Source organism: Gossypium arboreum, chromosome 2 (assembly GCF_025698485.1).
Source record: "Gossypium arboreum isolate Shixiya-1 chromosome 2, ASM2569848v2, whole genome shotgun sequence".
Classification (NCBI taxonomy): domain Eukaryota; kingdom Viridiplantae; phylum Streptophyta; class Magnoliopsida; order Malvales; family Malvaceae; genus Gossypium; species Gossypium arboreum.
The window spans coordinates 29,729,733-29,801,821 of NC_069071.1; the positions used below are offsets into that span (position 1 = coordinate 29,729,733).

At 34.7% G+C, this 72,089-nt stretch overlaps 1 protein-coding gene across 1 annotated transcript; it reads right to left on the bottom strand.

The window, feature by feature from the left end:
• Positions 1–36,123: 36,123 nt before the first annotated feature.
• LOC108474674 (beta-fructofuranosidase, insoluble isoenzyme CWINV1-like) lies at positions 36,124–38,800 on the bottom strand. Its single transcript, XM_017776667.2, has 7 exons — positions 38,575–38,800; positions 38,436–38,444; positions 37,485–38,347; positions 37,250–37,408; positions 36,924–37,162; positions 36,739–36,829; positions 36,124–36,442 (listed from the first exon to the last, which is right to left on the bottom strand). Exons 1-7 carry the CDS (start codon positions 38,753–38,755, stop codon positions 36,263–36,265), a joined length of 1,722 nt encoding a protein of 573 aa, XP_017632156.1. The 5' UTR covers positions 38,756–38,800; the 3' UTR covers positions 36,124–36,262.
• Positions 38,801–72,089: the final 33,289 nt, after the last annotated feature.

Consider the following 72,089-nt stretch of genomic DNA (forward strand, 5'->3'; position numbering starts at 1 on the left):
ATCCGCCAAGGGTCTCTACCCGGGTTCCATTGCTAATCAAAACAAAAATTCCAACCGTCAAGTCATCACATTATTAAGCGCTAACAATTTGGCATGTATAGCTAGATCACACACGCTATGGTAGTCCTAGAACCGACTAAACCATAGCTCTGATACCAATAAAATTGTAACACCCTAACTCGTGACCGACGCCGTGTCGGACACGAGGGTTAACGCCAAACCTCTCAAGATACCAACCAATTTGACATTACCAGTCAGGCTGGAAAACTGCGTCACCGTCGCCTTAAAATCATATCTCGAGTTTCAAAACTCGGAAACTGGTTTCGTAAATTTTCCTGAATTTAGACTCATATACCCATCCATGGATTTATTTTTAGAATTTTTTGTTGGGTCAATTGGTACAGTTTATTAGTTAAAGTCACCCATGTTACAGGGACCGACTGCTCTGACCTTCACGCGTTACAACTTGAATATCTCCCTGTACAGGGCTTTAATACTGGTGCCGTTTGTTTCTAATGAAACTAGACTCAAAATGGAATCTTTACATATAAGGTATGACTCCTAATTCTTTCTGGATAATTTATGGTAAATTTTCAAAGTCGCGACAGGGGACCCAGAAACCGTTCTGGCCCTGTCTCACGAGAACCTTAATATTTCTCAGTATACCGCTCATATGGTCGTTTCGTTTCATCCATATAAAAATAGATTCATCAAGGTTCAGTTCCATATTTACTCACTATTTAATTCTACTTATACTATTTTTAGTGATTTTTCAATCTCATCTCACTGCTGCTGTCCGCAACAGTTACTGCAGTAGACTATGCCAATTTCATGAATTTTTCCTTGGCCTTAATCATCCATCATACATGACACAAATTATGGCCACCTTATCAAGATTTGAGTTTCTAAGACTCGTGGCTATAGGTTCTAGCATCCCACTCGACGACCACATAGGCCATTTTCACATGGCTTAAAGTTTACAACCCACAATTCGACAAAATATAATAGCCTATACATGCCAAATGTTCTTCAACAACAAAAACAATACCACAAGATTTCAGCCAGTGTGATGACTTCAACGACGGCCCCGATCACGCCGAACAATACGAGTCCGAGAGACCTAAAATGGGTGACAAGAAAACACCGAGTGAGTTTACAACTCAGAAGTCATAAGCATTCATCAATCCACCGATAAAGTTACTACAACATGAAACAATAAACGAGGCTAGGTACTCATCCATATCGAATCTATACCATAATTCCTCGGACCTTTCGGTCCAATCTCATACCAAGTCATACATCCACATTTCATATTCTACACAACAAGATATTTGAGGCATTTTCACACACTAACTCATTTCCACCACAATCATACAATTTCAATCATCACATAGATTTAAGGCTTACCAAATTCAACCCCGAGCATGAACATATTTTCTATTCGTCAAGAGCTCGAGGTACTTACCCGATCCGCTGTCCGGGATTAGCTCGATAAGGTCGCACACTCAGTGCCAATTGTAATGCAAGAACATATAGTGAATCCGCACACTTAGTGCTATATGTATTCAACTCGCACACTTAGTGCTATATAATCAAACTCGCACACTTAGTGCTGTACAATTTTAACCCGCACACTTAGTGCCAATCTTGTCACCGTGTCCATTTATACCCGCACACTTAGTGCCGAGACCAATACCTTATGTATTTTGCTGCCTTTATACATTCAACAATGGCATCATTCCATACACATACATTTCCATTTACACACCAACTCATTTAAACACATTTGCATATATATATTGATCATTTAAATCAACACCAAATATACGCTTAATGACTTACCTTGTGTTGGGTAAAACAGTCCAAGTCGGCTACTCGATGACCTTCGCTTTCCCTTGCTTGATTCTCCTTCTTTAACTCCTTGAGCTTAATCAATAAATCAACTAGTTTAACCCTCCTGCTAAACATTCATAATTCAATTACACATGCATATGTATGTTTGTATATTCGCAACCATCCTCACTTATTACCCATTTGGTCAACAATCTAAGCCAAGATAAGGCTTCAATATGGTTGCCTCTAACCAATACATGCACACCAATCTACTTCCTTTGGCCGAATATGCATGTCTATGTGGAGGCTAATTTTACACTTAATACTACACAAAAAAACAGCATATATTTTCCTAATTAACGATTACATATTGTAGTTCTATACACATCTCTCATTTATTTCATAACCAAACAACATCACAAGCAAATAGACACCTTAAAATAGTATACATGTCATACCAATTCATCATGTGCAAACATATATTCATGTAGGTGCAATGGCCGAATTCTCAAGTGGCTTATATCCAAATATACACACATATCCAAAGCTTAAATCTTACTTACCATGCAACATGCATGAATCATACTTATGGATACAACATGGCCGAATACCACAACACCATACCGTTTCAATTTGGTCATGGTTAAACAAAGAACTTAGTATCTCATTCAAAAATGCTAAAAGAAAATCTAAGAATCCTCAATCCACCATCACATGAATCATTATCAAGCTTGATATTTAGAATGCAATGGCATTAACACCATATTCACTTTGGCCGAATTTCATTCCCATAACATAACAAAGATTTGAACCATGGGCTAACAAGAACATCAAGCTAGCAACTAAAATATACATGAATCTCATGGCAAAACATCAAACTTACCTTAATCTAGGTACAAGTATGGCCAAACCTCCTCCTAAACCTCTTCCAAACCAACATGAAACAAGAATTCCTTCCTTCTTCCTTAGAATTTTCAGCCCAAAGGAAATGAAAAATGATGAACAAAAATTCTTCTTTCTTTCTCCACACTCACGGCAATGGGCATGCATGAGACCATTTTTTTCTCTTTTTTTTTTTTGTTCCCTTTCATTATTAAATTCCCATCTCACTATTTTATTTTTTTCTTACATACACCATTGTCCCAACATGTTTTATGACATGTTTTTACCCATAATCTCTTGTCATGGCCGGCCACTAACTATTAGGGGGGGAATTTGACATGCAAGTCCTCCCCTTTGACTGCATGCACTATTAGGTCCTTATAGATTAGCCTATCACTTTTCAAAAGTGTCACACAAGTCCTACTAACTGAATTCACATGCTATCGGCTAAATCGAAGCTTGAAATTTTCACACATTCATAATTACATATTCTAGACAATAAATATTACGTTCAAACATTTCGGTGACTCGGTTTAGCGGTCCCGAAACCACTTCCCGACTAGGGTCAATTTTGGGCTGTCACATTTTCCCTGAAAATAGACTCATATATCTTTTATCCATAAAATTTTCAGAATTTTTGGAATGGCCAATCAATACCAGATTTTTCTTAAAGTTTCCCATGTTTCACTGTTTGACTAATCTGACCACTCTTCATTATGAATAAAATTTCTCATTGTACAGAATTCAAAATATGTTCTTGTTTATTTCATTAGAAACTAGACTCAATAATCTTTAATTACATAATTTATTCAGCTTCTAATTCATCTCCCACAATTTATGGTGATTTTCCAAAGTCACGTTACTGCTGCTGTCCCAAGCAGATTTATTACCAAATCACTCTTTCACACATACCTTGCATGCTTGTTATTTAAACATGTATATCACCAATCAATCATCACATATCTATGATTTTACTTAAGTATAATCTCCATTTCATCATTTTAAAGCACAACATGTTAGCTGATTTTTCCCTTTAACATCTAAGGCACATGCATGCTCATTTGTTTGGCTCAACTTCACCTATCTTCCATTTTTCATCAAAAGAACATGAAACAACAACCATTTCCTTCATTTTAATTCATGACTAAATGCTTACAACACAACTAAAAATCAAAATATACTTCAAGAGTTAAGGTAGAATCAAGAAGAACTCATGAACCTCAAAATAGAAGCAAGGTACCAAGAACTTACCTTCAATTTTCCTCCTCCTAATGACCAAATACTCAAGAGCTTTCTCCTCTCCTTTCTCTTCTCTAACTTTCAGCTATGATGAACAAAGATGGACAAAACTTTGTTCTTTTCACCCATTTTTCTTTTAATAAAACTTCATATTTCATCCATTTAATTATTTAATACAAAAGACATGAAATTCTTATCATGAAACATTTACCTAACCCATTATCATGGAACATTTACCTAACCCATTATCATGGAACATTTACCTAACCTATTATCATTGAACATTTACCTAACCTATTATCAATTTGTATCAATTTGTACCATAAATTATGGATATCAAGTGTACATTTTGTCTACAACAACATGATGGCTGGCCACTTCATGTAAAATGGGAGGTTTGTCATGCAAATCCTCCTATTTTGCACTCCTATTTATTTGGCCACTTCAATTTAGCCTATAGCATTTTCAAACATTTTCACATAGGTCCTATTTCATAATTTCACCCCCTTTTTCTTATGGAACAAAAATTAACTAAAATTATCGGGTTCTATCTTAAGTTTGGGCTTTCTAGAGGCCCACTAACATAATTAAACCTATGCCAACATTCACAAAATTCCCGAAAATTGAGGCGTTACAAAACTCGTCAAGCTAGATCGCCTCGAAGCTCACACAATCACTGAATCGGTAGTTATGTGATCATTTTGAGTCTAAGGTTGTGGCATGTATATAAGAGACCTGGTGTGTAACCTAGTATGTGAATGTGTTTAATACTTGGTAAATTTGACTTAGCCATTACATATGATATGTTGTTTTGGTGTTTTGATTTACATATGGTGTTGGAAATATATGTATTTTTAAGCTAAATGGTGTGATGATCTATAACTATATGTATGGTATGTGGAATGTCATAGATTAAGGTAAAAATGACAACTCGAGTAGTAGGTGAATGAGATGAATGTGTGTTTGAAACTTGGTACCTTGAAGTATGCTTGGGTAATGTAGCTTATTCTTGATTTTTGAAGTTCATATTTAAGACCTATAAGCTATAGATGTGTATATGTACATAAGTATATGTAATTTAAGTGAAATGACATGTTTCAATGTGGTATGACATAGGTAAAGATTGATATTCGGATGGTTTGGATGTTAAGTCCTAATGACATTAAATTGTTTAGGTCTGATTCATGAATAAGTATTGATTGCTTGTTAAAAAGTTGAAATTGAATGTTTGAACTTGTTTGACATGTTTTGGTATGTTTTGAACCAAGTGAAAGTGGTATTTAGTGAACATATTGAAAGAGTTGGTTGGAAACTTTGGTTTTAAGTACCAAATTGTGCATTTTTGCCAAAAATAGGGGCCACATCTCGACGACCAACCTTCCTCGTTGCAACATTGATCGACAGTAAGTGGTGTTGTGACGTCAAATGGTATGAAGTCACGATTGTTTTGGTGATGTCACGATGTGGAAGTGATAAAGTCGCAACGTCGGTCTTGAATTTTCAAAACTTTGTAATTTGGTCCTATTTCATGCTTGGGTTAACAAAAGAGCTTTCGTAAACTCATTTAAGATGTGAAAATGATTGTTTAACATAAATTGAATGTGATTGAGACTTAATTGTACATGTTGAATGATTAAATGCTACATAATTGTCTATTTTTGTTCTGATAATGAATGTAGCATTCCATAGCTCGGATCGAGCGAGAGGTGTTACAAAATTACTAGTAACTACTAAAATATATGAATCTCACTAATAACAATAAATTGACCTTTTCTCACTCAAGAAGAAGCTTAAAGAAATATAAAAAGGAATTATTTGTATATATGAAATTGTGGCACATTAGTAGACAATACCAATGGCATTGCATGAGTCACTCACTGCTCACCAAATTTCCTCAACAGTCACCTCTTTCAAGTTTAAACTAGGCTTTCATATTTAGAGGACGAATCCACTTTCGCAAAGTAATTTAGCTCCCTAAAGTAAGCTTTAATCTACCTAAATCTCATCAAATCAAATACCCCTAATATAAGGATATAAAGAATTGAGATAAATCTTTATAAAGTCAACTCATATTTTCTTGAATTGCATATCTCATTATATAAAGTAAGTAGATTACATTATAATCCTTGAAAAATAACCTTGCTTACTCCAATCATAATCTCGAGATTATTTAAAAAAAAAAATCCTAAAAAAGATGCAAGCAAATAATTAAAATATTTTAGTCAAACATACTAACAAATAAAGTAAGTTATAATACCAAGTGCAATGATCACTGCTCTCAAACGTGCCTCAACATATTCAAATGAACTTGAAGAGTTATTTTTGAAAACATACGTTTTAATGAAGTTTTGTTTTTGTTAAGACCCTTCGGTATGCAGTAAATGCATTAGCTCTAGATTATTTCATAATCGATCCCTAATTAGAAACGAGCTTTAACATTGACTATTTTTTCATATAAATATTATTATGTGTATTGCTAGTGGAGTTAATTGAATGATATGTCTATTTTGATTTATTTATAATTTTTAATATTATCTAAGAATATGATAGTGTTTTACTCCTGCTTATCAACTTCTTTTAATTTTATTAACAATGTATTAAATAATTTTTCATTTATATATATTAATTTTAATTTTAATATTATGTAATATTATAAAATTATGATAATTTTATAAAAAATTAAAATAATAGTCAATTTTAATTTTCTATCAGAATTTACAGGTGAATTACTTAAATATGAATATGATAATATTTTATAATAAAATATTATTTATTAATTTGATGTATTTAAAAATGTATTAATTTATAATTAGTTTTGGATATAAATATATATTTTCAGTTAGGTATTGTATCCTTGATTTATCAAATATATTAAAATTTGTTATTACCTTTGTATTAACAATTTATTCATAGATATAATAGAATAATAGGGAAAGGAAAAGCAAACAAAGACAACAGAACAAAACTAGCAGGAGAAATTCAACCAATCAACTTATTAAAGTCTTCCAAAACTTGCAATGTTGTACGGTTGTACTCATAAATTTCTGAGATGAAAATTCCAACTCAAATTTATTGACAATTTTGAAAACAGATTTCGACCTCTTTTCTTTTAACTGATTTGGATCAAAAGGTGACTTATTGAAAACAGATTCTATATAGGTACCGACCATGTGACACAAATAGAATCTATATAGAACTATACTTAGTTTATTTGACATTGATTAGAATAATATTTTTCAACTTTTAAATAGATGTAGTTGCAATTTCTCCTGTATCATTTGATTTTCAACCTTAGTAAATTTTTTTCTCATTTGCTCGTAGTTTTTTCCCGAAAGGGTTTTCACGTAAAATCTGTGTGTTTTATTTTTCTTTCTTATTGCTTTACGATTGTTATATATTGACATAATCGACGATAGTTTTAACAAAAACGACGTTTGAAATCTTTTTTACAATTGACTAGATTGAAAGACGACTTCTCTTCTAATCTGATGTGACGTTTGTCAAAAGTTTTTCAAGTTATTCGACTTTTTTTGAGATTTTTACCGAAATCTTCTAGACTTATTGAGCTTGTGTCCCCAGGTGTCAAAATTTAAACTCTTCTATTTATCATTTCTCTATTTAACTTTATCACTTAATTATTAATTTATTTTTAATTAGTGATAATATACAATTTTAATATGTATATCTTAATTAATTTAAATTAATCAGAGAAAAAATTTAATATAGATATGATCATGTCATTATTTTTATTCCTAGTAACTTTAACTTTAACCCACTGTAATTTCAACTTGACACGTGTGATATACTCTAATTAGTTCGCAAAATTGTTTAGGGTTTTATTCTGGCACCAATCCAATGCCACAATTCAATCTGACTCTATTTGCATACATAGTTTGACGACTTTAATAACCCAAAGGTCAGAGATATTTGGGTCACAAGCATCATAGAGACATTCCTTATCATTGTCATCACGCATCACCCTCCATGCCCCTAACTGGAGGAATTCCTTAATTAAAGTCATGTAGGATTTAACATAACCATCACCTGAGTGTTGAGCCACTTAAATAGCCCTTATGTTAACAACAAACACTAACCGGCTGTACCATGCACCAAGCTAATAGCTGCATGATCCAAATAAATTAATGAAAATAAAGAATGTGGATACGAAATGACTCAAACACCATGACTAGCATCCTTGGGGTACTGAGATACACTGCAACTGAAAGGGAAGACCCAATATTTATACAATCAATAAAAGATAATATTTTTCGCCTATAATATTGAAATCAAATCCGAAGATATATCCTTAATCCAACAAATGTCATTTCATGCTACTTAAAATATGAAATGCGAACCATAATTATCCTATAAGGTAACACTAAAATTTACATGTAGAATTAAAAAGAAACTATTTGTTGGACAACACGTTAGTAAATAAAATATTTAAATATAAATAAACATATATTTATACATGAAATAAAATATAAATAGAATAATTTATATTTAAATTGTCAAATATGTAAACTAATAAAAACCGTAACAATAAGTTGAAATCGAAAGCAAGAATAGATATTTACTAAACATTGAGGCTTGTTTAACTCAGTTTCCTTAAGACAGATTCGGCCGCTTCTATGGTACTTGGATATAACAACATAATGATCAAAGCAGCAGCACCTCTACAGTGATCAACGAATAAATTATGTTTGCCCATTTTGAGCCAAATCGGTTCGGACATTTTACTTCACCTACGTCGTGCAGGTGCGCCTCAACCCCATCGGGTTTGGACCTGCACCCCTTGCACACAAGGCAAGGTTCCAAGCTTAGTCATTCAATTACCCTTGAAGACGGTACCCATATATATACACATTTCACACTTGGTATTTAACCAATGTAAGATCTAAGCTTTTACTTTCCTCAACAAATATTTTCAAGTAGCTTACTTTGAGCATAAATTTCTCATTCATCACTCAACTATTTTCAGCATATCATATGCCGTTGTAAAGGCCTAATGGAGTAGAATATGAAACCATAATTTTATGATTCAACTCTTCACCTTTACTTATTGAGAATATGCCTCAAAGTTCCCATAAAATATGATTTTTCTTTTATTAGAGATGCCAAGCAGGTTTGAAACTCAAATTTATGTCCACCTTATTTTCAAGCTACCATCTTTTTTGTAATATAATGACATCTTTTTAATTGCAATAATAATCCCATAAAATCTCATTATTTATTAATATGTTATATGAAAATACTTAAGTCAACGGTCAATATAAAGTTAAGCCAACTTGGTACAATGTTAGATCACTTTACGGACTAAAAATAAATGATAGTGACTTTTAGATCAAAAGAATTCACGGGTAATTTCCATAAAAAAGGATTTTTCTTTCTTTCATCTTCATCTTCTTTATGATATTCATGGTTTACTAACTTAAATATTGGAGAGATTGTCGAATCTAAACTCACATTCATCTTTCAAAAATAGGTTAAGGCTTCTTCATGCTCCACAGATTCAACTTTGCAATCTTTACGGCTTCGATTCCGTCGTTGAAAACGTACAAGTGAGTAGCATGTTGATTGCTTAGATGAAAGGTTTACCATTCTCCACTATGGAATAATCAATTTGTAGAAGAAAAAAAAAAGTAAAATTTCAAAGCATTCAAAATGATGAATAAATGATCTCATTTCCTAAATCTTGAAAGTTTGGGATCCACAAAAGCAATCCCATTTTTCAACAATGCTGTCTAGATTCTCCACTTAGTGCCAAATATGTCAAATAGAAAGCAATCTTTTTTAATGATGAAAAAAGTTACTGTTAGGGTGAAGTCAAGATGTTTTATTAGGTCATGGAGATAATTAAAGAGTAGGAATAAATTGAGATACTATGCTCGTCACTTTACACAGACCATCGTTAACCATGCTCCTCATCATTAATAGTTGTAACATTCCACTTTTTTGCAGCACACAAAATTTTCTCTTCACCTAATCACTCAATGTTTTTAATTTAGTCACCAAAATTCTTTTCTTTTTATTTTAGTCACACCATTATTAAAACATATTTGGTGTTGACGTAACACATAGAATAATAAATTTAGCACTTAATATTTACTTATTTCATTAGTTTACTCTTGATTTTCAAAAATTTTAAAAATTTAAACCTCGATATTTATATATTTTATTAATTCGATCCTGATTTCAAATATTCAAAAAATATTTAAATAAAAAATATAATTTTTTGGGAAAACCCAATATCAATATGAAAAGTTCCAATTCTAGATAAATTACTAGTATCGATATTATAATAGTCTGGTTTTAGCTAAATCAGAACAGTGGTTTCGGAACCACAAATCCGATGTTGGAAAAATATTTTAATATTATTTTTGGTGTTTACAGCATGATAACATGTATGTGTGAAAATTTTGTGAGCTAATTTTATCGTGTAATTGCTCAATTTGAGAAAAAAAGACTAAATCACGTAAAATGCAAGAGTTACATTCTACTTGTTAAAGGTGTCTAACAGCCATGGTTTGTTAAATTCAAAGTCCTTATGATGATATTAGACCTTTTAATGAATGTTTTAAATGGATTTTCATTAAGGTTATAATGGTAATTAGTATAATTATTGTAGCAGGCCAAATTTGCCCGGCCCGTTGCAAACACAAAACAAAACAAAATAAACCAAAAATAAGTATAAAACCCAAATAAAAATTAAATGTCCCTTTACAGTCCATTTACAGTGCACAACCCTAATCAAAATCTAGCCCAAACACAAGACAAAAATTTAAATCACCCAAAACCCAATTTTAAATCCAAATTTACAATACCTAAACCCAATAACTAATGCTCCACAATCAATACCCAATCCTCAAATTAACCCGAGACCCAAAATCACATTGGCCCAAATGGCCCAGAAATTTTAGAACCCTAGGGTTCTTTCCCATGCGCCGCAACCAGCCAAGCCTCAGCGCCTCCGTACGCTCCAGTCTCCAGCAACCATGCCTACACAGCCTCGTACGCCTCACGCCAAGGGCCAGCGCACACCCGTACTCTACCTGCAAGAAGGACAATCCACACAGCAGCAAACACGAACAAAATAGCAGAACAACAAATGAAAATGGGATTTTTAATTTATTTTCCACTTTTCTTTTTTCCTTCGGCTATAAAGCCATAGTTCTTAGTCTATGTAAAGGTTATGAACACATATTCAGACATCGAGAGAAAATACAAAGAATCAAGGTGTTTCCTTATGTTTGCTTCTTTCATTTCCTTTGCAAGTCTGGCCTTGAGTATAATACACACACACTTATATATATATATATATAAATTCAAAAAACAGAAGGGGAGGGGAGAGGATTTTCTTACGGATTCGGTGTCGATTTATTCCACCGTTGCCTCTCCGGTCAAAGGCTCATCAGATCCTTGGGGATCTGATTATAATCGCGTCGGTGGTGGAGGCGTTTTAATCGCCGGTGAAACCCAAGAGTCGGCCAAAGGGAAGAGGTTAAGGTCGGCCATAGTGATGGGGTTAAAAAGGGATTAGGGTTTTGAAAATCACAGAATAGGTGCATGTTGATTTCGGCTGATTTTAGCTATTTAAGCGGATGAGGAACGGCGCCATTTTGACCAAATTTGATGGTTCAAAAACGACGCCGTGTGATAGCGGAAACCCGATGACCCGACCCATGTACGATCAGACCCGCGCATTTTGGTTATTAAGGGTTATTTCGCAAATGGTCCTTCCCCTTTTGCGCTAACATTTGATTAAGTCCTATTCACATTTCTATGTTCTTAGATTTGCCCATGTAATTTGCATTTTGTTTCAACTAAATCCGCGTTTAAATACTGAGCTCTAGGATTTGGGACATTTTCGTTTTGAATCCTCGTTTGTTTGAGCGCGTTTTATTATAGTCCTAAATTCTATTTTAATAATCCAATTTATTTATAATTTACCCCTCTGATATTGTTTTTATTCCAATTAAGTTTCTTAGCTTATGTTTTTTGTATTTTTATGAATTATTCTTCATTCATTCTTGACATATTATCTTAGTATTGTCTTGAATTATTTTATTGATTTCATTGTTAATCTCATTGTTTATATATTATTTTTCGTTTTGTTTTATTATACAACCAACCTATTTTTGAAATTCTTTTTATGAATATTCTTTGCTTCAAATATTATATTATTATTACATGCATTATTTATATTAAGCTATTTGTATCTTATGAGTTTTGTTCATTCGTGTATATACATACATACATATATAATTATTTTGTATATCATTTATACCATTTTATATACATATACGTATAGATATATTTTAAACCTATTTGTATATAATTTATTGTTTTCAAAATTTTATTTTACTATATATATACATATCTATATTTTTTACACTTTCATCTATTGTTATTTTATTTAGTTTTCATCTATATATTTCAATAAACATTTTTCCTTATGTGTATTTCTATGGTATTTTTACTAATAACCCTTTCAAAGTTTATTTATATACATATATATATATATATATATATATACATGACTTATAAATCTATTATGTTTTAAAAATTATATTTTTTATACATATTATAATATTTTCTATCTCATACATAATCTAAAATTTTCTATTACGTGTAAATTGTCAATGTAAAACCAATATTCTTTAATGTTCGGTATATTGCTCGATCAAAATATTCATCTCACTTCATATATTTTAACAAACAAGTATATATCTTTAATTTTCTTATTTTATCCATTCATGTATTATACATTGCGTGTGTATTATTACTTCAAACTAGTTGTGTACCACATTTTCTTTAATATTATCTTATTTCGTATACCTTGTATTGAGCATATCATTTTTTTTTTACATTATTATGCCACACTTTCGTGTATTGTTTTTCTTTGTTTCGTGCGATGCATTGTCATTATAATTGTTGTTTTGATATTGTTATGTCAATTAGTATCCCATACATGCGTGTCATCGGATTATATGTTTTAGGTTAGATATACTTAAATTTTAGTTCGTTAATTGATTGTATCTCGCATGTACATATTACCCCATTCATTGTTTTCCTTTCGATTTTTGAAATGTGGTGCTAAAACCCAAGTTTTATGATTAACTTCGTCTTAGTTCAAATCGAATTAATACGTTTTAAACTAGCTTTATAATCATTCATTCAAAAATTCTTCAAATCGAAAACAGGATTCGATGTTTGGCAATTCGAGGAATCGTGCCCTAACATGTTGGGTTGCAATTCCGCGTTTGCTCGAAATAATCGAATATCACTTCAAAATTTCACTCATGTCTCTCAAAATTCTTCAAAACTAGGACGAGATCCGATATTTAGCAATTCGCGGAATCGTGCCCTAACGTGTTGGGTTGCAATTTCGCATTTGCTCAAAATAATCGAGTATCCCTTCAAAATTTCATTCATATCTTCTAAAAATTATTTGGCGTTTGACACTTCGAGAATCATGCCCTATCGTGCTGGGTTGTGATTCCTCGTTTGCTCAAAATGATCGAACATTCCTTTATATTTTCACTCATGTTTATAAGAATTTTTCTTAAAAACGAAGACGATGTTCAATGTTTGGCGATTTGAGAATCGTGCCCTATCGTGCTGGGTTGCGCTTTTTCATTGGTTCGAAACAACTGAACATCCCTTCGAAATTTCACTCACATTTTCTAAAATCTTTCAAAATGAAGACGATGTTCAATGTTTGGCGATTTGAGAATCGAGCCCTATCGTGTTGAGTTGCGCTTTTTCATTTCTCCAAAATAATCGAACATCTCTTCGGAATTTCATTCATATTTGCTAAGGTGAGGCAATGTTATGTTCGAAAATTCGAGGAATCGTGCCCTATCGTGCTGGGCTTCAGTTTTCGTTGGACCAAATAGTTGGGCATCCTTTTGTAAATTTCGAATTACAGACGTCAAAAAGATTTTGGTAATCAACTCAAGTTATCCAAATGTTATTAACAAGAACCACATTTCAAAAACATTTTTTAATTTTAGACATGGGGACCGTATTTAATCGATTTGGTACCAATTTTGGGAATAATGAGGGTGCTAATCCTTCCTCATATGTAACCGACTCCCGAACCCGTTTTCTCATATTTTCGTAGACCAGAATCGTTGTTTTAGTAAACCAAAATAGTTTTATTAAAATAATCAAATTCTTAGGTGATCCGATCACACCAAAACAAAAGGATCGGTGGCGACTCCATATTTCTACTTCCCAAATAGTCAATTCCCCCGTTTTTTTTATTAAAACAAAAATTTCAAAATTCAAAATTTTTAATTCGAGGGATGGTTTCGACAATTATTATGTATTAAATAAAACAAAACCAAATTTAAGCTTAAAATCATTATCTTCAATTGAATTTAAGAGGAAAAAAAAGCTTATGAAGGCTTGCTAGGGTTCGGATAGCATATTCCTTGATTAAGATCAAGAAAGAAAGAATTCGGATTTAGATCGGGGGAAAAGCAAGGTTATCGAGTAGTTGACCCGATACGATAATTTCGAATACGAGGTAAGTTCGTATAATTGAACTTAAATGTGTACCTATCTATTTGATGGATGAAATTGAGATAGTAATTATTCTATTGGATAAATGTTGAGATATTAAATGAAATGTATGAATTTAGTAAGACAAGTTGCCGAATAAGACCATAGCCGGGCTATGGCAATCGAATAATAAGACCATAGTCGGGTTATAGCATGTGAATGAAAGACCATGGTAGGGCCTTGGCAATGTATGTGTAAGACCATAGTTAGACTATGGCATCGAAAAATTGATGAATTTATATCGTAAGCATTGGTAAACAGGAGTGGTTTGATAAAAATATTGATGAGAAATAGAAATGTATCGGTACAGGTATGAACAAAAAACTATTCGAGTATTGAACTAATGGAAGTTGAGAATTTCATACTTATTTAGTGATTGAGACTTTAATGTAATTTACGTCATTTATTTGGAATTGCTAATGAATGATGAGAATTATTTTATGTTCACATACGAACTTACTAAGCTCATAGCTTACTTTGTTTATTTGTTCTAATGTTTTATAGTTTTACGGAGGTAGCTCGGATCTGAGAATCAGAGACTTCATCGCACTATCGATCATCTATTTTGGTACTTTTGAAGTTAAGTATATTTGGTATATGGCATGTATAGGCTTGTGTCAATTTGGTTTTTTTGATGGATGTGTATTTTGGCCATGGGTGTTGGTATAAGATGATAAATTTGGTGATGTTTTATGAATGTGCAATGGTTTTATTTTAATGTTTGGTAATAGACCTATATTGAATGAATGTGGTTAATTAAAGTGATTATGTATATTTGAATTGGTTTAGTTAGATAAATAATATATGTGAATTAGGCTTACTAAAGCAAGATAAACTGATTGGTGTTTGAATAGATAAATGGTATGGATTTGAGTATTGAATTTAGTTGAAATGGATATGGTATGATTACGGATAGGTTGATGAAATTTGGCTGCATATTTGTGACTTAAAATGGTACCAATTGAGTTTACTTAGGTATGTGCAAAAAGGGTGGCAAATTAGCTTTGCAAATGACCTATTTTTGTCTACACAGGCAGAGACACGGGCGTGTGTCTCAGCCGTGTGCGACACACGGTTACGATACATGGCCGTGTGTCCCCTGGAGTTGAAATTGAATTGAAGTCAGTATGCTCCACACTGTCTCACACACGGGCGTGTGACTAGCCGTGTGGTATAAGTCAGTATACCCCCTAAATGGCACAAGGCCTAGCACACGAGAATGTATGGTCATTTAGAAAGGCACACGGGCTAGACACACAAGCGTGTGGTTGGCTGTGTGACCCAAGTCAGTATACTCTCTAGTTTTCACATGGACTGACACATGGACGTGTCCTCGGTCGTGTGATACAAGTCAGTATGTATGCCCTGTTTCCACACGGCCTAAGATACGGGCGTGTCTACTAGCCGTGTGAGGCACACGGCCTGGTCACACGGGCGTGTGAACCTTGTATAGATGAAAAATTTCAAAAATTTCCAAAATTTTTGTATGTTATTTGTAACACCCCGAACCCATATCCGTCGCCGGACTAGGGTTAAGAGGCATTACCAGACATATCAGAATATTTAGCAATCAAAAGTCATACATCATCATTTCATAATCAAAAATCAATATAAAGTCCCTTTTTCGTTCAACGAGACCTTAAATATACATTAGAAGGAGATCAGGACTAAACTGAACACATACAATTTTTTTCTAAAACTTAACATTTTTTTTAAAGTTATGGAGGGCACACGTCCGTGTGGTCAGACGTGTGCCTCACACGGCATTAGACACGCCCGTGTGTCTAGGCTGTGGTAAAACAGAGCATACATACTGACTTATCCACACGACCACAAGACACGCCTGTGTGTGCACGACCGTGTGGTTTGCCCAAGCTCATTTCGAAATGGCCCTTGAGCAACACGGCAAAGACACACACCTGTGTGGGCAAAATAGGCCATTTACAAAGCCAATATGCCACCCATTTGGGTCCTCCCTGCAATTCCAAAATCAAGCATCATATACCACATTTTCAGTCAATTTCAATCTCAAAACATACACCATTCAAGTCATGTAATCATCAATCTATTTCATGCTCAATATCCATACCAAAACATACCAAAATCATAAGCCAAATTCATTCAATCATACATTACCAATATCTCAATTTCTTATCCATCTTCATGCCAAACTTATACCAAATTTAACAATTAAGCACATACCAAATTGACCATTTCATTTAACCATTCATATGTATCAAATCATACCATTTTTTCATCATATAAACCATAACAAAACCAAACCATATTCACATCCATTATCAAGCCATATCACTTGGCAAAACATATATTTACATCTCAAAACATATTCATATACTTATAGTCTATACATGCCACATAATCGAATCTCAAAACATTATTTACCGAAATGATAACCGGATAGTGTGATGACATCTCCATCGACTTCCAACCCAAGCAGATATTCGAAAATCTATAAACATAGGAAAAAAACACACAAAATAAGCTTTTAGAGCTTAGTAAGCCATAAGCAAATAAATCTTCACAAGATCATGTATATAATTCAACTTGAATAAGCCAAATTTAGTTAACTTCATACACATATTCAGTCACTTATCTTATATAATCCAACATCACCACATTAAGTAACTTCATTAGGCTTATTTATCGGTGAACATATAAACCGTTCTTTCAGTTTCAAATAACAACCATTAAATCATTCATATAAATTAAGCTTGTACAATTTCATTACATAACCAATCGAAACATGGTCATTTATTACATTTCATGCATAGAAATTTAACAAGTTCTTTTTATGCATTTCAAAACCAGAATAACCATAACAAATCACACATCCAAACCATGTTCCATTTTTCCATAATTGTCATGTCCAAAATATAGGACCACAATTTCATATAACGAGCATATATAACATATCATTCATTATCATATATTTTACATATCGTCATTTGAATCATACTCACATTTCATATCATAATTTCATATACAAATCACATGTACCTGAATCATATATGGCAAAACACAATTACAATACCACATTTTTCATATAATTCATTTAATCATAGTTCACTAGCTAGTATCCAGATCTCATTTTCACATAGATCATATATCAAATGATCATAATCATACTCACTTCCATTGATTAATTTCATATACATCGCAACGTACCTGATTCGGATGCACATTCATATACTCATTTATTTCTCGAAATGCCCGTTGAATCGTTCAGAATCAATAAGGATACTTGGATAACTCATAAGCTCGTATAATGCCAACGTCCCAGACGTGGTCTTACATGTAAGCAAATATCGATGCCACTGTCTCGAATAGGGTCTTACACAAAATCAAATACAATGCCAATGTCCCAGACATGGTCTTACATGTAAATCATAAGTCGATGCCAACGTCCCAGACGTGGTCTTACACGATAACACATATCGGAATCCTATGTCATGACATATGTATCCTAACTATTCCTATGGTTCGTATGGGGCTTTTTAGACGTTGTCACATTATCGGAACTTTCTCAATTTCACCTATTCGAACAATCCATGATCGGAACAAATTCTCCAAAGCTCGATTCAATTCAGCATCACATATATATTGATAGTCGTGAAACTAACAAAAAAATTGACTTAAGGAAAGCGCACCTATCGAATAGTAGTATAGTTATGGTGAGACTGAAAATATCGTATCCACGAGGACTAAAAGTACTAGTAATTACTATCTTCCTATTATCTTGTAACATCCCAAAATAGGGCTTAGTGAGAATAGTGGTTTCGGGACCACAAATCTGACATCAAAATATTTATTTTATGATTATTAATAGGCTTAGAATATGAGAATATGCATGTGTTAAAGTTTCATGAAGGAATTCTTTGAGTAAGTGCTCAATTGGAAAATTAGGGACTAAATTGAATAAATTGCAAAACTAATATTCTAGAAGCAATTTGCATGAAATTGTATTAGATTATAAATTAGAAGGTCTTGGGGAGAATTTTTCCAATTTCTAAGTTTTTGGACAAAAATGGGCTTGCATGGATGAAATTTCAAAGAAAGGGCTTAAGGGCATTTTGGTCATTTAGCATTTAAGTGAAATAAAAGGGGAAAAATGAACCAAAAATCAGCCATTCTTCTTCTCCATGCTGCCAAAATTTCTAGGGTTTCCATAGCTAGGGTTTTCAAGTTTTCCAAGCTCAATAGTAAGTGCTCCCAAGCCCCGTTTTTAATATTCTTTGTAATTTTGAGATCCCAGTAGCTTACTCTCTCCATTTCTACCCACATTTCATACTAGGCTTCATGTTTAAAAATTTACCCATGCATGAGTTACTTGTATTTTGATGTTTTATGGAGGAATATGAAAGTTTGAGGTGTGTTAAACAACTTTTCCTAGGTGATTTTCATGAAAAACCATTAAAGGGACCTTTTTGCAAAAGTTGTAAAATGTGTGGTAGAAATGTGAAAATAATGGAAAATTTGGTCTACCATAAGAGGGAAAAGTGTTCGGCTAGGCTTAAGTAAGGTAGAAATTGTATGCATTTCATTGTACGAGCCTAGGGACTAAATCGTAAAAATATGAAAAGTTAGGGGAAAAACGATCATTTGGACCGAGGGTGGAATTTAGACTTGAAATGTATAATATGGAGTGTTAATGATCTATTTTTATTGTTATAGACCCCGAGGAACAAATTTCGGAGGTCGATTGAAGAAAACGATAGGTTTCGGAATAACCGAAACACGACATCGAAACGAATACCAGGTAAGTTTAGATAACTTAAAGTAAACACTCAATGTGCCTAATTATATGATTTATGAATGCATGATGATTGCATTTATTAATTACATGAAATTCTCTGAAATGCATGTTTAAGTATAAATTGTGATAAATGTCTCGGTTGAGGTTAAAAAGGGAATTCGATGGACAAACCATGATTGACATGTGTAATGAGGTCCTGCATGTGTTGCAGTAAGGATTTAACCCGAACGGGTAATCTGTTGATCTTATTTATAAAAGGATCTAGCCCAGATGGGTGTTCCTTTGAATGGTCGAGCCTCCCGAAGAATATGTGTGCATTATGGATTTAGCCCGGACGGGTAATCCGATTAGGATCTGAATTTAGCCTGGACTGGTAATTCATATCCGAGCTCAATAAAGGTGTTTTTCATTATAAGGGATTTAGCCTGGACTGGTAATCCCAACATCACCTTATGAGTTTATAAAATGGGGGATTTAGTTTGGACTGGTAATCCCGCCATAAGATGTGAGGTTCCCGTGAGTGCATATCTGAAACGATCATTGTACGAATTGATGGTAAATGGGTATTCCATCGAGATTTCCTAGAAAATCACGATGAGGTCAGAAGGATTCATAGGGAAAACATCAAGCAGAAAAAGGGAATGTGGTAGGAGAAATAGGGGAAATGTTAAAGGAATCAATGATAAATTTGAGGGAAAAATGACTACTAAGGAGTTCAGTGGAAAAATAAAAGGGAATAGGACGAGGGTTAATGAGAAGAAAAAAAGAAGTGTTAGGTCTTGGTGTGAATACATGTCGTATGAGGAAGAGGGATTTGGGTCTTATTTGGAGCCTGATAGTCAAGGCATAATGGGTAGCAAGAAGGCAATAAATTTGGGCCATATTTCCAGTGGGGCTTTAGCAAAAAAATTAGGCAAAAGGCTTGTGTAGGAATTTGAGTCTGATAAAATTAATAAGGTAACTGTAGGCACATTTAATGCCACTGCAAGTGCTAATTTTTTAAACAATTGTGTAGGTTCGATTCAAGATATTTTGACCACTAAAATGCTAGTTCTACGGGAAAAAGCTCAAGAGGTCGATTTACACGAGGGAGTTATGGAATTAAATTCTTTAAATCTTTCAGTTTTTCAACTAAATCTTCTATAACTGTCACAAACTTTAATCTCACTTTTGAAGAAATGAGTGGTGCAAATATTTTATTGAATAAAACTGTCCTTGATCTGGAGAAGCACTCAGGTGGTTATTTTCATAAAAAATTCTGACCTAAATAAAAGCACACCTTAATGCATAAATGATAATGCGGAAGGAAGTAAAGGTAATGTGGGTATTAAACATCGTGAGGGATAAAGATGCTTTTGTTCGCATTAGTCGCAAGCTTAACCAAACCATCAAAGATCGGGGGACCATTTTAAACAAATTGGAATCGCTCGTGTATCCTTGACAGATTCGATGAGCTCTATGATTGAGCTAATTAGCGCTCAATCTAATAAGGAGATTGATAGAGACTCTTCAACCTCTGATGAAGAGGAGGATGTCGGGCCTCTTAAGCAGTAAAGATTATTTTTTTTTACTTCTTTAAATTAATTTTTGTGGATTAATCTATGTTTTCTTGGAATTTCCAGGGATTTGCCAACAAAATATCTTCTCGTGTTCGAGAATACAGTAGGGAATATAAACCCGATATTGTTAGTCTCATTGAGACAAGAGTAAGTGGATACAAAGCATATAAAATCATTGCCAGTTTGGGTTTTCAGAATTCACATAGAGTAGAGGCTATGGTTATTCGGGGGGTATCTAGATTGGCTGTAAAGATGATATTTCAGTTGAGGTAATTCATAATCACCCTTAATTTATTATTGTTCAAATTTTAAAGAGAGATCATCCTAGGCTGTTAGTATTGTTTTTTTTATAGGAGTCTTGGCAAAAAAAAATGAGGAAACTTTGAGAGGGTCTTAGTATGGTTATATCGCCTAGAAGAGTGCATCGGGCTGCTATAAGTAATTCTAATGCTTTACTTTCATCTAGAAATAAAAGAGGGGTAAAAGAGATGGAATTGGAGTTCTCTTTTTGGAGATTTTCTTGACGTGAATAATTTCCAAGATTTAGTATTTAAGTTTACTGAGAATATAAAGGAATGGAATAAATTTGTTTACAGTAATATTAGCACCCACAAGTGGCAATTGATGAAGAAACTTGTGAAGATTCAGAAGGAAATGGATAGATTGGGTTCCAACGCCTTAAGCCAGCTTGAATTAAAAGTTAGGGAAAAGTTGAAAAAGATTTTACACCATGACGAGCTGCTTTGGAAGTAGAAAGCTCGTTGTGATTGGTTGTAGTTTAGGGACTAAAATACTAAATTATTTCATTATAGCACGATTCAGAGGAGGAAACATAACCAGATTTCTACCCTAAAAAATTATAGAGGTGAATGGATTTATGACGAGGAGAAACTTTGATTTAAGGCTCTTGATTTCTTTTAGAATTTGTATAGTGGCCAACATGTTAACTTGTTAAAGCTCGCTACTAACTCTTTTCCTAATCTTGATTAAAGAGGTCCCAATGGAAGGAATTAGGGATATTTTTTTTGATATGGTGCCTTTGAAAGCCTAAGGAGTAATGGTTTTCATGCTCTCTTTTCCAAAGTTAGTGAGATCAAATTGGGGGAGCCATATGTGATTGGGTCTAGAAAGTCTTTTGATAAGTGCTAAAAGTAATATATTTTAATCTCATTCTTAATACGTTTTTGGGTGATTATTCAATGTTAATTGTGAATTTTATGCTCTCAGTCCTTTAAATTTATGTTCTTATGCTCAATAGAGCATTTGGGAGCAAAATGAGTGAAAATCGAAAAATCAGAGTAAACTATAGGAGCCACAAGGCTTGACCCATTCCACACAGCTGTGCATGTGAAAGGTCATGTCGATTGAGCAAATTTTCACTTTAAACAGTAGCAAAACATGATTTTTAGGTTTTTCGGGCATTCTAAAACATATATATGACAAAAATAATAAGATAGGAGTGAGCCGTTGTAGAATATTAAAGAAAACAACTCAAAAAACACCATTCTGAAGCAGATTTTGGTCAAGATTGAAGATTTCCAGTTGATTTCTTAGGAGATTATCATGAGTTTCTTTATTTCTTTCAGTTATACTATATTTAGGATGTTTTTATTCTTAAGCATGAACTAATTTTATAAATACTTAGGGGAGATGATCCCTATGATGAATTATGTCTTTTGATTTTTTTTTTACCCAATAAATACTTAGATCTTGTTCTCAGTTATGTGTGCTTAATTCTTGATTTGATATTTCTAGATTATTGATCCATGTTTGATATGCTTAAATCAAAGGAGGAATAGACTTTGTTTAAGAGTAGATCTTACGTAATTAAGTGGAGTTGCATGCAATCTTAGAAATAGGACGACATAAATCCTAGAAATAGGGGAATCTATAGCACGACTTAATGCGATAATATGGGTTTTAATTAGAAAGAAATTTCAATTAATCAACCTAGTGTCAATTGCTCTTACTCTCGAAAGAGATATTACCATAATTTAGGGATTTCTACAGATCAAAATACTAAGTAAAGAATTAGCGTAATTTAGATTGATAGTGACAAATGAAATCTAGGTGCATTCTTTCCTAGGTATTATTTTGCTTCTTGATTGTTACTCGATTATTTTCGTGTTTTGTTATTTGTCATGTTCATCAATTAATTAATCTAGTTAATTTTAGTTTTTCATCAATCATTAGATTTATTCGGTTAAATAATAAACAATAGTAATTGTAAGTACTTTTTGTCTTCATGGGAACAATATCTTTGCTTATTGTAGTTATACTATTAATTGATAGGTGCACTTGCCATAGTAAAAAATTTAGTTAGTTTCATGATGCATCATCTTTATTGGTCGATCTATATACTAGGAACTCAATAACACCTTGGTCATTCTGGTCCTTAAGATTCCAAATCCTGAAAGTTTTGCACATTTTCGCCCTATCAGTTTTTGTTTGGTTTTTTATAAATTTGTCATGAAATTTATTGCTAACTGTTTTAAAGTGATTTTCCTAAAATTATTGGATAGGAGCAGGCTGGCTTCATTACTGAGAGGAATATCATGGATAACATCATTCTGGTTTAGGAAGTAATACATTCCATGATGAGTAAGCATAAGATAAAAGATGGATAACAATCAAGATTGACTTGGAGAAGACTTATGATAGAGTTCATTGGGATTTTATTGAAGCATCAATTTGAGCGGTAGGTATTCCTACATTCCTTAGGAAGGTTATTATGTAGACTACCGAATCTATGCAAATCTTGTGGAACGGAGTCTCGACTCAGAAATTCAATCTGATTAGGGGTATCAGACAAGGTTGTCCCTTATCACCTCATCATTTTGTCTTATGCATGGAATGTCTTGGTTAGTACATTCATACCTCAATCAATATAGATAAGTGGAAGTCCATTTGTCTATCTAGGACAAGACCTACACTCTTACATTTGTTTTTTGCAAATGACCTGGTGATTTTTGGCAAAGCTGACATGGAATAGTCGTCCTTAATCAGGAAGATTCTAGATAATTTCTGTGGTTTCTCCAGACATTGGTTTAACGCGAATAAGACGACAATCTATTTTTCAAAAGAGTTAATGAAGATTATGGAAGGATTTTATGTGATACTCTCGACTTTCGGAGGGTACATAATATAGAACCTTATCTAGAAGTTCCACTCTTTCATGAGATGATCACCAACAACTCTCTGAGATTTGTGGTAGAAAAGGTTAAAACTAGACTTCAGTGATGGAGCAAGGAAATTGTCTCTTGCTGGTAGAGTCACATTACCTAAATCGGTTTTCCTCATAATATCCAGCTATTTTATGCGGGCCATGATGACCCACAAGGTATATGTGAGGAGATTGAACGCACTTTTAGACAGTTCGTCTGGGGGAATTCTGGGGGTAATAGGAAGATGGCCCTTGTTAATTGGTAGTATATTTGTCAATCCAAGACATCTGAAGGGTTGGAGATTCAACAATTGAAAGATCAAAACACTTTTTTCATGTTAAAACTAAGGTATAACATTTTGACTAATGATTATGCTTTATGGGATCGAGTTCTCAAGTCTAAGAATATGGCTAGGGAAGGCTTACTCGCTAATATTAATCGAGGTTATTGTTCCTTTCTAAGAATATTATCTAGTTAGTAGGTAATGGTAATACCATAAAATTGTTGAAAGAAAATTAGATTCTTGGAATTGGAATTTTGTTAAATCATATCCCATCCTGAAACAACCTTGATGAAGAATGTCTTATTTGGGACATGATAACTGAAAAAGTGTCGTGGAATTTAAAACTATTCCATGTTTGGTTGCTGAATGAGGTGTTAAATTGGATTGTTAGCATTCCTCCCCTTAGTACTTATGTTGGAGTGGATAGAGTTACTTGGATAGGCACTTCAACTGGCTCTTTCACTATCAAAAGTGCGTATAAGATGATTTAAGGAAGCTCATGGAACTCGAAAGATGAAATTTAAAATATATCGTGGAAGTATCAAGGGCCTTAGAGGGTTTGTATGTTCCTTTAGTTGGCTTTCAAACAGCGATTACTTACGCAAGTGGAGAGATTAAAGCCTGGTATTGCAAACGGTGACCATTGTATGATCTTTGGAGCAGCTCCAAAGAAAGTTCTCCATGCCACTAGAGATTGTAGGGTAGCAAAAGAGGTTTGGTCACAGATTGTTCCAGTAGAAAAGCAAACCTAGTTTTTTTATCAAGAATTTACAAGAATGGCTCTAATCTAATTTGCATAATAACTGAAACTTCACTTTTGAGGAGGTCGCTTGGCCAACTCTCTTTGGACTTGTCATGTGGCGTATTTGGAAAAATAAGAATCTTTTTAATTTTCAAGGACTGTCATAAAGTGTAGAGGAGATCATCAAAACATCATACAAATGGGCAAAATAGTATTTATCCCTTCCAATAAGAAACCCTATTACGAGACAAAAGACGAGAATAGGGTCAAGTTTGATAGATGGATGTTTGAGACTAAGATCTGATGGTTTAATCAAAATAGATTCAGGCTATGTTGTTGCGGGGGGTATTAAGAAATTGCCACAGGGATTGGATTATTGGCTTTTGTCGACAGTTGGGGAAATGATGAATTCTTGATGCTAAGTTATGCGGTATTTTGGATGGTCTGTCACTATTGCAGGAAAAAACAAGGAAAAGAAGTATTGATTGAAACATACAACTTGGAGGCTATTAAAGCTATCCAAATTTTGAAGCCAGCATCTTTGAAATCGACGATAATCAGGTGCATTCACCACTTCTGAAAAATGTTGAAAGATAGGCAATTCAGTACATCTCTAAAGAAGATAATGAAGAAGCTAATCAAATGGCTAAAATAGCCTTTAATAGGGGAGAAAGGTTGCATTTGTTTACAAACAACCCTGTTGTATTAGTTTAAATTGGTTGTATTTGTTTTTTTTTACCAAAAAAAATGAGATACAGAGAAAAAAAAGTCTCTTTGCTTTCATCTAATGTTTGCTTTTTAGTGTTCCCTTTATTTGATAATTTTGTAACATGTTATCAACACGATTTGCTCAATAATAATTCGTCTTGTTGAAGGTAGAATAGTTCAGTCGTGTAACATCTTTTAGAAAAAGCAACTCCAAGGTAAAATACATGATTCTTGTAAATACATAAAACTGATATTTGGTTGTTACTTGTCCTTATTCTACATATTTTCATTTATTTTTTGGATGATTAATTAAATGTTCCAATTATTTTTATGTGAATATCATAAATATAATTGAAATACATGCTTAATAATTGCTCATCTTTATGTTTTAATTTCAAGTAACCTACACATCATTAATATGATATTAACAATGTTGGTAATTAAAGCATTATACACTATTAAAGAAATTAATCAAATGGTTTAAAAAATTAATTAATTAAATATATACTCATAGAATGAGAGCAACCTAACAAATTTGATACCGTTATATAATGAATTCATTACATTTGTAATGTAACAGCCCGATTTTGGGCTTAGTCGGAAAAGTGGTTTTGGAACCACTATTCTGAGGCCAGAGAAATTATGTTTAATATTATTTTATGTGTTATAGAATAATTATATGAGTGCATGAAAATTTTGGTGAATTAATTTTAGCGTTTGTGAGCATAATTACGAAAAATGACTAAATCGCATAAAGGGCAAAAGTTTTGTTTTACTACCCAAATGTGTTAAATAGCTAGAGAACTAAAATAGGAGGTCTTTAAAGAGAAAATAGGCCTTTAAGAAAGGCTTGGCCGGCCATAGAGACAAAGATGAGTAGAAAAGTCAAAATTAGTGAAGTTGGTGACTTGTTTTGACTAGTAATAAAATAAAATAAAGAGAAAGTGATATCTTCTTTTCACCTTCATTCTCTCCACCGAAAATACCAACAAAATGAGGGGACTATTTTGCAAAATAGATAAAAGTCTAGGGTCTTTCCATGAGAGAATTTATGTTGTTAGCCGAAATTTTATGGAAGAAAATGAATCTTGGTTGTGTAATAAACAATTTTCGTGAAAGAAGTTTGCATGAAAACACCTAAAAAGGGCTATTTTGTAAAGTTGTAAAATAAATTGTAAATGTGTGAAATAATTGAAATTTTGAGTTGCTATAGTTATAAAAAGAATTTGGCTAGGCTTGGTAAAGGAGGAAATTCGATAAAAATCGATTTACGAGCCTAGGGGCAAAATCACAATTTTGTGAAAGTTTGGGGCAAAATGGTCATTTTTCCAAAATATGGTTATAAAATGTATTGGTTAATATGACGATTAAAGTAGTGAATTTTATCATTTTAGATCAAGAAAATCGAGATTAGAGCTTAAATCGGAAAGTACGAGGTTATGGACTAAAAATGGAATAAATAGCCGTTTTAGACTCGAGGTAAGTTCGTATGATGATAATAATGCAAAATTTATGTTTGAATTGTAAAGTTTATTTATTATTACATAAATTGTATAATTGGTTATACGGACGTACCTGACGAGGATTTGACAAGTAAATTCCTATGAAAATGTTATTATGGTTTGTGATTGAAAACTACATTGATACGTTAATTCGATTGTGTTGAATTATATGTTTATGATGTTATGTATATGATAGAGGCATGTACCATGTGATATTTGATAATCCAAATATCCAGTATAAGTTATGAATGATTGAATATGCATATATTGAAAAGTTGATGGAACATGGTGATTTTATTGAATTGTATAAATTATGATAAGATGATATGAAATGAAACTTTATTCTATGATGAGTTTTATGAGATGTACTAGCTACCCTTCGAGCAAGCTCGATAGTGATGTGATAAATAAGGAAATCTCGTTTGAACCTTATGAATAGTTTAGGATACAAGTGACATGTCACTAGAAACTATGTGATTATGAGCCCATGTGAAAGTGTGATATGTGTTTATGTGAATCCAGGTGCTAGTCTTGTACGTCCTACCAGTGGCTAGGTAGCTCAGCATGTGTTGCGGGTACCTATCAGTTTGTGTGAGCAGTACTATGTAGCTAAGTCCTAACTGTCAGCTTGTGAGAGCAGGCCCGTGATTAGCTCGAGAGCGAGCAATATGTGATATGTGATATGAGGTAGCGTTGGCTACATATGAGGCACTTAGGTGCGAGATTCCATGTAAGACCATACTTGAGATATGGCGTTGGTATGAGACTTCTCCATGTATCTATTAATATTCCAAGTATTCAACAGGAAACCCTACGAATAATTCAATAGAGTATTAAAGTCATGAATATGCATTACTATGTCGAGAATTTGTATAGGTATGTACTCGAAACTCAAATGCTATAACGATCATGAAACGATGCATCTTTGGTAAGGATACAAATAAGTAAGTTATGCCTATGAGAATGAAATTGTGATGACCTTGTGATTATTGTTCTATGCTTATGATGTACAAATATGTATTTTTGCCATAATGGTTGAAATGGATTGTAAAGGTGTTATAAGCTTAGTTACCATTATTTTACACTAAACAGTTTTGGACAGCAGCAGTAGTATGACTTTGAAAATACACTAAAAATTGTGTAAATTGAGTTAGAGGTTGAATAAAATATTAAATTAAATATTAATGAGTCTAGTTTCATATAGAAGAAACAATGTAAGAAAAAGAGATTCATATTATGAAATATTTAAATTGTTGTGAGATAGCATCAGAACGATCTCGAAATCCCTTGTTTTGATTTGAGAAAATCATTGAAAATTGTAAAAAAAATAGTTGTGGGTTATAATTTATATGCTTAAAATTATTAATGAGTCTGTTTTCAAGATAAATATACGAGAACATCATCTGAGTCCCGTATTATGAGATAATTAATTTTAAGTGAAGAAGGGTTGGAACTGTCAGATAGTGTAAAAGGGGAAACTTTAAAGAATAAAATATACTTATTTGCTGGACCAAAAATTATGAAAATTTTATCGTAAAAAGGTATATGAGTCTAGTTTCAGGAAAAATTAGTGGATCTTAATTTGGAGTTTCGTACCTCCAGATATAAATAATTTAGTGACTATGACTCGAGAAAATAGTTTGACCTAAGCATAAGTAAAAGTGCAATTATGGTTGTTTTACCTGGAGGAGCAAGTTGATAAATGCTTATTATTTTTTAGCAAGTTGATAAATGCGTATTATTTTTCATACGGTATTACTAAGTTATAAAGCTTACTCCCTTCCTTTCCTTTTCTTTAGTGTTGTCAGGTTAGTTCGGGGTTGGAGATCGTCAGAGGCAGCATCACACTATCATGCCATCACCTTTGAAGTATTGACCTATATATGTTAAGCGTTTTCATGTGAGTGGCATGTATAGGGACTTATTTTTTATGTTAGCCGTTATTATGATTAGCCAAAGGTATTGGCTTACATTGAGTTACTTATTACTTATATATGGCCATGAGGTGTGGCTCATAGTGACTATGGTTTGTAAATCTATCCATCCATGCTAAATTCTAGTGCTTGTGATGCGATTGTGCTTGTAAGGCATGCATGATTGGTATTAAGACATATGTGTATGATGAATGTTTTATGAACAAATCTAAATGGTTATGATTATGAATTAAATGTGTAATATGGAAATAAAGATGTGAAGGATTAAGGGTAACTTAAAGGCTTGGAAAATAGCCTAAGTGTTGGCCACACGGGCAGAGACAAGGCCATGTGGGGGACACGGCCTTAGCACACGGGCGTGTGGCTTGGCCGTGTGGTTCGATTTATTCGCTGACATCATAGTCAGAGAGTTACATGGCCTGAGGGCACGGGTGTGTCGAAGGCACACGGACGTGTCCCTGTGTCCATCCGGGCGTATGACCTTGTGTCATGGAAAAATTTTCTAAGTTTTCCAAAACTTATAAGGTTCTCGGCTTAGTCCCTAACTACTTTCAATGCATGTTTAGGGCTTCATAGGCCCATGTAAGGGACATTATGTATGTGTATGAAAAGTTTGATACGAATGAAATTTTGTAGCCCGATTTTTGCATGTTTGTGAACAATTAAGTCCGTTAATGCCTCGTACCCTGTTCCGGTGTCGGACACGGGTAAGGGAGTTACATGTAATCTTTTTTTTTTGAATAAAAAAAGTTATCTAATAGTACCCATTCATGAAATCTTATATAAATAAAAAAATGATATATTTGCTACTTTAGATTTTATTTTATTTTTACTATTGATTAATTTTATAACTTAATGGTCATCATTGTTTTATATTCGACATCATTGTATCAAACCTTGTAAAACTTGAATTTGGTTGCCATTGATATATCGAACAAGAATTGTTTGTTATGGGTGTTAGATGTCACAATCCACCTAGACATTAAAGGTCTTGGAAATATAATTATGCAAGCTTCTCAGGCATTTAATAGGATAGAGCTTAAGCTATGATTTTCCTCTGTCATCATCTTCATAAAGATTTAAAAAATAATATTTAACTATAAAAGATCTAGTTGAATAGTGGAATAGTCCAAAAGAAAGATACGACCATCAGAAAAACGACAATTCTATAAAAAAAACTTGTTATGATTGGATGCACATGAGGTTGCAAGATTATGAAATAGTGAGTATGATTTTGTAATTTTTAAAATAATTTCTCAATTAAAATTATGTGGAGAAAAAAAATGATGAGAACTTATTGGAGAAAACTTTCTGAACTTTTCTTGCATCTAATGTGCTCATGTATCAACAATATCATAAAAGGGTTTTAAGAAATACTCCGAATAATCTCATGCCTTTTGGTGGTTGAGCAAAATAATGCTATTAATGAAAATTTATGAAAGTCTTCCTATTGTTTCTACTTAACTCCCATAAGTGAATGCAACAATACACTATAATAATAGAAATGAAAGAAATTGTGGTTGCGGTCGTGACCATGGTCATGGTTATGGACGTGGTCGAGGATATTATAATTACCGTTATTATGGTGGTAACAATTATTATTACTACCAAAAGAAAAATAAAAGAGAAGAGAAATAAAAAAAGATGATGGTCCAAGCAATCCTTCAAAAGACACTAAAAGTTTGTGCAATCGAAGTGGTATGAGTGGGCATTGGTCGCGTGCCTATCGTACGCCTAAACATTTTGTAAAGCTTTATCAAGCCTCTATATCAAAAGGAAATTGAAGCATATTGAAACAAATTTGGCTTACCAAAATGATAATGTACAAGCTACTTTTTCTTACAATGATGATTTTAAAGACCTTGCTAATATAACACATCTTGATATAGAGGATTTCTTTGAGGCTAGAAATCGAGAATTTTAAAAATATATAGTTAATGTCATATTTCTCTAACGATTTTATAGTTCTTTTTATTCATGTTTGTGTTACTTTAGTATACTTCTAGTATGTTTCATTATTTTTTTAGTATTTGCAATATCTCTTATTATATGTTTTCTTTTAATGAAGAATATGAATTTCCTTAGTTGAATCACAGATTAAGAATGAAGGCACATGTCTCGTAGACAATGCCACCAAACATACTATACTTAAAGATAGAAATTATTTTCTCATTTGATCGGAAATGATGAAAATTTTAGCACCATATATGGTAGTACAAAATCAATCGAAGGCTCCGGAAAAGCTACAATATTATTATCCCAAGGGATAAATTTTATTATAGACGATGCACTAGTTTCATCAAATTCTCAAAGAAATTATTAAGCTTTAAAGATAACTGTTGAAATGGATACCATATTGAGACTAAAAATGAGGAAAATATTGAGCATATGTAGATCACAAAAGTTGTATCTGAAAAGAAATGTGGAAAATTTATTTTCCTTGTCTTCAAGATTGTACTATATAATTATTAGTACATTTGATACACATGTTTTAGTAAACCAAAAGTTTACAGATCCAAATATATTTACTATTTGACATGACCGATTAGGCTATCCTAGGTTGTCTACAATGCAAAAAATAATTAAGAAATCACATGGTTATCTATTGAAAAAATAGAAGATTCTTCAATTTAATGAGTTCTCATGTGCTACTATTGTTTTCAAGGAAAATTCATTACAAGAGCATCACCAGTTAAGATTGGATAGAACCCCTTGCATTTTTGGAATGTATTCAAGGTGATTTATACAGACTCATTCATCCACCATGTAGACTATTTAGATACATCTACAAAACTGTCATGTGTGTGCTTATTGTCAACTCGTAACCTAAAGTTGACAAGATTACTTGAGCAAGTAATTAAATTCAGGGCACAATATTCAAATTATGCAATTAAGATAATTTGTTTTGATAATGTTGGTGAGTTTACATTTCAAGCTTTCAATGACTATTGTATTATATTGGAATAAAATTGAAAATCTTGTTGCTCATGTTCGTAAACAAAATGATTTAGTAGAATCATTTATTAAATGCCTCCAATTAATTGCTAGGTTGTCACTAATGAGAACAAAGCTTCTTGTTTTAGCATAGGGATGTGTTGTTTTACATACTGTAGCATTTACATGCATTATGCCAACAAGTTATCATAAATACTCCTCATTACAATTGGCCTTTGGTTAGGAGTAAAATATTTCTCGTCTTAGAATTTTTTTCTTGTGCAATATATATTCTAATTGGTCTACCACAACGAACAAAAATGGGTCCTTAAAAAAGGTTGGGAATATATGTTGGGTACGAATCCCCTTCTATAATTATCTTGAACCAATGACGCAAAATTTCTTTACAGCACAATTTGTTGATTATTATTTTGATGAAACAATGTTCTCAACATTAAGGGAAGAAAATAAACAGCTGGTAAAAGAAATTACATGGGATGATCAATTGTTATCTCATTTAGATCCTCAAACAAAACAATGTGAAGAGAAGTTGAAAGATGTTAAGTGACATTGTCATAAGGAGAAGTTCAAGACATGTTGTACTCTTTTTCTTTAACTAAAGTTTTGTCTCATTGAGTTTTCCTAGTAAAAGTTTTTAATGAGGCAATTTGCAATAGAAGATTGTGTACTTTTTTTTCTTCATCAAGTTTTCATCCCACATGATTTTTTCTTAATAAAGATTTTAATGAGCTACATTTTTCTCTAATGGGCATTTAAGGGGGAGTGTTACAAATCTATAAATGTAGATGTCCATACTTTAACCCTTTTTTTTTTCATTTATGAGATAAAACCTCCATTTATTTATGAAAATAAATATACAAGTTGCTTAATATATTTGTTAATGAAGCACTTAAGTAAGCTTCATTTGCTTAATATATTTGTATTGCATTGAATGATACGAGAAAGTTCTCTTTTGCTTTCATCTATTGCTTACTTTTTAGTGCTTTCACCTATATTTTATGCTTAAATTTATTCAAGCAATAACTCTATTTTAAAATTAGCATAATTTTTCTATCTAATATTTATGATTTAAATTCTAATTATTGTTAACGTGTAATTATCACAGCTTCCATTTTATTTCAATTTTTTAACTTAATTATTTTTAAATGTGAATTTAATAATATGATGAAAAATAAAGGTAATCCCGCAGTTCAAAAGTTTTTCCATATTCGCTTTTATATATATACATATATATATTAATTTTTTAATTTTACATACATTGCAATTGGTTTTACACATTTAATTTTAATAAACAAATAAATTGATTAAAAATGAATCAAGTATTAATAGTTAAATTTGGGTTTTACCCCAACTTCAAGATTGGGAAAAGATTGATTAAAAATGAATCAAGTATTAATAGTTAAATTTGGGTTTGACCCCAACTTCAAGATTGGGAAAAGATTGATTAAAAATGAATCGAGACAGTTGGGAAAAGATTAGATATTTAAGATTAATTATTTATTAATGATTTTATTATAAAACTTCATAAAAGATGGGAATTTTAGAATCCAAACAAAATTTTACTTTATTATGATATAAAATAAAAAAGATAATAGACCTTTCACAATTTCTTTTTAACTTGTAAATTACCTCTAAATATTGCTTATGTAAATTTAAAACCAAAATAACAATTTACAAATAATAAAATTGAATATGATTTGGATTATTTTTTATTTATTAAAATGCAACATATGAATTGTTTATTAATAAACTTTATATTATATTTATAATTACTACTTTTTTTACAAAATTCATATAAAATAGAAATTTAAATTAATTATTTCATTTATAAAAGTTTCTAAAGAAAAGAAACAAGTTGATTTCACACACACTTTTCTTAATTTAAGAATCATCATTAATTGAAATAATATTTTATCTCTCTTTATAATTATATTATTTAAATATGATTCAATATTTTCTATTCGAAAATTATTTCTTTAATGCTCTATTTTTTCTATATAATTTTAATTTATTATTGCTAACAAGATCTATTTTTCTCTGGTAATTTTTTTCATATATTATTTTATTGAATATACCTATAGGACACTTGTTAATCTCTACATTGTGTTTGTAGAGTCTAAAAACTTCAATACCAATCTATTAAATATTATTTCATAAGTTAATTTTAATGTATTTTTAGATTATAATTTAAACTATTTAATTCAAAAAATTATAAAATTAATAAAGATAAAACATCTTTATAATATTTTTTATTTTAAAAATTTATAATATTTTTCTAAATATTTGGACATGAGTTTGGTGGTTTTTCAACACTTATTAAATTCAGAAGATGCTGGAACTTGAAATGTTCTCATGCGAAGGTGAATGTAATTCTAAATTGACTAATGACACCAATCATTTCGCCTGTCATTTCTTGACTGATGAGTAAAAGAATATATATTATATTATATATTAAAGTGAGTTAATTGTACCATATATTCTTAAATTGTAAATATAATTCTAAATTGATCCCTTAACCTTAAAATATTATAATTCCTTCCATTATTGGAATCTTTAATTTAGCCATGAAATGACACTTAAACTCTTATGTCATATGATTTAAAACGAAAATTTAAAAAATTAAAATATTACCTCATAACTTTTAAAATTAAAAACTAAAAATAAAGTAAAAAATAGTGAATGATAATTTCTGTAAAAATTTAAAAATATCAAAATCAAGTTTTTTTTATAATATTTGTTTTACAATATTTTTCTTTAAATTTTCATTTTAAATTATATTATATAAGATATGGTATCTTATTTAACAGTTAAATTAATAATTTTAACAACAAAAAGACCTTATAAATATTACATCGATAATTAAATAATATAATTAAAATATTTTACAATTTTAGATTAATTATTCATTTTACATTAAATATCTTGAAAAATGAGAAGCAACAACAACAAAAATGAGTAGAAAATGAAGAAAAGAAAAGAAATGATAATAATATAATATAAAGTTGTGCAGTAAGACAATGTGAGGCATTTAAAAAAAAAGAACTTTTTAGAATTTTGTCAAAATTTAAAATTATTTTCACAAAATTATATTTTTAAAAATATTTTTATAATTTCAAAAAGTAAATGATGAATATCTTACATTTGTTTTAGAATTTTTAATAATTTTATAACTTTTTTGGATTTACTGTTAAAAATCTAATAGCACCAAAATTGATATTTTAGTTAAAGTTCAGGGACTAAATTAGCTATTAAGCCAATAAATTAATGTGTCATGTCTTCGGTCTTTTGTGATTTTGTAACTTCTAATAGTTGTATGTCCAAAATGAAAATTTAGTAATAATCGGGTGACTAGTGTTATAATTTACTCAAATATATTTGAGAAATAGTAACTTAACAGCCTACATTGATGTTCCTTAACAAGCTAATAGACGAGTAACTTAAATAATCAATTTCTGATAATTAAGTGATTAAATTTTAATTTTCATAATTAGATGACCAAATTGTAATTTTATTGATAGTTGAGTGATTATAGGTTTAATTTTTAATGTATATATTTTTATTTCTTAGTTGGGTCCTTGAAAAGGTGGATGGAATTTATTAAGGTTAATTAGCCCTTATTTGAAAAGGATGGATTAGGATTAATTTGTTATTTTTATGATTTAAGAATCTTTGGAGGGCCTAGTTTGAATTGAATAATTTAAATTGACATAAATAAAAACCCGACAAAAATTTGTTTGGCAATTGAATAATCGACCAATACATCTTAATTAAGGCTTTCTTAATGTTGCATCATGTATTTTTTTTTTTGAAAGATCCATTATGTTAAAATATGTAAATTGCACCTCAAAAATATCAAAAATAATGTGTAATAATTTTTTTAAAATTTATTTCATGTTGGTTTTGTGATTCATGTTTGGTAAACATATTCAAAGATTATTTGTAAAGGAAAAAAAAAAAGAAAGAAAGAAAAGCATATAGATTTATAGTAAAAATGGTTTGGGTTAACATGAATGAGTTTCTGCATATGAAATTATTGTAATAATAGATCCATAAAAAAGTGATAGATGGGTAAGCTCAGATAAAATCATCCTCTCTATAAGTTTCTGGAACCAAGAAATTCAATTGATTATGGCTTTCTTCATGCTCCAAGCATTCAACTTTGCAATCTTCACGGCTTCACTTCCATTGTTGAAAACAAACAAGTGGGCTGTGTTATTAATTGCCAATGTGGGATAAACTCTAGCTGACATACATGCTTTGCCACCCCCACCAAAGCTCTCCACTATTGAATGATCAATCTGTAAAAAAAAAAAAAAAAGTGACTTGATTTTCAAAAAAATGATCCCATTTTCCAAACCCGGAAAGTTTGGGGTTCTGCAAAAGTCCAATCCCTTTTTTCAACAATGGTGTCCCCAAGTTTTCCACTTGATGATGATAGGGGGCCTAGTGCCATATTTGTTATACCTCTTTCACCATAGGCGTATACATATTTGTTAAATGAAAGAGACATGAACAAGTGTAATTACGGATGGAGTACAAAGTGCTCAAGTACTTTAGTGTTTGCTATATACAAAAGTAATATAAATGAACTCACCAAACTCCTCAATGACAAGCTTTGATGAAGAGGGTCCACATCCAAGAAAGCCCCATAGGTGGTCTTGTCATTGGCTTGGTTTAGGGAGGATCTGTCGACACAAAAACAGAGAAGTTGAGGTTTTGGCAAGCATGGGTGCAATTTGAAAAGGTTTGAAAATGGTTGAGTGTGTAGGTGGGACCGACCTGCTTTGGTCACTGCACATGAGCACCACGTATTTGTTTTGGCCCTTGAATATTCTAAAGAAGACCGCCGTGTTCTCAGTTAAGCCTTTTGAAGCTAAAACTAGCAACCCAAATGGACCAACACCGCCTTTCACTGATGCACCCTTTTGGCTGCATAGTAGCTGTGGATTGGTCCAGCTTGGGTTTAACACTTCAGCTTTCTCAAAGTCAGATATCTTGAATGAAATGTCAACATCTGCCTGTATCAACACGAAATTCAAAGAGGATTAAACATTGGGTTTGTGGAGGAAATTTACATGTTGACTTCAGCATTTTTTTTCTTTTACCTGTGAAGCAGTAACCCCAGAAACTTCAACAACCGATCCTCCCTTGAGCAATCTGCTGGGTAAGCTTACGTGGTTTGTTCGTAGCTTTTGTATTTCTACTACCGGCCACTGCATCAATTGTTTTCCAGATTTATCCAGCCAAACTTGCCTAGGAATTGCCTGCAAAGTCAACGTCTCATCACATCTTTACAAGATTTATCAGCAGACCAAGTTACTTTAAAAAAAAAAAACTTACGTGAACTCCTGCCCATCCTTTCTTGATATCATCAGCGACGCTGGATGATTCGTTCAACCAACCGCATAAGATTCTCCTGTTTTTGATACTGTCTAAGAATGTCTTGGAAGCATAATATTTTCCATAATCATATCTCAAACCTGAATCATTCTCTACGGATCCCTTGTCTGGTATATAGATGTCCTTCAAGTTATCATATGAGCCAATAGTGTAAAGATCATGCTTTGTGTCATCTAAGCTTATCTTAAGGACATGCTTGACATATGGACCATTAAGAGAAGTGTCGACACCGTTTTTGCCACTGACAGGAACGGGGTAAAAGTCAGGGCATTCCCACATCCCGGTGTCTTTGGCTGAATGCAAAGGCATAGGGGCTTGGACCCAATTCACAAAGTCTTTGCTTTTGTAAAGGATGACTAGGCCCTGGCGGTTAATCTTGCTTCCAATGATTACCCTCCATTTCTTGTCAGGGCCTAACCAAGCAGTGGTGGGATCTCTGAAAGAACTTGCATTAATCTGGTTTTGGGCAGTGGGTTGCATCAAAGGGTTCTTTGGTGACTTCACCCATTCTCTGAGGTAAGGATCGGATAGATTCTTGGGGACGGCAAGATTCTGGACTTGGCTGTTTTTTGTGTCAATTCCGGTGTAAAGCATGGCTGGTTTGCCCCCGGGGAGGATTGTGGCTGAACCAGACCAACAACCATTAATATCAGATGGTTGGGAGGGAAAGATAGCTGGCTCATGAGGGGTCCAATTCACAAGATCTTTTGATGTAGAGTGAGCCCAGACAATGTTGCCCCACACTGCACCTTTTGGATTGTATTGGTAGAATAGATGATAAAGTCCCTTGTAAACCATAACCCCTGTAAAAAAAATTAGCTGAGCAGTAATTTAGGCATTTAAAATATATTATCTAAAAATATCATATGAATCTAGGAATAAGGCACTAACCATTAGGATCTGTTCATCAAAAGGCAGCCATTTCCAAATGACATGGAACCGGAAGACACAAAGTTAGACATACAATTTAGAAAAAAAAAAAGACAAAACTTGAGCACGATATAATAAAGTTAGACATATATGTATATACCATTTATCCAGTTCTTGGGAGGTTGAAAATGAAAGCCAGTTCTGTAAGGTTGATCTGTAGATGCAGCAGATTGAACAGTTTGGAGGTTTCTGTAAACATGGTGTGAAGCTTCAAGTTCCACAATCCCATGGCTAAGAAAGAGAGCAAAGAACAAAAACAACCCAACACAAGAGTTAGCCATGTTGTGCAAAAGTGGATGAGAACTAAAGCCTTCAATTATCAAAGGTATATTTATAGAAGGAGAAATGCATAATTTGGATAAGTTTTAATATTTTTTTAATATAATAAAAGAAAGAAAATTCAAAGCTTCCATCAAAAAGGTTTGTTGGGAGAAATAAGAAAGAAATTGCTGACATTTCCACACTATATTTTATGTAGAAATAAGAAAAAGGACATCAAGTTGTGACTAATATTATTGTGGAAATTTATTTCCGTTTAATATTCTCATTCTACACTACTCACTGTTTCATCGGTTGACTATATGATTCAAAGATTGCAACCATATTTTGATCAAAAATCAATTACATTATCAATTTGTGTAGCACTTAGTTTAAGTCTAAACCAATGGTGGGAGATTTAGTTCAATCTTTGGTCTTGGTCAGCTGAGAAAAATACCCACGTTTCAAATCTTCCTACAATAAGAGGAGGTGCATACCTTGAAGTATTTAGACAAGTTTATTCTATTACAATTATTCAATACTTGTTTCTTCCTTGAATTTATAACTCAACTCAATTGTAAATATATATTTTAACATAAAATATTTTCGTTCACCCACATCACGACATTAACTCATGACTAATGACAATACTATGATGAATAATTATTGTATATTTTGTATTATTAATCTGGTATATTTATGTGTTTCAATCTTATTTTACACACATATCGTAAATATTTCATGTATTATTATGATTAATTAGTTTCAAGTTATACTATATATTCATTATTTATTGGACGTTATTTTTAACATACATCTATATTCTAAATCAGTAATTTTACGGATAGAATTTCTAAAAAAAAAAAAATATCCTAAGCCATTGCACTCCCTATTATTTTCTATTTAACCCGAAATAAGAAAAGAATTCCAATCTAAAAAGTAAATATAGAGTTGAAGTACTATAAAACAATGTTAATGTTTGTAGTTAAAATGAAATTAATTTCAGGTTTTTTGGTTGCATAAAATTCTATGGGATAAGGCTATTTATTTCTCGTGATTGTGTATGGTGCCTGGGTATTACACGTGATAAATAACATCGACAACCCACCAACTTTCCAATTAACATAAATACTTTTATATTTGACCTTTCTTTCTTTTCTTAAAGTTGATATGCATGGAAAACACGACTGCATAATTTTTATTTGAGCTTGAATTTCTCGTAATTTCATAGTTTAAACTAAAATTATATTCTTTGGATTTCAAACATTTATGTTATCTTATACTCTCATATTTTCAAGTAGTATTTAGATGTTAAAATATAAGGTAATTTTAAAATCTAAATGGAATTTGAAATTTTGGATAAATTTATATTCTATTTTATTATTTCAATTTAATTTTATCGCTGATATCCGTAATTAAAAAGTTTTTCGATTTTTTGTTAGTTGTTTTCTCTTTTTTTTTTCTTGACTCTTTCTTTCTCATTTATAGAGAAATGGTCACTATGTAAGTTTTTTCTTTCTTGGGTTTTTCTTGTTTTCTAGAGTTTTTAGGGATAAAATGGGCAATTTGTAGGTTTTTTCTAAGGTTTTTCTTTCCTTTCTTGTTTTTAGGTTTTATTTTGATTTTGTTTCTTGAATATTCTAATTTAATTTTTACTATTGACTAGGAGATAAAATATAGATATTCTATTTATCTGGATTCATTTTATTGCCAATTCCTATTTTGGGGTTGATTGGTTTGGGGTGATTAAAGTTTGATATTATGGATGAACTAAAGATTAAATTGGAGGTCTCCAAAGGGGATCTAGAGAAGGCTACTCAATTTACGTTGACTGGTAAGATCCATGCATCAAAGGTGTTCAATAAAAGAGGAGTTCAAGGAGTGAAGCAAAGTATGTGGTCTTCTAAACATCTTATGGAAGTTAGAGATCTAGGTGATAATAGATATGGTCTTTCTTTCTCAAAACAAGGAGTCATGGAGGCGACTATTGAGAATGGCCCTTGGACTGTTATGAGGTACTGCTTGATTCTTCAAAAATGGGAGGTTGAAAAGGCGATTCAGGAGATTAATTTCTCTAAAGTTAATATTTGGGTACAACTATAGACTCTTCCCTTAGAAAGGTTGACTATGGGCAATGCTAATGTAAGAGCCCAAATTTGACCGAGCTTAAATAAAACAAAAGAAAATAAGTAAATAAATATTTATTTTAAACAGTCCATTAAAGGTCCAGGTTACAAAGCCCAAAACAATGGGGCCCAACGTCTAAACATAATGGACAGACCCAAACCCCACATCAGACCTGTGACAGCCCAAAATTGACCCTAGTCGGGAAGTGGTTTCGGGACCGCTAAACCGAGTCACCAAAATGTTTGAATGTAATATTTATTGTCTAGAATATGTAATTATGAATGTGTGAAAATTTCAAGTTCCGATTTAGCCGATTGCATGTGAATTCAGTTAGTAGGACTTGTGTGACACTTTTGAAAAGTGAAAGGCTAATCTATAAGGACCTAATAGTGCATGTAGTCAAAGGGGAGGACTTGCATGTCAAATTCCCCCAAGTTGTAGTGGCGGCCATGACAAGGAATCATGGGCTAAACATGTCATGAAACATGTTTTGTTGGTGCATTAGGGAGAAACAATAAACAAATAAGTATGGGTAATAAAGAAAGAAAAAAAATAATGTGTGTGTGAGTGAAACCCCCATTGCCGTGCATTGTGGAAGAGAAAAGAAAAAAATTGTTCATCCATCTTTTCATTCTCTCTTGACCGAAAATACTAGAGGAAGGAAGGAATTTTGCTTCATGTTTGTTTTGGAAGAGGATTAGGAAGAGGTTGGCTATACTTGCATCAAGATTAAGGTATGTTTGAGGTTGTGCCATGAGATTCATGCATGTTTTTAGTTGCTAGCTTGATGTTCTTGGTAGCCCATGGTTCAAATCTTTGCTATGTCATGGGAATGAAATTCGCCAAAGTAAATGTGGTGTTAATGCCATTGCATGCTAAATATCAAGCTTGATAATGATACATGTGATGGGGATTGAGGACTCTTAGATTTTCTTTTAGCATTTTTGAATGAGATACTAAGTTCTTTGTTTAATCATGACCAAAATTATGGCGTTGTGATGTATTCGCCATGGTACATCCATAAGTGTGATTTATGCTCATTGCATGGAAAGTAAGATTTGTGTATTGAAATTTTGTTCATGTTTAGTTACAATCAACTTGAGATTCGGCTCTAGCATATATATATGTATATATGTTTGCACACGATGTATTGGTCGACATATATGCTATTTCAAGGTGTATATTTGCTTGTGATGATGTCTCGATTATGAAGTAAATGAGAGATGTGTATTGAGCTACGGTATGTAATGCGTTAGTAGTAAAATGTATGCTGTTTTTGTGTGGTATTAAGTGTATAATTGGCCTCAACATGGACATGTATATTCGCCACATGAGGGGAAATTGGTGTGCATGCATTCAGTTAGAGGCAAGCATATTGATGCCTATTCTTGGCTTAGAAAATTCGCTAAGAGGAATATTAACTAATGTGTTGAGTTCGATTCATGATTTCGTACATATGCGACTTTGATGCCTAATGAGTATATATATTGGCTAAGTATCTTGAATTCCTCTTCGATGCTCAAATGATAAAACCAATTTATTTGTTAAATTAAGCTCAAGAGCAAAGGGAGCTAAATCGATAAGGGAAGGAAAAGTCGTCGAATAGCCGTCGAAATCGTTCGACCACGTCCGAGGTAAGTTCTTGAGTAATAGAGCTTAAATTCTGAATTGATTAGATCATGTTTAAAGCAAATTAAAATCATGCTCTTTGTGTGTGGCTATTGAGCGAAATTTCAAGTGTAAAAGTGCCTTGTGTTTGAGTTTTGCTATTGAAAATGAAATACTGAATGTGTCATAATTTATTGATAATTGTGCTCGATTATTGAATGATGTCCGGGCTAAGTCCCAAGGCTTTGTGCTAAGTGACTATATCCGGACTAGGATCCGAAGGCATTCGTGCGAGTTAATAAATCCGGGCTAAGCCGAAGGCATTGTGCAAGTTACTAAACCGGGTTAAGTCCCGAAGGCATTCGTGCGAGTCGCTATAACCGGGCTTCGTCCCGAAGGCATTTGAGCGAGTCGTTATATCCGGTTAAATTCCGAAGGTACGTGATTCTAGAATAAGCGATCTTGCTGTAAAATTTCAGTTAATGCGCTTGAAAAAATTCCAGCAATGAGGTATGTTCATATGAGCTTGAATTAGTTGATTCCTTGAATAATATTCGCTCGATCGAGTAATGAGTTTCCGGTATTTGACTAAGGTGATCCCTTATGTATGAACATAGGGGTTGGAATGTGAAATGAGTATGATATTGAGAATTTGTGCATATGAAATTATCCGTTAGCTTTATGAATGCTATGCTTTTGTTGTGCTGGAATTTCTTGCTCAAACTTACTAAGCATAAATTGCTTACTCCGTTTTCTCTGCTTCTCTGTTTTATAGATTTTGCTCGTTAGCTATCGGATTCGGGATCATTGAAGTCAAGTCATCCACACTATCAAAGCCTCCATTTTGGTATAATTTTGGTTGAACTTTGAAATGGCATGTATAGGACTACCCTTTTGTTGAAGGTCATGTACCTTTCGGTTTTGTGTAAACTTGGATAGCCATGCGAAAATGGCTTATATCGTTTTTGTATAGTACTATAATCGTTTGTATGTCGATCATTATGAGGTATGGAATTGTTTTGAAACGATTAGCCATTGGAATGGTTAATCATGATCACACTTTGTGCTATGTATGCAAAAAGGGGCAATTGAATCATGGAAATCATGAAATAGGTAAAGCCTACCTTAAAGACAGATGCTGACTGCAGCAGTGATGTGGATGTGAAAAATCACTAAAAATAGTAGGAATGGTATTAAATAGTGAATAAATTATGTAAATGAACCTTGATGAGTCTACTTTAATATGGAAGAAACGAAACTGTCATAGGTGTTACATGTTAAGAGATATTAAAGTTCTTGTGAAACAGGGCCAGAACGGTTTCTGGATCCCCTGTTCCGACTTTGGAAATTCATTTTAAATTAACCAGAGATAATTAGGAGTCATGTCATATATGTATAGATTCCTCTCTGAGTCTAGTTTCTATAGAAACAAACGTCATCAGTATTAAAGCCCTGTACAAGGAGATATTCAATTCGTAACACACAAAGGTCAGTGTAGTCAAACCCTGGGATAGGGGAGACTTTAACTAATAAACTGTACTAATTGGCTTGACCAAAAATTCTAGAAACAAATATGTAGATGGACATATAAGTCTAGTTTCAGGGAAAAATTACGAAACAAATTTTCGAGCTCTGAAACTCAAGATATGATTTTTAAGGCGACAGTGATGCAGTAACCAGCTTGTCTGGAAATTTCTAAATGGACTGTGAAAATAGTTAAGTCTGTGTGCACCTTGTGTTCGATTCCGGTAACGGACTCGGGTACGGGGTGTTACAATTTTATTGGTATCAGAGCTACGGTTTAGTCGATTCTAGGACTACCGTAATGCGTTTGGGTCTAGCTATATGTGACAGCCCAAAATTGACCCTAGTCGGAAAGTGGTTTCGGGACCACAAAACCGAGTCATAAAAATAATTAATTGTTATATTCTATGCTTATTGTGTGTGTACATGCACATGTGGAAGTCTCATTCTCTAATTTTACCAATTGTATGAGAAATTATTAAATAGGGATCAATGTGAGGCATGGTGAAATATGATAGGCTAATTTTAAATGGCTTATTAGTGCATGTTAACACAAAGGTGGACTTGCATGTCAAATTGCCCAATTTATTAATGGTGGTCGGCCAAGATGGGATATTGATGGGCAATATATATGTTTAATTAGATTTTAATAATAAGGAATGGGTCATTGGAGATAAAATAATGTTAGTAAAAGAAGAAAAAGAAAAGAAAAAAAAAAAGAATGCTCATCTTTTCTCCATTGCCGTGACTTGAAGGAGGAGGAAGAATGGAATTCTTTGGTTCATGATTTGGCTTGGATGATGCTTAGGAAGAGGTAAGCACTTTGAAATCCTTGGAAATTTAGGTATAAATGAGGTGATTAGTTCAAGTTCTACTCATTTCATGGATTAAATTTTGTTGTTTGGAGGTTTGATATTCGGCCAAGTAGTTGAAGCTCTTGGTGCATATGTTTTTTTTTCTTTTGAAGGTTGAAATTGGTTTGTTCATAAGGGGGGGCGAATGTGGCCATCGAAGGGTCTTAATGAACAATATATGTAGCTTGGGTTTATAACATTCGGTTAAGGAATGTTGTGTGCTAGCAAGTTTGGTTTAATACTAGATGTAAACCACTTTGTATTTGATGAATTGAAGAAAATAGTGAAGGGCAAATTAAAAAGATGTTGAATGAATTTTGGCTTAGTTGAGCTTAAGCATTCGGTCAATTATGGGCATTGTTGTAACCTAATTGTAATTTGCAACTCTTAATTTTGAGATGTGAAGCTATGCTAGAAGAGAAAAGAAAATTCGCCAAGTGTTCATGGGAGGAAACTATGTGCTTGAAAGAATAAAAGTGACACTATAATTGATAGTATAGGTATTCGCCATTCAATCAAGTGTATAGGTGATGTTAGATCAAATTTAGCACATTCGGCTATATAAGTATACCCATTTATGATATTGCCTTCGATTGTATAAAATTGACTAAAATGGGTAATTAGTAAGGGTGGTTACCTAATATACGAATATGTATATGTGTATGTATGATTGGATTATTGATAGTATGGTAATTGCATAAGGCTATTAGCCGAATAGCTAAAACGTAAGGTAGTAAGATAAAATTTTACCATGTCGTTCGTAGGTCATAAGATCATTAAAATGTGGATACCAATATATGTACCAAAGCGGTTGAATGAGTTAATTTATTTGTTTAAGCTCAAGATCCTAAAGGAGAGCGTCCAACAAGGGAAATCGAAGATCATCGAGTAGCCGACTTGGAATTATTTACCCAAAGACAAGGTAAGTCATTAAGCACATATGTTTGATATTGCTTAAATGATTGGAAAATCTATGCAATTGTGTTTAATGGAATGCTATATATATGTATAAATGAAATTGTATGTGTATGGAATGAGGATAATTGTTGAATGTAAAAGAAATAGTGGAATGTGTAGAAAGTTTGCTTTCGGCACTATGTGTGCGGGCAATACGTGTGTATGGTGACGAGATTGGCACTAAGTGTGCGTGCTGGAAATATATGGCACTAAGTGTGCGTGCTGGAAATATATGGCACTAAGTGTGCGTGCTGGAAATATTTGGCACTAAGTGTGCAAGCTGGAAAAATACGGCACTGGGTGTGCGAGTTCGGAGGGTATGGCACTGTGTGTGCGAGCTTAAATTACGTGGCACTAAGTGTGCGAAATCGAGTGGTAAGCATTGTGTGTGCGTACTCTATATATATGGAGGGTGTGTCTCCATTGAATTGAGTATGGACAGCGAATCGGGTAAGTACCTCGAGCTCATGACGAATAGAGAGTTCGTTCATGCTTGGGGATTGAAATTGGTAAGCCTTAAATCTACGTGATGATTGAAATGTGTATGGTTGTGCTGGAAAATGAGTTAATGTGTAAAAATGCTTCGATTATCTTGTTGTGTAGAATATGAAATGTGGATGTATGAATTGGTACGAGATTGGACCGAAAGGTCAGAGGTATTATGGTATAGATTCGATATGGACGAGTACCTAGCCTCATTTGTTGTACATGTAGTAGTAACTTTATCGATGGATTGATTAATGCTTATGACTTACTGAGTTGTAAACTCACTCGGTGTTTTCTTGTCACCCATTTTAGGTCTCTCGGACTCGTATTGTTTGCGTGATCGGGACCGTCGCTGAAGTCATCACAACGGCTGAAATCTTGTGGTATTGTTTTTGTTGTTGTAGAACATTTGGCATGTATAGGCTATTATATTTTGTCGGATTGTGGGTTGTAAACTTTAAGCCATGCGAAAATGGCCTATGTGGTCGTCGAGTGGGATGCTAGAGCCTATAGCCACGAGTCTTAGAAACTCTAATTTTGATAAGGTGTTCATAATTTGTGTCATGTATGATGGATGATTAAGGCCAAGGGAAAATTCATGAAATTGGCATAGTCTACTGCAGTAACTGTTGCGGACAGCAGCAGTGAGATGAGACTGAAAAATCACTAAAAATAGTAGAAGTAGAATTAAATAGTGAGTAAATTATGGAACTGAACCTTGATGAATCTATTTTTATAGGGACGAAACGAAACGACCATATGAGCAGTATACTGAGAAATATTAAAGTTCTCGTGAGACAGGTCCAGAACGGTTTCTGGGTCCCCTGTCGCGACTTTGAAAATTTACCATAAATTATCCAGAAAGAATTAGGAGTCACGCCTTGTATGTACAGATTCCATTTTGAGTCTAGTTTCATTAGAAACAAACGGCACCAGTATTAAAGCCCTGTACAGGGAGATATTCAAGTTGTAACGCGCCAAGGTCAGAGCAGTCGATCCCTGTAACATGGGTGACTTTAACTAATAAACTGTACTAATTGGCCCAACCAAAAATTCTAAAAATAAATCCATGGATGGGTATATGAGTCTAAATTCAGGGAAAATTTACGAAACCAGTTTCCGAGTTTTGAAACTCGAGATATGATTTTTAAGGCGACGGTGATGCAGTTCTCCAGCCTGACTGGAAATGTCAAATTGGTTGGTATCTTGAGAGGATTTGGCCGTTAACCCCTCGTGTCCGTCACCGGCGTCGGTCATGAGTTAGGGGTGTTACACTATACATGCCATTTTATGTGATTATTTGATAGTGTGGTGATTTCTGACGTTTGAATTTGTGTTTATTATAGTAATGGATCCCGATCCCAACCGAAAGCGATAGGCGATGATGTGGAGAGTGTGGCGCTGCTCCGCACAAGGGACAGCGCCAGCGGACTCTCAACCTGTTGCTAGCAATCCGAATGATGAGGCTAGGCAAGCCTTTTATAGCGTGATGAATGATTGGTTCAACCAATACATTCGAACTAATACGGCTGTTCCACAACCTCCATTCCCAACAAACACAGCCCCCATACCTACAATGCCTCCGGTAACTGACCAAATAAGGTCGAATAAGCCCCCAGTTGATAGAATCCGAAAACATGGGGCTACTGAATTTAAAGCTACGGATAGCGACGATGCCGAGCAAGCTGAATTTTGGTTGGACAACACTATCCGGGTACTCGATGAGCTATCTTGTACACCCGATGAATGCCTAAAGTGTGCTATCTCCTTGCTACGTGATTCTGCCTACTATTGGTGGAGCACTCTGACTTCTGTTGTGCCCCGAGAGCAAGTAAATTGGGAGTTTTTCCAAACTGAGTTTCGGAAAAAGTATATCAGTCAGAGATTTGTTGATCAAAAACGGAAGGAATTTCTTGAGCTTAAGCAAGGTTCTATGTCAGTTACTGATTACGAGCGAAGATTTGTTAGACTTAGTAGATACGCTCGGGAATGTGTTTCGTCCGAGGCTGTCATGTGTAAACGCTTTGAGGATGGGCTGAATGAAGACATAAAAATGTTCGTTGGCATTCTTGAAATACGAGAGTTCGTAGTACTTGTTGAGCGAGCTTGTAAAGCCTAAGAGCTTAGAAAAGAAAAACAAAAAGTTTATGTGGGAACTGGAGAGTTTCGAAAAAGATCCTCGGGAAAGTCTCTTCAACATGCATCGAAGAAATTTAGAGATGATGTGGGCCGGTCTAGAGGCGCCGGCCTTTTTAGACGAGATCGTGATCGACCCCTGGGTACACGAGGCACTTGATGCCGCCGTGTTGGGAATGAACGTCGAGACGAACGGAGTGTCGACATTGTGGCAAATGGCATTCGGAAGTCGAGGTTCCGTGACCGCTCTGTTACAAGTGCGGATCGGTCGACCACTTTATTAAAGATTGCCCGAGGTTGTGCGAGCAGAATACAAATCGAGTGGGAAACCGGTGCTACCACCGCCGAGGTAGACCATCCGAAATACGGCAATGCTAGTGGTGGTCGAGAGGATCTAGAGATGTTACGACCGGATCCGAGGCTCGCGCTCTGCTAGGGCTTATGCTATACGCCAAGCGTGAGGATGCTTCCTCGCCGATGTTATTACCGGTACTTTCACTCTCTTTGATACTAATGTGATTGCTTTGATTGACCCCGGTTCTACTCATTCTTATATATGCGAAACCTTAGCATCCAAAGAAGACTTTACCTATTGAGTCTACTGGAGTTCGTAATTCGGGTGTCAAATCCTTGGGTCGTTACGTGTTGGTCGACAAAGTGTGTAAGAAATGTCCCCTAGTAATTCGAGGTTCCTGTTTTCCGGCGGACTTGATGCTTTTGCCATTCGATGAATTTGATGTTATTCTTGGGTTGGATTGGTTGACCGTGCATGATGCGGTTGTGAATTGCAAAAGCAAGACTATTGATTTGAGGTGCGCAAATAACGAGATGATCCGAGTTGAGTCTACGGACTTAAAGGGGTTGCCAGCTGTAATATCATCAATGTTGGCCCAAAAATATGTAAGAAAGGGGTGCGAAGCATACCTTGCGTATGTACTTGATGATAAGGAGTTAGAAATAAAACCCGAATCTGTGCCGGTGGTTTGTGAATACCCGGATGTTTTTCCCGAAGAATTACGGGTTTGCCACTGTTCGGAGATAGAGTTTGGCATTGAGCTTGTACAGGACCACACCGATTTCGATAGCTCCGTATCGTATGGCACCAACGAATTAAAGGAGTTGAAAGCTCGGTTGCAAGAGTTGGTGGATAGAGGCTTTGCTCGCTTGAGTTTTTCACCTTAGGGTGCACCGGTGTTGTTTGTGAAAAGAAAGACAGAACCATGAGGTTGTGCATCGACTATCGTCGACTTAATAAAGTGACAATAAAGAACAAGTATCCGTTATCACAGTATCGATGATTTGTTCGATCAACTGAAGGAGCCTCGGTGTTCTCAAAAATAGATTTAAGATCGGGCTATTATCGATTCATGAATCCGAGATTCGGACATACCCAAAGCGCCTTGAGCGAGATATGGTCACTACGAGTTCTTAGTGATGCCGTTTGGGCTCACTAATGCCCTACGGTATTTATGGATTTGATGAATTGGATCTTCAGACCATATTTGGATCGGTTCGTAGTTGTGTTCATTGACGACATCTTGGTCTATTCAAGAGATGAGACCGAACATGTGGAGCACCGAGATTAGTGTTGCAAATTTTACGGGATAAGCGGTTATATGCTAAGTTCACAAGTGTGAGTTCGGTTAAGAGAGGTTAGCTTCTTGGGTCATGTGGTATCTGCATCGGTATTCGAGTCGACAGAGTAAAATTTCAGCCATACTTAACTGGAAGCCTCAGAAATATTCTTGAGGTTCGAGCTTTTTGGGACTTGCAGGTTACTTACCGACGGTTTGTAAAAGGATTCTCGATGATAGCCACACCCATGACGAAACCGCTTGTAAAGATGTCAAGTTTGAATGGACGGAAAAGTGTCGAAAAAGTTTCGACCAATTGAAAACTCATTTGACTGGAAGCTCCAAAGATTAGTACAAACCGAATCGGCAAAGAGTTTGTCATCTATAGTGACGCTTCCCTACTTGGGTTAGGTTGCGTATTGATGCAAGAGGGTCGAGTTGTGGCCTATGAGTCGAGACAATTAAAGCCACATGAGAAAAATTATCCGACCCATGATCTCGAATTGGCTGCCATCGTATTTGCCTTAAAGATATGGCAACATTACTTATTTGGTGAGAAGTGCCATGTGTATTCGGATCACAAAAGTGTCAAATATTTGATGACTCAAAGAGACTTAAATCTGCGACAAAGGCGTTGGCTCGAGTTGTTAAAAGATTATGAGCTTGTCATTGATTATCACCCGAGAAAGGCTAATGTGGTTGCGGACGCCTTAAGCCAAAAATCACTGTTTGCTTTACGAGCTATGAATGTACACTTGTCTATTCTACCCGACAATGTGTTAATAGCCGAATTAAAGGCCAAACCATTGTTGACTCATCAAATTCGTGAAGCTCGGAAGGTTGACGATGAGTTGGTTGCAAAACGGCCGAGTGTGTTCGAACAAGGAATCGGAGTTTCAAATTGATGATGACGATTGTTTGAGGTTCAAGTCGTCTGTGTGTTCCAAAGAATTGAAACTTATTTCGATAATTCGAACGAAGCCCATTGTAGCCGGATGGCAATCCACCGGGAGTACGAAGATGTACAACGATTTGAAACATCGCTTTGGTGGCATGGTATGAAACGAGACATCTCGACTTTGTTTGAGATGTTTAATAAGTCAACAAGTGAAAGCGAAACATCAAGTGCATTCGAGATTACTTGACCGATTACGATACCCGAGTGGAAATGGGAGAGTCACAATGGACTTTGTGTCCGGACCGCCATTGTCGACAAGTAAGAAGGATGCGATTTGGGTTGTTGTTGATAGACCGACTAAGTCGGCTCACTTTATCCCTGTAATGCGTCGGATTTTTCATTGGATAAACTAGCTGAATTATACGTTTCTCGATTGTGAGATTACACGGGTACCAATTTACATTGTGTCGGATAGAGATCCGAGATTCACTTCGCGATTTTGGAAGAAATTGCAAGAAGCTTTGGGTACCAAGTTGCATTTCAAGACCGCCTTTCACCCCCAAACCGATGGTCAATCCGAGCGGATAATTCGTACTTGAGGATATGTTGAGATGTTGCATCCTCGAGTTCGATGGTTCATGGAAGCAGTACTTACCTTTGATTGAATTCGCTTACAACAATAGTTTTCAATCAAGTATTAAGATGGCGCCTTACGAGGCCTTGTACGGGCGTAAATGCCGTACACCATTGTTTTGGACCGAGCTCAGTGAGAACAAAATTTTTGGAGTGGATTTGATTAAAGATGCTTTGAATGAAAGTAAAAGTAATCCGTGAAAATCAAGATAGCCTCCGATCGTCGAAAGTCGATGCGCGGATCTGAAACGAAAAGACATTGAGTATCAAGTGGGAGATAAAGTGTTTCTTAAAGTTTCGCCTTGGAAAAAGATACTCAGATTTGGCCGTAAAGGCAAATTGAGCTCGAGGTTCATCGGGCCATATGAGATATCCGAACGAGTTGGTCCAGTTGCGTATCGTTTGATTTTACCCCCTGAACTTGAAAAGATTCACGACGTCTTTCATGTTTCAATGCTTCGGCGCTATAGATCTGATCCGTCGCACGTAATTAGTCCATCAGAGGTTGAAATTCAATCCGATATGAGTTATGAAGAAGAACCGATTCGTATCCTATCTCGTGAAGTGAAGGAGTTGCGAAACAAAAGGGTTCCGTTAGTAAAAGTGTTATGGCTCAAACACGGGATGGAAGAAGCTACTTGGGAACCCGAGAGCTCTATGAAAGAGCGTTACCCAAACCTATTTACCGGTAAGATTTTCGGGGACGAAAATTTCTTAAGTGGGGGAGAGTTGTGACACCCAAAATTGACCCTAGTCGGAAGTGGTTTCGGACCGCTAAACCGAGTCACCGAAATGTTTGAATGTAATATTTATTGTCTAGAATATGTAATTATGAATGTGTGAAAATTTCAAGTTCGATTTAGCCGATTGCATGTGAATTCAGTTAGTAGGACTTGTGTGACACTTTTGAAAAGTGAAAGGCTAATCTATAAGGACCTAATAGTGCATGTAGTCAAAGGGGAGGACTTGCATGTCAAATTCCCCCAAGTTGTAGTGGCCGGCCATGACAAGGAATCATGGGCTAAACATGTCATGAAACATGTTTTGTTGGTGCATTAGGGAGAAACAATAAACAAATAAGTATGGGTAATAAAGAAAGAAAAAAAAATGTGTGTGTGTGAAACCCCCCATTGCTAGTGCATTGTGGAAGAGAAAAGAAAAAATTGTTCATCCATCTTTTCATTCTCTCTTGACCGAAAATACTAGAGGAAGGAAGGAATTTTGCTTCATGTTTGTTTTGGAAGAGGATTAGGAAGAGGTTGGCTATACTTGCATCAAGATTAAGGTATGTTTGAGGTTGTGCCATGAGATTCATGCATGTTTTTAGTTGCTAGCTTGATGTTCTTGGTAGCCCATGGTTAAAATCTTTGCTATGTCATGGGAATGAAATTCGCCAAAGTAAATGTGGTGTTAATGCCATTGCATGCTAAATATCAAGCTTGATAATGATACATGTGATGGGGATTGAGGACTCTTAGATTTTCTTTTAGCATTTTGAATGAGATACTAAGTTCTTTGTTTAATCATGACCAAAATTATGGTATTGTGATGTATTCGCCATGGTACATCCATAAGTGTGATTTATGCTCATTGCATGGAAAGTAAGATTTGTGTATTGAAATTTTGTTCATGTTTAGTTACAATCAACTTGAGATTCGGCTCTAGCATATATATATGTATATATGTTTGCACACGATGTATTGGTATGACATATATGCTATTTCAAGGTGTATATTTGCTTGTGATGATGTCTCGATTATGAAGTAAATGAGAGATGTGTATTGAGCTACGATATGTAATGCGTTAGTAGTAAAATGTATGCTGTTTTGTGTGGTATTAAGTGTATAATTGGCCTCAACATGGACATGTATATTCGCCACATGAGGGGAAATTGTGTGCATGCATTCGGTTAGAGGCAAGCATATTGATGCCTATTCTTGGCTTAGAAAATTGACTAAGAGGAATATTAACTAATGTGTTGAGTTCGATTCATGATTTCGTACATATGCGACTTTGATGCCTAATGAGTATATATATTGGCTAAGTATCTTGAATTCCTCTTCGATGCTCAAATGATAAAACCAATTTATTTGTTAAATTAAGCTCAAGAGCAAAGGGAGCTAAATCCGATAAGGGAAGGAAAAGTCGTCGAATAGCCGTCGAAATCGTTCGACCACGTCCGAGGTAAGTTCTTGAGTAATAGAGCTTAAATTCGAATTGATTAGATCATGTTTAAAGCAAATTAAAATCATGCTCTTTGTGTGTGGCTATTGAGCCGAAATTTCAAGTGTAAAAAGTGCCTTGTGTTTGAGTTTTGCTATTGAAAATGAAATACTGAATGTGTCATAATTTATTGATAATTGTGCTCGATTATTGAATGATGTCCGGCTAAGTCCCAAGGCTTTGTGCTAAGTGACTATATCCGGACTAGGATCCGAAGGCATTCGTGCGAGTTAATAAATCGGGCTAAGCCCAAGGCATTGTGCAAGTTACTAAACCCGGGTTAAGTCCGAAGGCATTCGTGCGAAGTCGCTATAACCGGGCTTCGTCCCAAGGCATTTGAGCGAGTCGTTATATCCGTTAAATTTTGAAGGTACGTGATTCTAGAATAAGCGATCTTGCTGTAAAATTTCAGTTAATGCGCTTGAAAAAATTCCAGCAATGAGGTATGTTCATATGAGCTTGAATTAGTTGATTCCTTGAATAATATTCGCCGATCGAGTAATGAGTTTCCGTATTTGACTAAGGTGATCCCTTATGTATGAACATAGGGGTTGGAATGTGAAATGAGTATGATATTGAGAATTTGTGCATATGAAATTATCCGTTAGCTTTATGAATGCTATGCTTTTGTTGTGTTGAATTTCTTGCTCAAACTTACTAAGCATAAATTGCTTACTCCGCTTTCTCTGCTTCTCTGCTTTATAGATTTTGCTCGTTAGCTATCGGATTCAGGATCATTGAAGTCAAGTCATCCACACTATCAAAGCCTCCATTTTGGTATAATTTTGGTTGAACTTTGAAATGGCATGTATAGGACTACCCTTTTGTTGAAGGTCATGTACCTTTCGGTTTTGTGTAAACTTGGATAGCCATGCGAAAATGGCTTATATACGTTTTTTTGTATAGTACTATAATCATTTGTATGTCGATCATTATGAGGTATGGAATTGTTTTGAAACGATTAGCCATTGGAATGGTTAATCATGATCACACTTTGTGCTATGTATGCAAAAAGGGGCAATTGAATCATGGAAATCATGAAATAGGTAAAGCCTACCTTAAAGACAGATGCTGACTGCAGCAGTGATGTGGATGTGAAAAATCACTAAAAATAGTAGGAATGGTATTAAATAGTGAATAAATTATGTAAATGAACCTTGATGAGTCTACTTTCATATGGAATAAACGAAATGGTCATAGGAGTTACATGTTAAGAGATATTAAAGTTCTCGTGAAACAGGGCCAGAACAGTTTCTGGATCCCCTGTTTCGATTTTGGAAATTCATTGTAAATTAACCAGAGATAATTAGGAGTCATTCCATATATGTATAGATTCCTATATGAGTCTAGTTTCTATAGAAACAAACGGCATCAGTATTAAAGCCCTGTACAAGGAGATATTCAATTCGTAATGTACAAAGGTCAGTGTAGTCGAACCCTGGGATAGGGGAGACTTTAACTAATAAAATGTACCAATTGGCTTGACTAAAAATTCTAGAAAAAAATTTGTAGATGGACATATGAGTCTAATGTCAGGGAAAAATTACGAAACAAATTTTCGAGCTCTGAAACTCAAGATATGATTTTTAAGGCGACAGTGATGCAGTAACCAGCTTGTCTGGAAATTTCTAAATTGACTGTGAAAATTGTTAAGTCTGTGTGCACCTTGTGTTCGATTCCGGTAACGGACTCGGGTACGGGGTGTTACAAGACCCAAGTCCTAAAACACTACTGGCCCAAAATAGCCCAGACCCGTTATACACACACCCAAATAGACCGGTTGCACCCTACCTAGCCCAGGACTAAACCAAACCCAAGTAGCAGAGGCCCAAAACTTAAAATTACCAGCTAGGGTTTCCAACCCTAGCTCTTTCTCCTCTCGCCGCAAACAGAAGCTTCCAGAAGCCATCCCAACGGACGCGTCTGCTCATCTCTCACGTCGTCAACGTCGTGACTCTGCCTCCGTAATCAACACGCGAATCTACACCAGCACGTTCACTGCCAGATTCTCCGTTGATACCTGCAAAAGAAGGAAAGAACCACAGCAGAAACAAAACAAATATGGCAGGAAATAAATCAAAGATTGTAAATATTTGTTTTTCTTTTTTCTTTTTCAATGGCTATAAAAAGCCCAAATCGAGAAGATGTAAAGGACCGATTCTTACGTTTCTAGAATACATACACAGATTCAATAAAATTTTATTTTTACATACGTATACAAAACGAGGTACTACAGTTGATTGAGATACACAAAGGTAAAATATTTTAAATATATGTACATATATATACTGCAAGTAATGAAAAGGGAAAACGATACCTTTAATCGATGTTGAAAAGGGAGGTTTTTTAAACCTCCGACCACCGTGTGCGGTGGAGACTACGGGGGCGCTTGAGCGCGTGCAGACTCCCTGGATGGAGGTCCAGTGACCCTCCGAGTACCCCTCCCTAACTCTCTTTCAGAGAGTTTTTTTCCCTTTTTTTTTAGAACAGATTTCAAATGATTTAAAACTAAAGGTTTGGCTTATATAGCCCTAATCGCGAGCAGCAGTATTAGCTTAAACCAATAAGCTTAAAACGACGTCGTATTAAGACTAAGGATCCACGCGTTGACCCGATTACCCGGGAAGGATCCGTGTGTTTTTAAAGATTGGGTTAATTACCCAATTGGTCCTTCCCCCTTTTTTTGTATTTACAATTATGTTTTATTTTATTTATGATTTAGCCCTAATATTTTGTTTCAGTTTTGATTTAGTCCTTGCGATAGTAATTTTAAGTCCAGAATTAAAACACTGCCGTTTTGAGAATAGGGCGATTTGCCCAATGAGTCCCTTTTGTTTTACGCGTGTTTTAATTAGGACCTTAATTCAACTTTATTTTTAAATTCGCCCCTGTAATTTTATTAAACTTCAAATTTAACCCTATATATTTATTTCTATTATTATATAAATATAAATTTTATTGTTATTTGCTTTATTTTTATTTTTATATTATATATTATATAATTATTTTATATATTACTCATATTATTTATATATATTATATATTATTTTCACATATATACTTTTATATTATATATTATATTTATTTTATATTATTATGTCATTTTATACTATTAAATATTTTTATTTATATATTGTTATCATTAAAAGTTTTAACTTGTATTATATACTTATTTTATTTATATGTAAATAATTACTTTACTTATATTCTATTATTACACATTTTGAAGATATTATAATATAATAATTTGTATAATACGTATATTTCATCATTAATTACTTATTTCATATTATTCTAAACTTATATTTATATATATTATACAATTATTTTATTGTAAATATAAATTCTTTCACATATTTGATATTTTATACATTATTTTTCTAAACCATTATATTTTATATTTTTATATAATTATTATTCTTATAAATATATTTTTATATATTATATCATTAAATATCACATTTTATGTGCTCATTCTATTTATCAATCGTTTGTATTATACATATATTTAAAAAGAAAACTTATGTTTTTATTATTATACAATATTTGCTTTTGCTTTAGAATTAATGTATTATTGCTATGTTATGTATTTTATATGTTATGTAATATCTTAGACCTTTATAATTTATTTTCAAATGCATTTTTTATATATGTGTTAAAATTGTATATCATGCATCATTTGTGTTTAAATACATGTTGAATTATATGTTTAGGGATCTTTACCTACTCTTCTTAAATATGCATTGTGTTTTATGTATAGTTTTTCTTATTTAAAATTGTCATGTTTTATTTCTTATATATGTTGGTTAGTGTATGATATTTATGTTGTTATGCTTTTACTTACCTATTATTATAACATGTTATCTCGTATGTTATATTAATATGCTCCTTCATGCATCGGTTTTAAAAACGAGACTTCAAAGTTTTCAAAAATAAAAAGGCAATGCTTGGTATTTGGAAGCTTCGAGAAAAGTAGTGCCCTAACTTATTGGGTTGCAACTTTTCTCGTTGAGTTCGATTAGTCAAGTACCCTTCTAAGTTTTTTTAAGATTTTCAAAAAACAAGTAACTGTCTTGGAATTTCAAAGCGTTGTGTCCTAACTTACTGGATGTGGCGTTTTGTTGTTTCGAGATAGGGATTTCCAAAAAGGCTAACTTAGTATCAATATTTTGATACAAGTGAATCCCAATTTTCAAAATCAAAATATTTTAAAGAGGATTGTATCTTAAAATTTTTAAATTTCCGACCTTAAAGACATTTGATAATTATTTAGGTACCAATTTTTGGGCGTTACGAGGGTGCTAATCCTTCCTTGTACGTAACCGACTCCTGAATCCGTTCTTTTTATTATGTAGACCAAAACTAATGATTTTAAAACAAAATGTTTTAAAGGTGATCTAATCACACCTAAAAAGATTGGTGGCGACTCCTGTTTTTGTTTTTTAAAGTCGATTCCCATTTTTCTAAAACCCGATTTAAAAATGGTTTCGACAGCTTGGCGACTCCACTGGGGACCAATAAGAGAGTCAAGCCGTGTAATTGATTATCACTTGTCTTAAAGTCGAAAATTAAAAGTTTGAAAATTTAATCCTCTTTGCATTACATGTGTTTGTATTATTGCATGTGTTGTTATATTCTGATACGCATAGCATTTGCATGATCGTTGTGGTCACACCCTTAAGTGGGAGTGAGAAACTACGCCTTCGTGAGGTTTTCGCCTCCGTGCAGGATAGTGGATCACTTTCGGGATATATCCGTACCTGTGGTTTCGTGAGATTTTCATATCCGTGTAGCCATTGGGAAATGTATTCCCCTGAACTGAACTTGATTCAAATGAGCCTATAATGGGTGAGAATCGAGGAATCTGCTAGTTCGGGTACCTCAAACTTTAGAAACAACCTCATATAGAAAAAACCGTAAGAGCCCAACTTAGTTAGAGTTAAACTTTAGATATTACCCTTATAAACTATCGTTGAGATTTATTGATATCATGTGATACTGACTATTTCTTTTCTTTTGTTTGCATGTCATTTTGCATTTACAAAGGTATCGATTTATGGTCAGTTTCTAAGTTAGGAAGTTTTATTATGGAGAACGGACTTCTTGATAGAATGGAGGGCAACGCTAACATCCATAGATGGTCTGAGCAAATTCAACTAGAAAAGGGTGATAGTATAGCTATGGGGTATATGTCGGAGCTGTCAGACTACACTCGCATCAGTGTCACATAGAATAATCTGCAAGAGCTTAAGGAGATTTGGGATCAGTGGGGCAATGAGACTAAACAGTCATTCTATAGTAATTACAGAGATTTACCTCACTTACTTGATATTCAGATTGATGAGCACTTGTTTCGAGCTCTCGCTCAGTTTTGGAACTCTCCATACAGTTGTTTTACTTTTGGGGAGGTGGATTTAGTGCCTACTGTGGAGGAGTACACTGCCTTACTTTGGTGTCCTAGATTTCAGTGTGATAGGATTTATTCTCGAGCTGTTTGTGTCCCAGCCTTTGGTAAGAAGCTGATGACCATTACAGGGATGAGTGAGCAGTGGATCATGGCTAGAATCAAGGAAAAGGGTAAGAGTAAATGTATTCTGTGGGGGGCTCTGAAAGAACTGATCTAGACGCATCTAGACGAGGCGAAGAGGGTAGACATTTTTGCCTTAAGCTTATACGGATTGATGGTTTTCCCCAGGGCCTTGGGATATGTAGACGAGGTGACCACGGATCTCTTCTATCGACTTAGTAAACAGGTCACTTCTGTTCCTGCAATCTTGGCAGAGACATTCAGGTCCTTGAATGCATGTAGGAGGGCTAGTGCAGGCAGGTTTGTTGGTTGTGCTCAGTTACTTTTAGCTTGGTTTTACAATCACTTCCGATTGATAGACAAAGTGGTTTGTCGGGTCTTCTTTGGGGATTACTCACCGTTGAAAGATATAGTAGCCTCATCTAGGAAAGTGGATGTGCCGAAAGAGAATTGGATAGCACTACTATAGAACATTCAGTCAAAAGATGTTGAGTGGAGGGCTCCGTGGATGATTCCTGGTGAGATTCTTTATCGATGCGACAGTTTTGATTGGGTTCCTCTGTTGGGAATTTGGGGTGCCATTGGTTATGCCCCTTTGCTTGTGTTGAGGCAGCTTGGATTGAGGCAGTTCGTACCAGCAACTCATGGGCTGGCTTAAAGTGAGTTCGTGTATAGAGGAGCTGACTACAAGAGGAAAGTTAGTGAGATCTCTAGTGCTTGGAATAAGACTTGTCGATTAAAAGGAGTAGCTATTAGCCCTGCTATAACTCCGGAGTATGTTGAATGGAGAGGCAGAAGGATTAATGATAACATTCCTAAGCCAAGCGTGGAAGGAGCTCGACCGATAGAGGAATATTTGCAAGTGATGCCCTCAGAGTTAGAAATTATGAAGTAAGAGTTCGAGAGGAAGAACTTAGAGCTCGAAAAGAGGATAGCAAAGCTTGAAGAAAAAAAGATGTACTTAAGCTTAGACGTCGACATTCAAAGGATGGAGGTCGAGAAAGAGAGAAAAGAAAAGAGGAAGATTGAGGAAGATCGAGATGATCTAAAGGAGCATTATAAAAAGGCACAAGTATCCTTGAAGAGAGCGAGAATAGGAGGGTGTTCAGATCAGTTGCAGAAAGAAGTTCAAGAGGAAAAAGCTAGAACCGAGTACTGGGAGAGGAAGTTCCAAGAGATGCGGTCGTAGAATTTGGCATTAGAGAAAGAGAATAAAGGGTTAAAGACTAAGGTAACTGAGCTTGGAAGATCCCTTTGTTGGCATCGAAACCATGATCCTACGGTCGAGTTAGAGGAGCTAAAAAGTAAGGTTGAAGATTTGGAAGTGGCATTGCATGATGGTGAACTTCAGATTGAGCAGCTCGAGGCTCAAGAAGATTGTCTCAAAGAAGAGTTCTATCAAGTTAAAAGTCAAGTCAGAGATAGGGATTACATTATTGGGAAGGCTATAACCCAGATCCGAGAGGTTGCTGAATATGTTCGAGACTTAGCAGTACGAGCTGATGCTTTGAGTATGATGTATGAGTCAGCGTCTGATAAAGGTCGAGAGTTAGTGCTTTTGTTAGATAAAGTTAGAACTTTGGGCATTAGGGCGAAAGCGTATTTGTAATCCTCTTATATGTAAAGATATTCTTTTTCTAAATAAAGTTTTCTAAATGAAATTGAATCGAGATCGATGCCTTTTTGCATTCATGCATTTGCATCACATCACATCATATGCATTCAAAGTTATAGAAAGACCCTAATTAGTTAAAATTTACTTCCAGAGAAAGAGAGGTAGAAAAAGAAATCTGGAAATCACACATCCTTATGGCACTCGCACTAAAACTAAGAGTATGGATCAAAGGTTCGAACAATTGCAAAAGGATATGCAAGACCAATTGCAAGAGCAGTTGGCCAAAATGTAGAATGACATGAGGGAGCAAATGCTAGAGGCTCAGAGGAATATGATGGTTGAAATGGCTTAGCTGTTAAGGGCCACTGATAAAGGAAAAGCTCCCATGGAAATCACTGAAAAGGAGAATGAGGGTCTTCTTTCGGGTTTTACTCTACCTCATGTGCCACTGCAAACCGAGGCACTGCCTAGAAGGCCATCTGTCACTGTGAGACCTCAACATGGGCTGGTTGATGTTGGAATCCCCGTGAATTTCCCATCTGGGTCGGGAAATAATTTGGGTGATAGCCCGATCAACCCTATCACTCCTGATCTAGATCTGATGGAGAAGGAAAGAATGACAACCGAATCCTTAAAATAGTTGGAGGATCGTTGCAAGTGGCTGGAGGAGAAGTTTAGGGTTTTGGAAGGCGCTGGCCATCATCATGGGATTGATGCCAAAGACTTAAGTTTAGTCCCAGACTTGGTACTTCCTCACAAATTCAAGATACCGGAGTTTGAAAAGTACAACGGGACTACTTGCCCAGAGGCACACATAACAATGTTTTGTAGGAGAATGACTGGGTATGTGAACAATGATCAACTATTGATCCATTGTTTTCAAGATAGCTTAATAGGAGTAGCGGCTAGCTGGTACAATCAGTTGAGCTGTGCAAGAATTGGTTCATGGAGAGATCTTGCACAAGCCTTCATGCAACAGTACAACCATGTGACTGATATGACGCCAGACAGGATCACGCTTCAAAACATGGAGAAAAAGCCTAATGAAAGTTTTAGGCAATACGCACAACGATGGAGGGAGGTGGCAATGCAAGTACAACCATCACTGTTAGAAAGGGAGACCATCATGTTATTTATCAACACTTTAAAGATGCCGTTCATCACTCACATGATTGGAAGCACCACGAAAAGTTTTGCGGAAATAGTTATGGCAGGAGAGATGATTGAGAACGCCATAAGGGGTGGTAAAATTGAGGGGGAATTAGCTAAAAGATCGACCCCAAGGAGAAAGGATAACGAGGTGAACAACATGAATAGTCTCAACTCGAGGACAATCACAGTTGGTCAACCCAAAGCAACTGTGGTTGAACAACAAAGTACTCGAAGATAGGAATCGGGCACAAGATAGAATTCGGAAAGGATGCAATTCACGCCTATCCCTGTGACGTATCGTGAGCTTTATCAAAGCTTATACGATGCACATGCCATTGTTCCATTTCACTTAAAACCATTACAGCCACTGTACCCCAAATGGTATGATGCAAATGCTAAATACAAATATCACGTGGGAATACCGGGGCATTCGATTAAAAATTACACTGGATTCAAGAAGGTCGTGGAGAGGCTTACCAAGATGGGGGTTGTGAAATTCGACAGTACCCCTAATACTGAAAATCCATTACCAGATCATGGCAATCAAGGAGTGAATACCATTAATGAAACAAGAGAAGGAAGAATCAAAGAGGATATTGCTGAGGTGAATACACCCATGAAAGTAATATGGGAGGAGATGGTGAAGAGAGGTATGTTGACCTCTGGAAAAGGTAGAAGATGAATAGAGAATTATTGTGAATTCCATGGAGAGGTGGGTCATATGATCCAAAATTGTGAGGAGTTCAAGGCCATGGTGCAAGGTCTTATGTTTAACAAAGAGCTACAAATTTTTTAGGGTAGTTCTTACAAAAGACAAATATGTGTGCTGGAAAACGAATGAAAAGGAACTAGCCGGCCAAGAATTATTATTTTCTTACCAGGGAATAATGACGTGGGGGCACAAACCAGGCCCAGGGTTGTCATCCATAAACCCAATCCTTTCCCTTACAAGGATGACTAGAGGGTGCCATGGAATTATGATTGCAGTGTAACAGTACCTGAGAGGGAGAGTATAGCCAGTGCGTCTAGGGGCGTGCAAAATGAAGGTTCCCATACGCGGAGTGGGAAACGTTATGATACAGGGGGCGTCAGAGTAGAACTCACAAAGATAAAAGGTATCGAGGTTGAGAAGGAGAAAGAGACCGAAGTACCCATCAATGAGCCGATGAATGAGGAGAATGCTAAGTAGTTCCTAAAGTTCCTTAAGAATAGCGAGTATAGTGTGGTCGAAAGCGATTAAATAAGCGACCAAATAGCAGATATCAAGATAGCCCTACTTTTGAGTTCTAAGGTGCATCGGGATGCATTATTGAAGGTGCTTAACGAAACATATGTCACCCACGACATATCCGTTAACAAGTTAGACCGGTTGGTAAATAACATCAGTGCTGACAATTTCATCTACTTCAATGATGATGAAATTCCACCTGGGGGCATAGGGTCAACCAAAGTCTTGCACATCACTACTCGATGCAAAGGATACACGCTGCCAAGTGTACTCGTTGATAATGGGTCTGCTTTGAACGTCCTTCCATTATCCACATTGAACAGATTACCCATTGACAGTTCACATATGAAAACATGTCACAACGTGGTAAGAGCTTTTGATAGAACTGAAAGGAAAGTGATAGGACGAATCGACATCCCTTTGGAAATTGGGCCAAATACATATGAAGTTGATTTCTTGGTGATGGATATCAAGACCTCCTATAATTGTTTATTGGGGAGACCATGGATACACTCGGCAGGAGCAGTGCCCTCCTCATTGCACTAAAAATTGAAGTTAGTGACAGATGGACGGTTAATAACCATCAATGTGGAGGAAGACATTATAGCAACAGTCACTAGCAAGGCCCCTTATTTCGAGGCGAATAAAGAGGCTATTGAGTGTTTTTTCGCTCTTTAGAAATCATCAATGCAACCTTCATTTTGGAAGGAAGTGAGGTGCCAGTACCCAAAATGTCTAGAGCCGTAAGGATGGCCCTGCAAATGATGATGAGGAAGGGAGCATTACCAGGAAAAGGGCTAGGAAGACAGTTGCAAGAAGGGGTTCAAATCCCAAGACTGATGGAGAAGAACGATCGCTTTGGTTTGGGCTTCAAGCCGGACCATAAGTACAAGAGGCAAGAGATTCAGAGACGCCAAGCGAGAAGAAAGGTGTTTGAACGGAGGAGAAGTGGAGTGGAAACTGATGACATTCCCACTTATATCTAAATCGTTTAAGTCAGGAGGGTTACTGGTAGAAGAAAGTCATCAAATTAATGCTATACACAATGAGTGATTGGAACAAGAAAACCTCGAGGGCATTCGCCCTTACGAACCGGGGAGCTTTCTGAACAATTAGATTGCGGAGGATCTTCCTGTAGTCTTTAGGAATTTTTCAGAGTAATTCTCGAAACATGTCTGTTACTCTAGGGCCTAGGAGTAGTAAGATTACATTTGTGAAAATAGGCTTATGTTCACCTATTATTATTTAAATAAAACATAACTTTTATCAATTTAAACGAGTGTTGTTTCATTTTTACCAACCACTATTCCTTTAAATTGTGGCAATTCTTATTCTTTTATTCATAGCACATAAACAATCATTCTTAGATTCATTCATTCTTTGTATATTCTTTCATACCCCCACAGGTCCTTAGATATCAATTATATGAACACTAATACTACAGCTCCTAATTTCTCTTGCGAGCAAGACATGAGTTTAGAGGAACTTCAGGATTTTGAAGATGTTCAAGATTGTGACGTATCTCTTAATCTGTTAAGAATGGTAAAGCAGGATGAGAAACAAATCATGCCACATGAGAAAGAGGCAATAGAGAATATAGCCCTAGAGGAAGGGAAGGAGTTGAAAATTGGAACACTGATTACCAAGGATACAAGGCATGGTCTGGTTGAGTTGCTTCAAGAGTTCAAGGATATCTTCGCCTGGTTATATCAGGATATGCCCGGATTGAGTACTGACATTGTAGTACATCGTCTTTCGATAAGACATGATTGTAAGCCAGTCCAACAGAAGTTACAAAGAATGAGGCCAGATATTGTTCTAAAAATAAAGGATGAAGTCAAGAAGCAGTTCGATGCAGGATTCTTGCAGGAAGTGAAGTACTCCGAATGGGTAGCTAACATTGTACCAGTTCCTAAGAAAGATGGGAAGGTACGAATGTGTGTTGATTACAGATATATAAATAAAGCTAGCCCCAAAGATAATTTCCCTCTGCCACACATAGACACTTTGGTGGATAACACAGCAGGATATTCGTTGTTTTCCTTCATGGATGGTTTCTCAAGATACAATCAGATAAAGATGCATCCAAAGGATATGGATAAAACCACCTTCATAACCTTGTGGGGTACCTTTTGCTACAAAGTAATGCCATTTGGACTGAAGAACGTAGGGGCAACATACCAACGAGCCATGGTGAATTTATTCCACGTCATGATGCATAAGGATATTGAGGTATACATTGATGATATAATTGCCCAGTCACGTACAGAAAAAGAGCACATTGAGGTCCTGAGAAGATTGTTCTTGAGATTGAGAAAATTTCAGTTGAAGCTCAATCCAGGAAAGTGTATCTTTGGAGCTAAATCGGGAAAACTATTGGGTTTCGTAGTCAGTGAAAAGGGAATAAAAGTTGATTCAGACAAAGTCAGGGCAATACAAGATTTACCTCCACCGCGTACTCAGAAGGAAGTTCGAGAATTCCTAGGAAGGTTGAATTACATCGCTCGGTTTATTTCACAACTGACCTAGAAATGCGATCCTATCTTTCGACTCCTCAAAAAGCACAATCAAGGTACTTGGGATAAGGAGTGTCAGAATGCTTTTGAAAAGGTCAAGCAGTATTTGTTGAATGCCTCGGTATTATCTCCACCAAGCCCAGATAAACCGTTGATACTGTACTTGTCAGTGTTCAGTAATTCTATGGGATGTGTACTTGGTCAGCATGACGAGTCAGGGAAAAATGAGAAGGCAATTTATTATCTCAGTAAGAAATTCACTGACTGTGAAATGAGATATTCACTAATTAAAAAGTTGTGCTGTGCGCTGATTTGGACAACTAGGAAATTAAGACAGTACATGCTATACCATACCACTTGGCTCATCTCAAAACTTGATCCATTGAAATACATGATGGAGTCAACGGCTCTAAATGGAAGGATGGCGAGATGGAAAATTTTACTTTCAGAGTTTGATATAGTCTATATAAGTCAGAAAGCTATAAAAGGAAGTGCGGTAGCAGACTTCTTGGCCAGTAGGGCTCTAGAGGATTATGAGCCATTGAACTTTGATTTTCCAAATGAGGAGTTAATGTGTGTAGCAACGACCGAAGATCCTCTTTGGAAGCTAAATTTTGATGAGGCTTCTAATGCAGTCGAAAATGGAATTGGGGCAGTCTTGGTATCCCCGAATGGCGATTATTACCCGTTCACGTGCAAGTTGGACTTTGATTGCACGAACAATATGGCTGAGTATGACGCATGCATCATGGGACTTCAAGTAGCCATAGAGCAAGGTATAAAAACCCTAAAAGTATATAGAGATTTGCATTGGTAATTTATCAGCTTAGAGGTGAAATTGATCAGTTATCGAAAGGTAATTTTAGGGTTACTTGAGGAGTTTGATAACATCACCTTCAATTATCTCCCACGAGACGAAAATTAGATGGCAGATGCTTTAGCAACCTTGGCCTCAATGATTAAGGCGAATAAAGAGGAAGAGATAAGACCAATTCAATAAGTGTCTACGAGGCTCCAGCTCATTGTTACAATATTGAGAAAGAAGAAAAGGATGATAACCCTTGGTATCAGAATATATTACGATATGTGAAAGATCGTAAATACCCTGAACAGGCCAATGAAAATGACAAACGAACTTTGAGAAGGTTGGCTTGCGACTATGTCTTGGATGGGGATAGCCTGTACAAGAGAAGGAAAGACCAAGTACTTTTGAGATATGTTGATGCTGTGGAAGCTAAGCTGATTTTAGAAGAAGTTCATGAAGGTGTATGTGGGACGCATACAAATGGATTCACAATGGCAAGGCAAATCGTGAGGTTTGGCTATTATTGGGCCACTATGGAAGGGGACTATATCAACTATACCAAGAAATGCCATAAGCGTCAGATTTATAGGGACAAAATTCATGTACCACCTTCACCTTTGCATGTTATGACCTCTCCATGGTCCTTTTTCATGTGGGGCATGGATGTCATTGGACCAATATCACCGAAAGCTTCAAATGGACATCGGTTTATCTTCGTGGTAATTGACTACTTTACAAAATGGGTAGAGGCTGCTTCTTACGCGAATGTCACTAAGTCAGTAGTGAGTCGATTCTTAAAGAAAGAGATCATTTATCGGTATGGAATGCTTGAAAGGATCATATCCGACAATGTATTGAACTTGAACAACAAAACAATAGCAGAGGTTTGCGACTAGTTCAAGATCAAGCATCACAATTCTTCTCCTTATCGTCCAAAAATGAATGGGACAGTGGAGGCCGCCAACAAGAATATTAAGAAAATAGTGGGGAAGATGACTGAGACCTATAGAGATTGGCATGAGAAGTTACCGTTTGCACTCTTGGCCTATCGAACATCTGTCAGAACCTCTATTGGGGCAACCCCATTCTCGTTACTTTATGGGATGGAAGCAGTGTTACCTATTGAAGTAGAAATACCTTTTCTTCGAATTTTGATGGAGATAAGGTTAGATGAAGCTGAATGGGTTCAATCCCGATATGACCAGTTGAACTTGATTGAGGAAAAGAGGCTAAGAGCCATTCGACATGGTCAGATGTATCAGAAGTGAATGATGCGAGCTTATGATAAGAAAGTTCGACCAATAGAGTTCCACGAGGGAGACCTTGTACTGAAAAAGATCCTTCCTATTCAAAAAGACTTTAGGGGAAAATGGATGCTGAATTGGGAGGGGTCGTATGTCGTGAAAAAAGCTTTCTCTGGCGGTGCATTGATCTCAACGGAAATGGATGGGAAAAGTTTACCCAATCCAGTGAACTCAGACTCGGTTAAAAAATACTTTGTCTAAAGGAGAAGAGAATCCAAGGTGAAAACCCGCAAAGGGTGCATTGACATTTAAAAAAAAATCAGAGAGGCCAAGGTGAAAACCCGCAAAGGGCACCTTGTGATCAAAGGGGTTTTGAGTCGAAAACCCGAAAGGGCAGCTCAAATTTTGAAGAGTACATAGTGATCTTGCTATATTTGATCCAATAAAGGGCGAAGCACGTTGCATATTGGGGTATCAACAAAGTACTTTGGATCTTTTAAACACATGATGAACTCAAGAAAGACTTCATGGAGTTGGTGTATGGACACTCAAGCGGCGATATCTTGGGCATCTAACTTTCATCCTGTTTGCTATCTTTAGATTCTATTTCTTCTTAAAGATAGGCTTTTAGATTAATTTCCTTTGTATCTTTTTGATAATTCATTCAAATCCAATTATTCTCAAAAGTTTATTCATCTTCCATTATTCTTTAAGTATGTTGCATTGAAATAATGATAGATGAATTAAATATGTTCACAAATGAAGTTTTGTGCATTACTCTGGAATTTCTAGATAATACAAGAAACTAAAACAGGACAATTGTTCGAGAAATTCACGTAAGTAAGGTGTGAAGGAACTCGAGGGATTTATTTCTTCCAGTCTAAAAGGAAAATGGACAAAACCAACGACTCAACTTTAAGGAAAGATTGTCTTACAGACATCCTCAGTGGATCATAGCATTGGAGGAAGGGAACAAGCCTATAGGCTAAGCAAGAATGATACATTGAAAAAACAAAAGAAGGAATGAGTGATGACGTTTAAGATAGGGGTCATATTCACAACATTTTGCATCATAACATGTTTAATTAGGAACATTCGACTCACTTCGATCATATCATCCTAATTATCAAGCATAATCATTCTACAGGTTATCAAAGATGGCGCACCTTAATCCCCTAAGCAGTAGGGTAATAGGCCGCAGCATAGCAGATCTCACCTTCAGATGTTTATACTGAAGAAGATTCAAGATGATTTTGCATCCTTGTGCTTACAAGGAGCGAATCGAAGACATAGCTGATTTGGCTTTCACGTGTTTACGATGAAGCAAATCTAAGATGATTTGGCATCTCTGTATTGTCAGAGAACAAATCAAAGTCTGGCATCTCCACTTCGACGGGGAGCAGATACATAGCAGATCTCACCATTAGATGTTTATACTGAAGGAGATCCAAGATGATTTGGCATCCTTGTGCTTACAAGGAGCGAATCGAAGACATAGCTGATTTGACTTTCACGTGTTCACGATGAAGTAAATCTAAGATGATTTGGTATATCTGTATTGTCAAAGAACAAATCGAAGAAGCAGATTTGGCGTCTCTGTGTTCGGCGGAGAGCAGATCGAAGATATCAACATAACAGTCATAAATTTCCAAGTAGCTGATTGAAGATCATGATTTGATAAGACCGGTCAAATTTGGTCTTTCTAAATCTTTGCTCAATTCCCGTTACACAGCAATGAGCAAAGAGGGGCAGCTGTAATAGCCCAAATTTGACTGGGCTTAAATAAAACAAAAGAAAATAAGTAAATAAATATTTATTTTAAACAGTCCATCAAAGGTCCAGGTTACAAAGCCCAAAACAATAGGGCCCAACGTTTAAACATAATGGACTGACCCAAACCCCACATCAGACCCAAGTCCTAAAACACTACTAGCCCAAAATAGCCCAGACCCGTTATACACACACCCAAACAGACCAGTTGCACCCTACCTAGCCCAGGACTAAACCAAACCCAAGTAGCAGAGGCCCAAAACTTAAAATTACCAGCTAGGGTTTCCAACCCTAGCTCTTTCTCCTTGCGCCGCAAATAGAAGCTTCCAGAAGCCATCCCAACGGACGCGTCTGCTCATCTCTCACGTCGTTAGCACCGTGACTCTGCCTCCGTAATCAACACGCGAATCCACACCAACACGTTCACTGCCAGATTCTCCGTTGATACCTACAAAAGAAGGAAAAAACCACAGCAGAAACAAAACAAATATGGCAGGAAATAAATCAAAGATTGTAAATATTTTTTTTCTTTTTTCTTTTTCAGTGGCTATAAAAAGCCCAAATCGAGAAGATGTAAAGGACCGATTCTTACGTTTTTGGAATACATACATAGATTCAATAAAATTTTATTTTTTACATACGCATACAAAACGGGGTACTATAGTTGATTGAGATACACAAAGGTAAAATATTTTAAATATATGTACATATATATACTGCAAGTAATGAAAAGGGAAAACGATACCTTTAATCGATGTTGAAAAGGGAGGTTTTTTAAACTTCCGACCACCGTGTGCGGTGGAGACGACGGGGGCGTGTGAGCGCGTACAGACCCCCAAGATGGAGGTCCGGTGACCCTCTGAGCACCCCTCCCCAACTCTCTTTCAGAGAGTTTTTTTCCCTTTTTTTTTTAGAACAGATTTCAAATGATTTAAAACTAAAGGTTTGGCTTATATAGCCCTAACAGAACGACGCCGTATTAACTTAAACCAATAAGCTTAAAACAACGTCGTATTAAGACTAAGGATCCGAGCGTTGACCCGATTACCCGGGAAGGATCCGCATGTTTTTAAAGATTAGGTTAATTACCCAATTGGTCCTTCCGCCTTTTTTTGTATTTACAATTATGTTTTATTTTATTTATGATTTAGCCCTAATATTTTGTTTCAGTTTTGATTTAGTCCTTGCGATAGTAATTTTAAGTCCAGAATTAAAACGCTGCCGTTTTGGGAATAGGGCGATTTGCCCAATGAGTCACTTTTGTTTTACGCGTGTTTTAATTAGGACCTTGATTCAACTTTATTTTTAAATTCGCCCTTGTAATTTTATTAAACTTCAAATTTAACCCTATATATTTATTTCTATTATTATATAAATATAAATTTTTATTGTTATTTGCTTTATTTTTATTTTTATATTATATATTATATAATTATTTTATATATTACTCATATTATTTATATATATTATATACTATTTTCACATATATACTTTTATATTATATATTATATTTATTTTATATTATTATGTCATTTTATACTATTAAATATTTTTATCTATATATTGTTATCATTAAAAGTTTTAACTTGTATTATATACTTATTTTATTTATATGTAAATAATTACTTTACTTATATTCTATTATTACACATTTTAAGATATTATAATATAATAATTTGTATAATACGTATATTTCATCATTAATTACCTATTTCATATTATTCTAAACTTATATTTATATATATTATACAATTATTTTATTGTAAATATAAATTCTTTCACATTTTGATATTTTATACATTATTTTTCTAAACCATTATATTTTATATTTTTATATAATTATTATTCTTATAAATATATTTTTATATATTATATCATTAAATATCACATTTTATATGCTCATTCTATTTATCAATCGTTTGTATTATACATATATTTCAAAAAAAAACTTATGTTTTTATTATTATACAATATTTGCTTTTGCTTTAGAATTAACGTATTATTGCTATGTTATGTATTTTTATGTTATGTAATATCTTAGACCTTTATAATTTATTTTCAAATGCATTTTTTATATATGTGTTAAAATTGTATATCATGCATCATTTGTGTTTAAATATATGTTGAATTATATGTTTAGGGATCTTTACCTACTCTTCTTAAATATGCATTGTGTTTTATGTATAGTTTTTCTTATTTAAAAATTGTGTCATGTTTTATTTCTTATATATGTTGGTTAGTGTATGATATTTATGTTGTTATGCTTTTACTTACCTATTATTATAACATGTTATCTCGTATGTTATGTTAATATGCTCCTTCATGTATCGGTTTTAAAAACGAGACTTCAAAGTTTTCAAAAATAAAAAGGCAATGCTTGGTATTTGGAAGCTTCGAGAAAAGTAGTACCCTAACTTATTGGGTTGCAACTTTTCTCGTTGAGTTTGATTAGTCAAGTACCCTTCTATGTTTTTTTAAGA

Coding starts and splice junctions, on each gene's coding strand:
- LOC108474674 (XM_017776667.2), bottom strand. CDS start 38,755: ATGGCTAACTCTTGTGTTGGGTTGTTTTTGTTCTTTGCTCTCTTTCTT. Junction 37,163..37,249: donor CTGGGGTTACTGCTTCACAG/GTAAAAGAAAAA, acceptor GTGTTGATACAG/GCAGATGTTGACATTTCATT. Junction 36,443..36,738: donor GCTTGTCATTGAGGAGTTTG/GTGAGTTCATTT, acceptor TTTTTTTTACAG/ATTGATCATTCAATAGTGGA.